The sequence below is a fragment of the Phragmites australis genome, chromosome 16 (assembly GCF_958298935.1).
Source record: "Phragmites australis chromosome 16, lpPhrAust1.1, whole genome shotgun sequence".
NCBI lineage: Eukaryota > Viridiplantae > Streptophyta > Magnoliopsida > Poales > Poaceae > Phragmites > Phragmites australis.
In genome coordinates, this window is record NC_084936.1 from 23010897 (window position 1) to 23082481 (window position 71585).

The following is a 71585-nucleotide window of genomic DNA, read 5'->3' on the forward strand; positions in this document are numbered from 1 at the left end:
GAAGAATCCACAGGAAGCATAATAATTATGCACATGGAGTCCCCTTCACAATCACTACATTCAATCCGCATGTTGTTCTTACTGAAAAGTTACAACATGTTACCTGTGAAGCATGAGGTCCCAGAAGATGAAGTAGCGCATGCCCATTTCGCCGAACAGTTGTTGCACATTCCTGAATCGCTTGGAGCTCGCATAAGCCTGACCAGCGCGGTACCGACCAAGCCATCATCCTGGACCACGTCTCAAACGACCAGCTCATGCGCACCTCCGACGATGGCAATAACTGATGAATCATCATCGCACTGCGCTATGCAGCATAGCAAGGTTGGCACTGTGCGGTGACTCGGCAGGGGGAGACCTGTCGCATCGGAGGCAGGTGTTGCAAAAAAAAAAGATAGAACTGAGGAAAGATTTCAATCTAAATCTACTGGTCTACCAAAGGAGCGAGTGAGCGAGAGAGAGGGGCTTCGCTTTTGCCTGAGGACACCTGATCTGTGTAGGAGAAGGTGACCAGCGGTGATGGATTTTGCGATGATGAGATTATGCCCAGCTCCGGCCTCGCAGATCCAATCCAAGCAGGACAGCGAAGAGGTATCCGTGGTGGATCCGACGATGCTCCTAGGCTCCTCCTTCCTCCACGGATGTCGAGGAAGGGAGAGACGGTATAGAGCGGCATGCACGTGGGGGTGAGGGGGATTTGCAGAGACACCACCTCTAAGATTGGGGCCGACACCACAGAAGCGCATCTTCTCATCAGCGACAACCTCCTTCTCAAGCAGCGGGGAGGAGACGATGCTGACGCTGGCTTAGGTCGGTGTCAATTCTGACGGCGATGGTTTAAATCCAAGAGAAAAACAGAGGACAAGATCAAGAGAAAAACATAAATCCAAACCCAGAAAAGATTTGAAGAAAACAGGGACGCGTCAGTTAATCCATCTCCCCTCCCTTTCTATCCCCGTCCCCGTGAACCCGCACCCTTCCAGCCTCCCATCTCCGTTCTCCACTGGCGCCCTTCCGGAACCCTCAGCTCAGCCCCTCCTAATCCCAACCAAAGTTATTAATCTCTTTTTTAAGCCAAATCACTTCCCCTCCGCAAATCCTAGTTGCTTCCCTTCGATCCAGTTGGAGTTCTCGTGCCCAATTCGTCGTGGCTGTGAGTTGCCGCTGCCGCTGCTGCCACCAAGGTGAGTGATCTGATCTGGTGGGCGGGCTGCGGCGTGGAGGTGGGAGCGGTTTTGGTTTTGGGAGGAGCAGCTATGCTGATTGAAGCGTCGCCCAACTGAGCATGAGGGGGTGGGGTTGCTGGTGGTCCGCGTGGCGTGGATGATGGGATCGCCGGAAGGGCGGCTCGTGGAGTTGTTCGGTGCGGTGAAGTCTTGGATGCCGCGGCGGGGCCAGCACTCGCCGCCGCTCGCGTCGCAATCGGCAGCGGCGGCGCAGCCGCAGCAATCACATGACTCGTCGAGGGACTTCTGGATGCCGGACCAGAGTTGCCGCGTGTGCTACGACTGCGACGCGCAGTTCACCATCCTGAACCGACGCCACCACTGCCGCCACTGCGGCCGCGTGTTCTGCGCCCGGTGCACGGCCAACTCTGTGCCCCGGTCGCCGGGGGACGCTGCGAGGGAGGACGGTGAGAGGATCAGGGTCTGCAACTACTGCTTCAAGCGCTGGCTGGAGGAGGAGGCCGCCGCCCGGAGGGACGTGGCGCAGCCGTCGAGCCCGGTGCTGAGCCTGTCGCCGTCCGCCGCGAGCGTCAGGAGCGACAAGTCCAGCTCCACTGGGCGTAGCAGCGCGGGGACGAACGGGCAGATCTCGTCCTACGCCAACGTCAGCTACACGGACTTTGCATCTGTGCCTGTCCACGGCGAGGGCTGTCCTGAGAAGCAGCAGGCTGTGATGGAGCCCGCTGGGGGCATGGAACCTGTTGCTTATGTGGACAACCCGTCGGATCCATTCAACTTTTGCTTGAATAGGTATGCCTTCGTGCTTTGTTCACTAAGAAATTGGAATCTAACCCGTGACAATGCCATCAATGAATAAAGATCATATATGCATTGATTGACCGATCAGGAACTTGCATCCACTCTTCTATGGTGCTGTTGCATGTTGTCTTACTTTTGAATAAAGGTGTTGGACAAGATGTTCTTCCTTGATGAGTCTCAATTTTTTCTCTGTGGATGCTCGACATAGCAAACCCCACCACAAACAACGCATTTGGTATCATGGGGTGTCTCAACAAATATTATCTTAAGTTCTAAGTACATTTACTGTTATTTTGGGCAGCAAGTATGCCTGTCGCCCTGCGATCCTAGGGCTGCTCCACAAGACTATATTTGCTTACCGTTAGGAGATAAGTTTCCATTTAAATTTGATTGTTCTCGATCAATCGTTAGGTTTGTTTTGATTGGTTAAGTTTTGTTAGGAAGTTTTGACTAGTCGCAAATCTATGCCTCATGTTTATATTCAAATATCCAATTTCCATGATGTTACCAAATAAGCATAGGAAAATTCATAAGTTGTTGACAGATGGTTGACCAACAAAGGGTGACTGTAATTGGTTATTACTGTTAATAATCAGCCCTTGAACCAAGTAGAAGATGAAATGTTCCAATTGAGATGTCACCATTCCATCAACATCCTTTTCTCCATCTCACATATAGGCATGCTGCCATGAAACTTTTTTGGCAGCTCGTTATACTGGCATTCTGACTTGCTTATCCTAATCGGCCATGATATATACTAGGTATATGGGAAACATTGTTTTGTGCTTGATACCATCTTGTTCTGTTTATAACTTCTTTGTGCTGGCAATCAGTGGCGGAGGGTGAAACAAATACAGGGGGGGGGGGGCACTTGCTCAATGTTTATCAACAAACTATACCAGTACCACAATATCATTTTAGAGCACCATTTAGAGTGAATAGTCCAAAATATAAGTTACCAGCACATCCAAGAAGCGAGGCCGTGAGTTCTCGCACCACCGCTACCGCTCCACTCTTTGCCCTTCCTGCCGGGCGCCCGCTCGGTTGGTGTCGTCGTGTCAATGAGAACGAGAAGGCAAGGAAAGAGGAGTGTGTGCTGACTGCCTGACTGGTGGTGCCGTGGTGGTGGGTTGATGTACAGGCCTTGTAGCTACTTTTTCATGGGCTGATTTGCTATGGGCTGGGATGCCCGGGTCTTAGGAATTTTGTTCCGGGCAAGGGGGGGGGGGGGGGGAGCTCAGATTGGTCTCCACTAGGCTCCGCCCATGCTGGCAATATTGGAATAAATGTTTAGAAGGTTTAATATAATCTATCACATAGATTGTAGTTTACTTTGTCGGGGACACACATGTGTCCTAGAGGTAGAATAGATGTATGTCATTGTTTGTCCTTGTTTGTGATTGGACCAGTTCCTGGATTTTGTAACCAGTCTTGTAACCAGCTATTTATGTGAGCCAGTTGTCTAATGGAACCCATTTCGACTCTTTTTTTTTTTTTTGAAAGATACACAGGTCCGATGTATTCTCCTTTTTTACTTCATTTTTCAACGAAATGTGTTTTTTCTGTAGAGAAACGGTGATTTATCTAGATCCATGATGTTACTTTGTGATTGGAATTTCATCTCTTGTATTAGTTCACCTATTTCATATCTCTAACCAACATAATATCATGCACACAATCAACTATGAACAAATAAAAGGAACATTGTATTTTGATTACAAGTTTCATTCCTGTCGCTAACGGCTATTCCAACATTTACTTTGTGCTAGGAGTGATGATGAAGATGATGACTATGCAGTTTTCCACTCAGATTTGGAAGGGCAGCACTTGCAAAACTCTGATGAATATTATGGACCGATGTATTTTGATGGTCATCAAGTTGACTGTAGTGATGATGCAAAAGAATCTACATCCCCTAGGAAAGATATGACAACCTTAGTTGATTCCTTGGGAGCAGATAAGAATGAAGATCATAGCATTGATAATTATGAGTGCTGCAATGCTCGATCGTCTTCCTTGTATAGCATGGAAGTGCTAGAAAATGAAGTTGTGGACTTTGAAAACAATAGCTCACTTTGGGTACCTCCAGAACCTGAGGACGAAGAGGATGATCATTATGGTGTTCTATGTGATGATGAGGAAGGGGAGGATGCCACAGGAGAGTGGGGATATCTACGCTCAAACAGCTTTGGCAGTGGACACTGTCGAAGTAGAGATAAATCGGTTGAGGAACACAAGAATGCCATGAAAGAAATAGTTGATGGCCATTTTCGGGCATTAGTTTCTCAACTTCTTCAGGCTGAAAGGGTACCATTGGTTGATAAAGCTGGCAAAGAGAGTTGGCTTGATATAGTTACTTCTTTGTCTTGGGAAGCTGCATCACTTTTGAGACCAGATACCAGCAAAGGAGGTCGGATGGACCCTGGTGGCTATGTTAAGGTGAAATGCTTGGCTTGTGGTCGCCCAAGTGAAAGGTAAACAAATTGTATCTTTCATTTGTCATGCATCACATACACATAGTTTGATGATTTTCATCTATATGCTCTCGAGTGTTCATTACCTTATGGCTTCTGCAAATCGAACGCTTTGTAATTCAAATTCCCCTGATGCTACTTGCGGTTGGACTTCTTTTCCTTTTTAATCTACATCACCTAAAATTTGTATTTTATTTCTTTTCCATGCATTTCTTTGGTGCTCCACTTGAGAACTTATTTGATTTTGTTCGTAAACCCTTTTATTTTCAGCTTTGTTGTAAAAGGAGTTGTTTGTAAGAAGAATGTTGCTAATCGACGCATGTCATCAAAAAAAGAAAAGCCACGAATCCTAATTCTTGGTGGTGCACTCGAATACCAGCGTGTATCGAATTTGCTTTCAAGTTTTGATACTTTACTGCAGCAGGTATTCCCCGTGAATATCTTTTCACGCATATGATGTAATGCAAATCAAACTGACAGGGTTATAAGGATTGCCAGTTGCTGTTAGTGATGCATTCTCATAACTTTTCATTTTGACTTCAGGAAACAGATTATCTGAAAATGGCAGTTGCGAAGATCAAAGCACACCAACCAAGTGTCGTATTGGTAGAGAAATCTGTGTCTCGTTATGCTCAAGATTTATTTCTGGAGAAAAACATTTCACTTGTTCTGAATATCAAAAGGCCACTGCTGGAAAGGATATCTCGGTGTACTGGTGCTCATATAGTTCCCTCGATTGATTATTTGTCATCCCAAAAGCTTGGGCATTGCGACTTATTCCATGTAGAGAAGTACGTTGAAGAGTATGGGACTGCTGGGGAAGGTGGGAAGAAAATGCTTAAAACCCTTATGTTTTTTGAAGGCTGTCCAAAACCCTTGGGTTGTACAGTAAGTATTCACTTGTTATCTCAGTTATAGTGCTTCTGTTTTGTTTTCTCCTTTTGTTACATGTCGCAACATGGTCACTTTGTGCCTTTGTCTACTTAATTACTAAGGGGAAACCCCTCGAGGTCACTGCATGGGTACCTGAAAACAATAGACCCCCTCCCTTTAAATTTGAATATTCTGTTAAAATATAATATTGGGAAGAAGTTTGGAATCAAGTTAATGTGAAGTATTCAATTCAATGCGGAGATTGAAAGATTTAACATTGAAAATATTACCATAATTGATCGATGTATGGGCAATGAATTTGGCAGAACAATTACTGTGTTCATGAATAACAATATTCGTTTTAGAAATAATTGCATTTTGTTTTGCTGTGGATACATGTTCCTTGAAGGGTTTATTCACCACTTTGTTGTCAGCTCATGGAGATAAATGATCTGTGTTACATCTTTTAGGAAACAAACACATAATAAAAAATGAGGCTACTGGCACAAGCCACATATCTAACCAGTAACCACCTCCGATTCTGTAGATCTTGCTCAAAGGCGCTAATGGTGATGAGCTCAAAAAAGTGAAGCATGTTGTGCAATATGGAGTATTTGCAGCCTATCACCTGGCTCTTGAAACATCTTTCCTTGTGGATGAAGGTGCAACCCTTCCAGAACTCCCACTCAAGTCACCAATTATTGTTGCTTTGCCAGATAAACCTTCCAGTGCTGATAGATCCATCTCGACAATACCTACCTTACCAATGCCTAGTGCTCCATTACCAAATAATAACCTGCGAGTGCTTGATATGCAAAATGATGATTTAACATTTAATGGTATAAAGAGAATGGAACAAACAGTATTGGCATGCTCTCCAGAGAATAAAAGCCACCAAAGATTGGGAGTTGGTTCTGAAGAAATGGCATCTGTTCAAATCAATAGCCAGAATGGAAACATTGCCTGTTTTCTGGGCATGGTTCCTCAATCATCTATTGGTCCCTTGGTTCAGCAGTCGAACATTGCATTTTGCCATTATCCTGATTGTACTAGAGATGTGAATAGCAAAATGAACTTTGAAGAACGCCAGCCAGAAACCACTAGAAATATGCTGGTTAGTGACTTCGGTGTATTGCCTGCTCATCCTACAAATTTGATGTCTGTTGAGAAGGATAATTCACTTACCAATAATTCTGGGATTGCTGACAAGATGGCAGGTAAGCCAGTTGCTCCTCTCAACGTACAGGTTTCTCATGATGATGATAGCAGAAAGGATGATTCAATTGCCAAAAAGGATGAAATTCCAGCATCTCCTGCTGACAATCAGAGTATATTAGTTTCTCTGTCATCTCGTTGTGTTTGGAAAGAAACTCTATGTGAGCGGCCACACCTTCTCCGCATAAAATATTACGGTAACTTTGACAGACCTTTAGGCAGGTTTCTGCGTGACGAGCTATTTGATCAGGTTAGACTTAGGTCTTCATACATCTATATTTGTTTTATAACTTTATATTTTTCTTAACTTTCACATTTTGCTTCAGAACAACCTTTGCCGCTCTTGTGAGCTGCCACCAGAGGCCCATGTTTATTGCTACGTTCACCCCCAAGGCAGCTTAACAATATCAGTAAGGAAACTTCCAGTAAAGTTGCCTGGTGAACATGACGGTAGAATTTGGATGTGGCACAGATGCTTACGGTGTCCTCAGGTTAATGGGCTCCCTCCAGCAACTAAAAGAGTAGTGATGTCTGATGCTGCCTGGGGCTTGTCTTTTGGTAAATTTTTGGAACTTAGTTTTTCAAATCATGCAGCAGCAAGTAGGGTAGCCAGCTGTGGTCATTCTCTTCACAGGGATTGCCTTCGCTTTTACGGGTACATCCTTGTTTCTTTTCCATCTTATCAAATTTTTAAATGTTGTACCTTACATGTTTGTATCTCAGCTTTGGTGAAATGGTTGCTTGCTTCCGATATGCATCAATCAAGGTTCACTCTGTGTATCTGCCACCACCAAAACTTGATTTTACTTCCCAGCATCAGGAATGGGTAGAACAAGAAGCAAAAGAGGTGATATGCTTAATATTATGATCCAGTCTATGCTATTATTTCTGGCTGATGCTGATAGTCAATGATTCAGGTGGTTGACTCAGCTGAACTTCTGTTCACTGGAGTTCTGAACGCACTCCACCAAGTTTCAGGAAAAAGGCCAATTACAGGTTCTTTTGATGGCAATTTGGAGATCCTCGAGTTAAGAAGAAATATTGTGGAACTGGAAGAGATCCTGCAAGCAGAGAAAACTTACTTTATGGTATGGCTGTTTTGAATTTCTTTATTTAATTTTTTATCAAGTGGCCATTGTCCCACTCATGTATGTACAAAAACAAATACTTTTGTAAAGTTGTATTCTGATTATTGTAGCATTCACCTCCAGGAGTCATTAAACCTGCTGAAAAAGGATATGGGAAAGGGACAGGCGTTCCTTGATATTCTTGAAGTTAACGAACTAAGGAGGCAGCTATTGTTTCTGTGTTACTTGTGGGATAAACGACTGATCTTGGTAGCAACTTCAGGTGGCAAGTACTATGCCACACTAGAACGTTTACGGATTGGGTGGGGGAATTCTGATAAATCAGTTGATCCCAGTGCAACTACAAAGTTAGAGAAGAGCACTAAGGTCACAGAAATTCTGTCAAAAGCTAAGGAAGGATCCTTACAACAGAGCTCAAGGCCACTTCATAGTGAAGATGAGGGGCTAAACCAGGCCAATCAATCTAATGAAAATGGCTCAAAAAAGGTTGCAAAGTTGAATGGTGCTGAAGATGCAATGGCCAAAATCAATCATGCCAACAGCGAAGACATTAGGGATCACCTAGATAACCAAGAATCCAGACTTGGCGTTCGTAGGGTTGTTTCTGATGGACAATTCCCAGTGATGACAGATATTCCAGACACATTGGATGCGAAATGGAGAGGTGAGAATGGACCTGTTCCTGATGCAAACTTGGTGAAGCCACTACCTTCAGTTGATGGTGCAGCAGTTGATGTTAAAAATCAAGCCAAGGTTGTTCCATCCCATACTTCTGCTTTATCTGTCCGTTCTGGAGATACAGCAGAAGACTTACTAAGATGGCTTAAGATGCCATACATGACATCCTATAATTCCTTAAACACAAACTCCGGTACAGCACTGGGATTTGCTTCCTTGGCTGACTACACTCCTGCATGCATTGAGTTGTTTTGTGAGCTATCACAGCAAGGTGGAGCAAGACTTTTTCTGCCTACTGGTGCTAATGATATTGTCATCCCAGTATTTGATGATGAACCAACTAGTATTATTTCCTATGCACTTATTTCACCCATGCACCGCTTTCAATTGTCGGATGAGAGCAGCAAAAATAGGGACAGTACAGATTCTTCGCTTCCATTGCCTGTCTATGATTCAGGAAATTTTAATCCATTTCATTTATTTGAGGATTTTGGATCGATTGATGATTTTACTTCATCAATGTCTGGAGGTAGAGGATCCTTTGCTCCTGATCTGGTGCACTCAAGAGTTTCTTTTGAAGATGGTGGGCCACTTGGGAAAGTGAAATATACTGTGACTTGCTATTTTGCAAAAAGCTTTGAAGCACTGAGAAGGTCTTGCTGTCCATCTGAGCTTGACTTTTTGAGGTCTATCAGTCGATGCAAGAAATGGGGAGCGCAAGGTGGTAAAAGTAATGTATTTTTTGCAAAATCTTTGGATGATAGATTTATAATAAAGCAAGTCACAAAGACAGAGCTTGAATCATTCCTTAAGTTTGGCCCAGAATATTTTAAATATTTGTCAGAGTCCATAGGCACTGGAAGTCCTACATGCCTAGCAAAAATTTTGGGGATCTATCAGGTATGTTCTTTCGAACTTTCTTCAGTGTTATCACACTTTAATTGTGAGAAAGAACTTCATCTATCCATTGATTCGAAACAATATTATGGTCCTCTAATATTAGTTGGCATCTTGTACGAAAAATAGCTCTAGCGATCAAGCAGAAACTTGGTTCAAAAACATAGTTCTGTCTATAAGTATGACATATCTTTTCAAAGACAATCAAATTGTTTAGTTAGGGTGATAGAAACAATAAAAAACATCTTTTTGTCCATTCAAGTCATGTGATACGAAACTTCCAGAGGAAAAGTTTGACATTCTATGCTTGAATGTGATGTTGAAGTTGGGATTTAGGAATATTTGTGTATTCGTTTGGAGCCCTGCATTCTTTACTTGTAGTTCTAGGATTAAATCTAGACTTGAATTAGGACTCCTCTTTAATTAAAGACTAATTCTCTCATACTCATGGTCAAGGTGGGTTGAAAATATCAACCATGCCCATCTTGTTACTTATTGCATCACCCTTACAGGGACCTAACCCTTTGATGTGAAACAATCAATCAACTGTTCACCAAATTTGACATACTCTAAGTTTAGCATGCCACAATCCAACTCCTCCTTGATGGAGAGCCTACTGAGCATGCTTTGTACGGTCATTATGTATCGAATTACTAGCTATGTTGATTGCAGACTTGTCACAATGAAGCACGAAGGGATTATTCCTCAACACCCTTACTCAGACAAGAGACCCTTCATCCAGATCATCTCATTCAATCCCAGTGCCTTTGCTCTATATTCTGCCTCCACATAAGATCGAGCCACAACCTCTGACTTCTTACCCCATGGAAAATAGTTTACCTCTCACAAAGATGCAATATTCTGAGATAGACCTCCCGTTATCCACACAATTTGCCCAATTAGCATAGCATTTATCTTTCATGTCCAAGTGTTGATTCTTCCTAAACCAAAGGCCTTTCCCACGGCTACTCTTCAAGTACTAAAGGTCCTGCTTTGGGATCGTACATATATCAACTCAGCTAACTCACTGCATACAAAATATCAGGTCTTCTGTGGCACAAATAGATAAGACGCCCAGAAAACCCTTGATAAACCTCCCTGTCAACAACTGGATCACCTAACTCAGCACAGAACTTGTGAACTCTGTCAATAGGCGAAGCAATAGGGCAATACTGCTAATTAACATAGTCACCTAGGTTTTGAAAAACGTTTTTGGGGTTTGGCTCCCAAACAGTCCATTTTATGTTTTTGGAGTTCCAAATTTGAGTTTTATTAAGTTCTTGAAGTTTGGAATCTGACTGGCAGGTAATAAAACATATAATTAGCAAGAAGTAGCTATACTCCCTCTAATTAAAAAACGATACCGAGAATGTGTGCAGTCAAATTGTACTTATTTTGGCCAAAAATATTGTCTAGAATGAGTTTCTTGGATATACAAAAATAGTGTAAGTAAATTTGCCATGAAAAATATTTCCATGGAATTACTCCTTTGTAACCTATTTTCAATATTTGATAAACAAAATTCAGTGGTCAAAGTGGCATCTTATTGACTTCGAAATTAAAAATGCCACTTTTTTGCTACTAGAGGGAGTTTTTTATTTGTTGGAATATCCGGCTGAATATCTACACTTGCTATGCTTTTGCTTAGGTTACAATTAAGCATGTGAAGGGTGGTAAGGAGTCAAAAATGGATTTGCTGGTGATGGAAAATCTTTTGTTTGGACGGAATATCACCAGGCTTTATGATCTCAAGGGATCTTCAAGGTCAAGATATAATGCAGATTCCAGTGGCAGCAACAAGGTTCTTCTTGACCAGAACTTAATTGAGGCGATGCCAACATCGCCGATTTTTGTTGGGAACAAGGCAAAGCGCCTACTGGAAAGAGCTGTTTGGAACGATACTTCTTTTCTAGCAGTAAGTTTGCATCAATTCCTTGTGCTCATAAAAGCTTATAAAAAAATGTAATACCTGTTAGGGTTATTTCTAACTTCACTTTTTTTGTGTTCAATAATCTTCACCCTGATTTATACATCAAAATTCGGCCTCTTATTAATACAAGAGAGGGTGGTCATAACTCATAGCTTGCATTCTTATTTCAATTTCTCTCTTTCCCATTTAATCCTCTTTTGGCTGATCTTATTTCGGGCATGACTTGCCAGACCTATCTTCATTTCTTTTCTGCGAACTCTTGTATAGTTGTAGTAGACAGTGAGAGTCTGAGAGCAACTAACTTTTTGTTGTTTTTGAGAGGCTAATCTTTAATATAAATTAGAAGATCTCAGATTTTGCCATTTCCTTTCCCAGTATTAGGCGAACGATATAGAACTTTGTAGATAATGAAATATCATCCTTCATGACATCTTTCCACTTCGCTTTGACTTTTGTATTACATGGTCCCACGAATGAATAATACTTTTGCACCTTAAGCAAATCACATATGACAAGCCTTTGCATTGCTGACATTTGTGCTTTGAGAATAGCAAATGCCACAATGAGCTGATTGTATGTAATAGCTGAATGTTGTTAGAGATATATATTGAGTCTGTGCAATATCCCCGTGTTATAAAGGGTTTCATGCATATTGCTCACATGTACATGTATATATATACTAGCCTATGATCTTCATGGAATACAAGTTGATATTCCTAACATGGTATCAAAGGTAGGTTTTCTTTTAGGACACAGAAACTCGTCCCAATCTTAGCCCACCCACCCATTGGCTTCTCTCTCTTCCTTCTAGCTAGCTGCCTCCATCATCGTCGGCTCCGCCTTCGGCCCGATCTACCTCTTCCCTGGCCAGAATTGCCTCTGCCGCTGCCGGATCCACCCGTCTGGGTTGATCCGCCGCGTCGTCGCCTCCCGCCGGTTGCTCCCTCGTCGGTTCCGCTCACCTCCTCGCCGGATTCGTCTTCGGTGTGTTCCCCGGTCATCGCCGTGCACCGCTGTCGTTCTCCCACGTTCGATCCGCCGTCGCCGCACATATTGGTGTTGATGCTTCTTACAACGGACATTGGTACATGATTAGGTTATTGATCTTCAGTATGTTCTTTCAGAACTTTAGTTGATTGATTTCTTCACGAAGTCATAGACGATAACTCAGCATAGGTTCTATCTCTTCAAACTCAGTGTGGTTGACCCACCATGAGTTTGAGGGGGGGAGGGGTTGTTAAAGATATATATTGAATATGTGTAATATCCCCGTGTTATAAGAGGTTCCCTGCATATTGCTCACGTGTACATGTATATATATTGGCCTACGGTCTCCATGGAGTTGCTATTCCTAACAAATGTTAGCTTGTTAAGCCATCTTGGTCATTCTTGACTTGGATGTTTGGTTCCAGCACCTGAAGCTAATGCTTATAAGTTTTGGAGCAGTCGCACAATGTCACATTCATACTTCTTACTATTGTAATTAGATTATCCTTTGAGTTTTCTGATATCTTATAGGCCTTTTACTGTTTCTCTTTTTCTTCAACTCTTAGGACCTGTGGAAACACCATGAGGTTTACTGTAGACCAACAGACAATATTGTATAGGTAGATGCGTGTGCATAAGATGTGGAAAATTAAAATACAATGTAGGTCTAAATCCCAAACTGATCCTAGTGCCTTATACAAGAAGACATTAACGAGCTCCCTTGTTCTTTCAGGGAATTGATGTGATGGATTATTCCTTGCTTGTGGGAGTTGATGAGGAGAAACATGAACTGGTCTTGGGAATTATTGATTTTATGAGGCAGTATACATGGGACAAACACCTCGAAACATGGGTCAAATCTTCTGGCATTCTTGGTGGGCCGAAGAATGCCTCTCCAACTGTAGTTTCACCAATGCAATATAAGAAGCGGTTTAGGAAAGCCATGTCTGCTTATTTTATTGTGATTCCTGAGCAATGGATGCCTGCAATAATAAATCCGAGCAAATCATCATCAAATATATGTGAAGAAAATTCTCGAAATGCTTGGCAAGAGTAATAAGATGTTCAGCGCATTATATTGGATTGATGGTGCCGTTTCATCCTGCTCCTGTTATGCTAAACTGGTGAGTCTGGCTTGGCTACTCCAGGTGGCATCAAAGTGATCTTCCAACTGGGACCGTATTCTCCTGTGCTAATTGGCACAGATCCGATTGCATCATTGAGTCCCGTCTCAAGCATCAGATGTGTACATTCTTGAAACTGTAATTATGCCATAGTCTTAGTTTTTTTCTTCTTTCGTCTATAATAAATCAGTTCATAGTGTCAGCTCTTCTCTGTCGTCAGCGCTTAATTTTGGTTGGATGTAAAGAACAAGGAGAGCGGTGAATTCTTTTGTTTTTGTAAGTGGTCGTTGTATATTAAGTTTCTCTATCCGTTATTTATTTGGGGAGCTACTGCCGTCTGATAACAAAATAGTAGTTTCATGCAGATGTGGAATTCTTAAGTTCTTCAGACGGAAGTCACAGTTATATCCTTAATAACAACCAGGTTGATATTTGTTCCGGTGCATAGTGTCTATGCTTATTTCTTAGAGATGAGAGAATGTATTAAATTAGTGCGTAGAAAAAAAATCATAATGTATAGTGTCTGTATGACTTTTTATGACCAATTGTTAAAAGAAAGAACATACTTGGAGAACACTAGCTTCTCATTAATGCATATTAGTTGGTTTCGAGCCTAACGTGTCTCTTTCTGAAGATATTAGCACATTCTCTTTCTTAACTATCATATCACATCATCTTTTGTCCTACTAGGATGTCTAATTAATACTTAAGACACAGGCACTATCATCAGGTGGTAGAACAAAGAGTGGCGTTAGATCCACATACTTAGATGTGACGTTAATGTAGGGATCTCTTAGGGGTTTGTTTGGTAGAGCTTCGATTCTGTGGTGAGAGTAATTATATGATGAAAGTAGGGTGGAAGTGATTCTATGGTGATAGTGATTCTATTTGTAAAATTATTTGGTATGTTAGCGGTAAAAGTGATTCCTGAGAGAATATTATGTTGAAATCGAGGAGAATCAGCTAGGAATCAGATCGAAGCTAGATTTTTCAGATGTCACCTTGCAATACAAATCGTGAAGTGATTCCCGTGTGGAATCCGCTCCCAGACAGAGTGTTTGGCAATGCGGGAGCTGATTCTCGCGCGGAATCACTCCACGAAGTGTTACCAAACGAGGCCTAAATTAAGTTCTTTTAAAACTTGTCCATACGTCTATATCAGATGTTTATACTAAAAGTATCCTCCTAATGTTTTTTAGACTATCCTAAATGTTTAATATATTTTCTTTAATGGAACAAAGAATCCCACTAACCATGTGTTGCTAAATCATTGACAACCAAATCCTGAATACATAATAGTAGGTCATCCACAAGAAGATTAATTGGCCTCCACAGAACACTTACACCCAACACAGCCAGTGCATACGCTACTTTAATTCTTGAGCTCGGCATATTAAACTACCCACTGAAGAAAGATGGAAGGCATCAGATGAAACTGCTTGTTTTACCATAAGGGCATCCGTCTCCACCGCAATGTTGCCAATGCCATGATCAATGACCTCAGCTTGAAAGGAGCATCACAGTTTATCTTCAGAATACCTGCCGTGGGCTTGGATCAGGTATTTTTCAGCTTCACTGCACCCTAAATATTTAGTATCTTGATCATTCAGTCTTAGTATCCCGGCCATTCATTCTTAAGGTTAAGGTCAACAATTTAAAGTTGTTGTTTACCTCTAGATGTTCTTTATAAATGTGAATATTTCGCACATACGAGTGTTATCTAATAAAATTATCAACGATTAGTAAATTCAATTATACAAATATTTATTAATGATTACTACGTGAAAAATAGATAAATAAGATACTACATAAATGACGAGTTGTCAAGACCCGTCACTTAAGAGTCATAAGTGATATATCATGTTACGACCCGTCACTTATATAGCAACGGGTCAGGGTTAGACTATGTCATCAGTGATGGGTCATAAATTTACCCACCGCTGATGATATAAGTGACGGACTAGTCATCAGTGATGGATCATATTACGACCAGTCACTTATGACTTGTCATTAGTGATAGTTCTCCCTGTGCAAGTTATAAGTGACAGGTGATATTATAAACCATCAATAATAACTCAGCTCTGTCATTAGAGATAGCCAGACTATCTTTTCTTACTTAATTTTTCCAACTAAAAACTAAATGTATTGTGTAGATCTGAAAAGATATTATGCAGAAAGTTTACAACCTTTCTATAGCTGAACAATTACGCATAAAAGTACAAATATAGACACTAAACTCAAATCAAAGAAGTATGAGACTACGAACATTTACAGAAAATTGCATCAACGTTTCAACTTATGCTTAGCCTATTTCATGAATTTTGATTCACATGTTGAAAAAAATTGGTGTAGGGTATGATGGCATAGTAGCCACAAATATTTTTTTTTATTTTTCTCACTATCACCAACATTAGAATATGGGCTATTGTATATTTCTGCTCAAGTTTGATGTAAGGGATAGTAGCTATGCACATAAACGCGTGTTTCAAAAATAGTATAGAAACTTCAAGGGTCGAGAACTCAATCTTTCAAGCCGAATTTAGCCTAAAAAAATTTGTCAAACCCGACAAAGTTTGAGAGAAATGGATGTACTTTTTCTGTAGATGTCCGTAGAGTAAAAAAATATCAAAATCAGAGTCCGTATGTAAAAGTTATGACCGTTTAACCGAATGCACTCTGGATCATCAATTAGCAAAAACAGTCATGGGTGATGGGTCCAGATTATGACCCATCACTGTTGTATAGAAGGATAAATTATTCGGCTTCATCAGAACGCATGCGTGGGTGTGGCGGTAAGAGGGCTGCGCACGCGAGGGGAGGTCACGAGTTTGATTCTTATGGAACGCAGAGTATAAAAACAGTGTGAAAAATAGCAAGTGACCTACAATGAGTGGTGATAACCCCTGTGTTGGGATGATTTGGGTGAAAAAAATTATTTTTTTGACTTTTTTCATATCCAAGAAACGTGAGAAACATTCATTAGTTATTAGTGATACGTCAAGATTATGACCCGTTACTTATAAAGGTTATCAGTGATGGATCGGGTTACTTATGACTTATCGCCGTCACTTATGATTAGTCATCAGTGTCGTGTATGAGGTGATGGGTGCGTGACCCATCACGTATGACGGTTATCGCTCATTACTAAAACCTTTTTTTCACGTAGTGGATACCTGTTCACCAATTGTGCATATCGAAGAAGGGCACATGCTATTTTATACATGTTTAGTCTTTCATTAGGATAATATCCATACCTATGTTACCTTGATTAATCTTAAAAAAAATATAATTACAATAAGGATGTATCTAGATCTAATCCTATAAATCTTGGTGAGTTCTCTTATATCTAGATCCTAAAATTCTTTGTTGGATGAATTTGATCGTGACTTGAATCTGCTGTGAATCTCAATGTGTTGTTTGTGCCTCTATCCAACATTGTATTGCTTATCTATTTGGCTCTATCTCACCTGTCTGACCTCTTGACTTATCCTCTTCTCTCCTCTCCTTATCTAGTCAGATCGAGAAGGTATACCATACTTAGAGTCTCAAGTGTAACCTTCTTGGATTGTGTTATCCGAACGATTCTTTCTTGATCCAAGGATAGTTTCTGTATGAAACACGATGAAGTGATTATAATATATGCATATATCTTATTTATCTCATAGCGGTTATTAAACCTAGTACATGGTAATATATACGTATATGATGATACTCCATCCTTAGAATGTACCATATTTTTTATAAATTCTTAATTATTAATTATCAAAAAATTGTAAAAAAATGTAACTTAAAGGTGTGTCTTTGCGATATCTTCTAAGAAGGAAGGGTGTTGTGAAATTCACTCAACATAAATGTGTAGGTTTATAGACCTACCAAACACAATTAAATAGTTCACATAGAAGTCCCCACACTTCTGCATTCAACGGGGGCTTTATCGTTTATAATACACTAATTGAGCAAACCTGACAGCGACAATTTCAGTTCATTTGTCCATCTCCTGTCATGAATTTCTGCTTCTTAGTTGAGTCTTAGGTGTGTTTGGCAGTCAGAAATATTTTTTATTCTTACTCGAAACAGGAAATCTCTTCTGATTCTTGAAAAAAATAAAAGAAACTTTCTGTTTTTTACTAGCAGGAGAATTATTATGAGAAAACAAGTTAAAATATGTCTTGATTTATTTGTGATAAGTGATTGACAAGTTTTTATATTGGTTTGATGATTCTTGAGATTGCATGAACATATTTATGTATTGCAATGATAATCATAACTAACAAAAGTTGCAGAGAAAATAGATTTAATATTTTTGTCTCAACATCTAGGAAAATTATACATGCCGGATGATCTGGCGCTAGGACATTTGAACGCGTCGGATTGTCCAGCATTTAGAATTTTTTTATATTTGAGCATTTCAAGCTAGAGGCAAAAATTGAAGTGAACACCGGAAGGTCCAGCGATGGAGTGATGTGAACGTCAGAGTTTTTCTTGCAGAGATGTTGCAAACTGGCTCTGGTAGACTTGTACTCGTCAGATGGTCTGACACTCAAAGGGATGAACGTCGGATGCTTCGCCAGAGTATTTCTTGCAAAGAGATTCCAAGATAACTGGTTCGGAAAAGAAGTACACACCGGATGGTCCGGCGATGAGATGACAAACACGCCATAGCATTTCTTGTAGAGAGGTTGCAAGATGGCCGCATTGAACACGTCGGATGATCCGGCGCTGAGGAGGTGACAATGCGGGAACATGTGGCGTTCACGTTTTCTATGTCATGTCTCTTTCAACAGAGATTTTGATATCTTCTAACTAGAGATGGGATTGGAGATATGTGTTTGCTTATCTTGTGTTGTACATGTGATAAATGCACTTTGGTAGCCGACAGTGGAATGATCGGGGTCAAATATGATGCTTAGTGTCGAACGATCGAGAAGGCAAGACAAAGTCAAGGGTGGTCCTAATTTTTGCACATGTTGAGCGAGCAAAGCATGAGAAGATGGAGACGTTGTGTTGATAAAGTTAAGCAAATGGGACGTCGATGCAAGTGACAAGATAACATGAGGGATCAGAGCAGAAGAGACTTGTCGGTGGTCAAGATCGCAAGATAGAGTACACACGCCGACATCAGATCGCTTGCTTAAGGTGTAAGCAAGTGACAGTGAGTTATGCTTTGAGAAACGTGCAAGATGGTTTCATAGTTTAGCCTCAAAACTGTGGAGGGATGAAACCGTCTTGCATGCTTCTCAAAGCATAACTCACTGTCACTTGCTTACACCTTAAGCAAGCGATCTGATGTCGGCGTATGTACTATATCTTGCGATCTTGACCACCGATAAGTCTACGAGAGATATGTTTTCTTTGTGTTTTTTATCATAACTTACTTCTCACCTATTTTTACTTCCGTTCTTGGTTTTAATATACGTTGGGTGATCAAAATAAAAAAAGACTATATATTTCGAAAGAAATCGGTGAGACGACTATTCACACTCTTCTAATCGTCGTTTTTAGTCCTATACACTTAAAATGGTGTTTATCACTATAATCACATCCTCTTTCACATACAATCTTGAAGAATCCAAATATATTGGACTAGTCGAATAGTTACATAAATTGATTTTGATTTACTATAGAGACATTTCTAGACAGAAATCGAATCTAAAACGTTTTTAGAAGAATATAAAATCGTGTCAAACGAGGCCTTAATATGCCAATCACCGAGTAAACCACGAATCAAACGATTGCACAGATCTTGCGACACACGGCTGGGCATTTACTCTCAAAACAATCGAGAGATAAGCTACCAAGAATAAACCAACTCCTCGCTGAAGCTTTCCATATCCCAAGCGACTCCTAATTTCCAGATCCCACGCAACAATCTTAGAACGCCCGGCCGCTGAGCTTACCAAGAAAAAGCTACTCTCCACTCCGCGAGCTTTCCATATCCCACGCCATCGCTGATTTCCGGATTCCAATTTTGCAACGCACATGAAGCAGACGAGTCGGACGCCGGCGCCGCGCACCTGGCGCATTACGAGGGGGAGAGGACGCGGCGCGACGTAACCTAATCCAGCAACGTGCCGCGCGGGGTACGCGCAAGAAACCCAGGAAGTGGGTGCATGGAGGCGGCGGAGGGCGACGAGGGCAAGGCGGACTGCAAGAAGACGCCGTGGACCGCGGAGGAGGACGAGGCGCTGCGGCGGGAGGTGCGCAAGCACGGGCGGCAGAACTGGGCGGCCATCTCGGCCGCGCTGCCCGAGCGCGGGGCCAAGTCGTGCCGGCTGCGGTGGTGCCAGCACCTGTCCCCGGAGCTGGACAGCCGCCCGTTCACGCCCGAGGAGGACGCGCGCATCGTCGAGCTGCAGCGCATGCACGGCAACAAGTGGGCCACCATCGCGCGTCACCTCCCCGGCCGATCCGACAACGCCGTCAAGAACCGGTGGAACTCCGCTCTCCGCAAGATGCAGGGCGGCCCCGCCGCGGAGGACGCGGACGCTGACGACCAGGCGGCGGCCCCGGCGTGCCTCGAGCTGTTCCCCTTGAGGGCTGGGGGGCTGATGGAGGCCACTGCGGCTGGTCATTTCGGCGTTCGTGAGGAGGAGGTGGACGAGGAGGGCGATGTGGCGTCGATCGTCCTGACGCTGGGGTTGCCAGGGCTGAGCGAGTCGGAGCTGACGCTGAGCCTGCGGCCCGTGCGGCCGTCGTGATCGTGGAGAAGCGGCTACGCGGGCGTGGAATCTGAAAACGGTTCGTCCATGTCCAAGGCCATCGCACCAGCCGGCCGTCTCCGAGTGAAAAATTTCTGTAGAGTTTCAATGGGTATAGTCTTCTTCTTCTGAAAAGTTAGTGCCTTTTCAGATGAATAAGTTCATTTTTAGGATCCAAATTTTACCCAGAAAATCTAAACCGGCCACTTCTTGACGGTGGCAACAAATAAATTGGCTCTTGGTTTTGCCCCTCAAAATTGTGAAACCATATTACTTGAACCTAAGGCTGAGGCCAAGGCCCCGTAATTCTTTTTGTTCGCGTCTTTTCTCTGTTTTCTTCCTTTGATGAATGCAATTAGATATTACCCAACTCATTGCTTTACTGCTACAAGATGTCTGCATTTTTCCTGAAATAATTAAGAAGTGTGCAATTACCCGAAAATAAAATATCCACACAGGATACGACCAAAGACGCATACTACTCATATACACCACACTCGTACCATACACCTACCCACATGTACGTCCTATAAACATGCAAGTGAAGATATCAGAGAACTCTAGACCTCTTCCCTCAATTAATTAAGGTAGACCTGCCATTTCCAAAAGGAGTTATAGACATCTGGAAACATGCAAAACCACTTAACACACACGTGTATTTAGGATAAGGGCCTCAATCTAATCCAAGGGTAAACCTACATAAGGATAAGGCCCGTTAGATATGGTTCCGAATTCTTTCAGAAATATTTCAATTCTAGTTTCTCCCTAAAAACGATGATAGTTGTAAGAAGAAGTAATTAAAAAATAGGATGAACCATATTTTACCTATTTCTCTCTTACAGTGTAAAAAAGAGAAACACTTTTCCCATTTTAGATTCCAATTACTTGCAAAAAATACCGTTTGACAATTATTCTACTAATTCTAGCCATAATCTGAAATGTTTTATGCTACCAAACAGACTCTAAATCTCAGCTAGTAGGATGAGCACCTGTGCGCCCAGCAGAGCTAGAGTGCAGACGTGCTTGAATGCTCACCTGGCGTCTTGCCAAACAAGCTAGGGCTCGTCCTCATACAAACTTTAGTGCAACTGCAAGGACGAATCGAGTTATTGGGCTACATGTTTCCACATATTGGGCCAGTTATGCCAGTTGGACCTAGTCCAATCTTGAGCATGCGTTAGCTCATGTTACCGAATCCAGTCCATGGAACCTCAACTGCAAGGGATATTTTTTTTATATATTTTTATTTTTCAATATTTATAATAATACATGATTATTTCAAAATATTACATATATAAACTATCATCATCGATCGGATAGACGACGAGACCTCGTGGCCTTCGACACGACAGTCATAAATTAAATACGATGGTTGACGTGATATCCACATTAACATATCGCCCAACTAACGAATGACATCTTTGATGTCGTCAATTAAAAAGATGATAGGACTTTGTTAGACTCACTGAAAAAGATGTCGCCTATTCAACGAATGGACACATGTACTGGACTTTTTTTAATGTGAACAACATGCATACTAGCTTTTTCATAACAACAAAAACAACACCGCTAGCTTTTTTATATGAACAACATGTATGCTAGTTTTCTCACAACACAAACATGTGAAAAGGTGTTGCTTTTTTGGTGGGCCTAGCAGAGTACTATCATTCTTTCAACAGACGATATCAATGGTGTCGTTTGTTAGTTAGACGACATGTTGATGTGGACGCTACGTCGGCCAGGGTAGTTAGGGCCTGTTTGGTTGAGGTGTTTTGGCTTTTGGCTTCTGATATTTTGCTATTGGTTTTTGTAATATTTTTTTTTAGCTTCTCAGCCCACTAAAATTTAGAAAAGCTCATCTCAACTAGTTTATCAACTTTTAGTTCATTTTCTCAGAATCTAATTTTTCAGTTTTCCAAAAGCAAACTCATAGCTGGGCTATTTGTTTCGACTTCTGGCTTCTGAGAATCAGAAGTACAAGCCGAACTAAACATACCCTTAATTTTTGACCCGTTGCACCGTGAGTCTCACAAGATGTCGTCTGTTGGATAGACGACATCTTGCTGTTTCCCTTCCAATAGATGATGACAACATAAATGTGTAATATATTGAAATAGCTGTGTATTTTTGCAAAGATTGAAAATAAAAATATATAAATAAAAAATTCACTGTGAGGATCACTGAAAAGCCCGTTAGATTTTATTGGCTGCAGATAGTATCGACCAATCTCCTAGAGAGTTTTTTTTTTATATTTTATAAATCACAAAATTGTAAAATTAGACATCTTTTTTGAAAAATCACACATGTAGACCCTATCACCCGTTGAAACGAGCGACAAGTTTAAAAAAACTAAAAATACAACATTTCAATATTCTTAAAATTTAAAACACTACCAAAATAGTCATAAAAAATTCTAAAAAAATTATAGTGTGGATGATGCTATAATGTAGCTCTCCAAAAATTTTCAACTCAAACAATTACTTGTATAATAAGAAATAAAAAAAGCAACATATCATTGTACATATTATATTTTTGTCTAAAATTTTTTAGAGAGCCAGGTCATAGTATTATCTACACCACCAATTTTTTTCAAATTTTTTCATAACAAATTTGATCATATTTTGAATTTTAAGAGCAATAGAACGTAGTATTTTTACTTTAAAACCTGTCCAGATGTGCGATTTTTCAAAACTGTCGCCCTTACAGTATGTGACAAGAGTCTATATGTGCTGATTTTTCAAAGCAGAGACTATTTTTGCAAGTTTTCGATTTATGAAATGTAAAAACAAAAATATTCTCTCCTACATCGGCCATGGGGCCTGTAATAGTTGGTCCAAACAATCTGCCACAGCGTAGGCCACGTAAGGTCCCACAATTTTTTTTTTCAAAGCCTATTTACCCTGAGCTGGTTGAGCCCGAGCCCGAGCCCGCGCTACACTACACAGCTACTACAAGCCCGACTCCGCTTGACGCGAGCCGCGCGGAGCGCACGCCCATGGCGACGCCGCCGCCGTCCACCCTGCCCAAGTCGGGGGCGGTCTCCAAGGGCTACAACTTCGCCTCCACCTGGGAGCAGGTCGGTCGCCCGCCTCCGTGTCGTACCTTCGTCCTCGTCCCGAGCTTAGATCTGGGCGTGGCGGGGGGCCCTGAGATCTCGACGGGTGCGATCGGCGGTTCGATGGATCTGACGTTTCTTTTTGCATTCGCGCCCTTGCAGAACGCGCCGCTCACGGAGCAGCAGAAGGCCGCGATCGCCGCGCTCTCCCATGCCGTGGCCGAGCGGCCGTTGCCGGCCAATCTTGTGAGTTTTTTTTTTAGGAAATCTGGGGAGATTTGTTTGCATAATTATATGCGTTTTTCCTTGTATCGGATAATGTTAGGATTTCGTAGCGCAATAATTGTACTTAGTGGTACGTGCAGAAATTCTGTGCCTGGGCTGCACTGGATCCCCGTGAAGTCGGGTTTGAGTTGGCAGTGCAGGGTTTAGGTGATTTCGTATTTGGAACAGAACGTAAAAATATTCATTGACTTGAGTAAAATCTGGAGGTTGGGGGGGTTGGGATCTTGGTATCAATGGTACATTATTAGCTCATATGCTATATTAAAATAGGTATGAATATTCTTATATTTTTTATAATGTGTTGTGTCAATTAGGTTCTCAAAGTGTGGGTTTGACCTTGGAGGGTAATTTCACTGAATGGCTGCTTGTGCTTCTATAGTACACGGCAATCCTTTTCCATTTTGACCTTTTTTATTCTCCCCTTTGTTTTGGTTTGGGTTAGTCGTGGATGGATGACATTGTCATTGAGTTTGACTAAATGTGTTTTTTGGGTGTTGTATAAGGAGAAGAGTTTGGGGAAGGATGGAGGTGCGAATGTGCCAGAGAAAGAGTCCGCTTTGGAGGAGGCTGGTGCAATGGATGCAGTCTTGGTGAATACACATCAGGTTAGTTTTCATTCTTCTGTTCCTTGACTTTTGCTTAATGGCTGCTGTAGTAATACTTGTAACTATTCATTGATGATGAAAATTTGAAATTACACTTGTGTCTTTCCTGCAGTTCTACAAGTGGTTTGCAGAATTGGAGTCAGTTATGAAATCTGAGGTTTATTAATGCCACTGTTTCTTTTGGTGCTGAAAGATTGTGATGACATTGTGAGTTTGTTCACCTCTGGTTCATTGTCAGACAGAGGAAAAGTATCGCCTCTACGAGAATACATTAGAGGAGCGTGTCAACACATGTGACGGTATCCTTAAGCAAGTAGGCTTGTGAAACTTTTTTTGGTTTATGTTGAAAAAAGATGTAACAAACATATACATCTTTCCGCCTTTAGTTTAACCTTTTGAAGTACATCTGTGCAGGTTGATGACACATTGAACTTATTTGAGGAACTACAGTCCTTGCACTCGAGTGTTGCCACAAAGACAAAAACTTTGCATGATGCCTGCGACCAACTTGTATGGCCCTTTTTCTCTAGTTATTTGTGTTGGAATCGTTCTTGTAGTTGTGTTAATGCAATTTGGCTCTTTGATGATGAAATATCCACCAGAAAGAACAGTTGATTCTCCATGACTTGTGCACATAAGCCATCTTGAAGAGTTTCATGAGTATCAGTGAAACGTAACACGATAACATGGATTGTTGGTGCATTTGGAATGCATTATATATGTTGACTTATTAGGCAATAAAAAAGGAAAAACTCTGTCCTGTTTGTTAGCTTGTATTTCAGTTCATGATCCATTTTTTGATACACTTTGTAGCTTCATTGCTGATGCAATCATGCAACTCATATCGCAAAGGAGATTCCTCATATACACTATATTTTTTTTGTGCGTAGCCTTGTTGAGTATTATGTCTAAAATCCACAAAATCAATTAAGGCATGCCATGGCACAAAAGGTAAACTTCATATTGTTTTAACAACATGGGAAAGTATAGGTTCTGGCAATAGTGTTCTGGCAATAATCTTGAAAACATACTGAAAATAGGTTGACATTTCTATTGGTATTTAGTAAGTGCATTCTGATCTACGAAACCCAATACTTCATTTGATGTACTGGATACTGGTGTCACTTTACTTTTAAACAAACAACAATATTAATGTTTCATTGATAATTGAATGGAATATTTAGTGACAAAAATTTGTTTTCCCATCTTCCTACTCTATCACCTGATTTTCTTTACTATTTGGTTGATTGAGCATTATTTCTAATGATGACGTACAGTTGGTTGAGAAACAAAGGCTGATTGAGTTTGCAGAGGCGCTTCGAAGTAGGCTCAACTACTTTGACGAATTGGAAAATGTAAGGTTTGGGGACCCTAGTTGGCATCTTACAAAGATTTTTTTGTTCTACTTTATCAAAACATCAGATCAAGTCAATACTTGTTCAATGGCCTGTGCAGCTCACACCAGAGTACACTGTACCAAATTTACCAAACTATGTAACACACTAAATATGGAAATTTATCTGATTTCAGTAGGTGAAAGTTTACCATATCAGTAAACTATCTTAACTTTTTACAGCTTGTTAAATATTGCAGCCTGTGGTTGATTCATTTGAAACACATTAACTGGTATTAGGTTGTCTTGAGTAGCGAACTATTTAATTCCTATGGAGGTTCTGAACTGTGTGTCTTACACCCTGTGTTGCAATATTGTGGTTAATGAAATATTGTTATCCATGTTTGTGGGCAGGGGCGGGCCCAAGTGAGGGCATGGGTGCAGATGTACACCCAAATTTTGTTGTAAAAAATTAAGTATATATCATATTTGTTTGAGGAATAATCACCGAGTGTATTAATTATTGATGAGAACATTACATGTATTTATATGCTACAATCAAACATAGCGACAGGTGTAGTTTGTTAGTGATCCATTGCATGCAGTGACTGTGACGCGCCTTGCGGTAGAAGTGAACGCCAGGAGACTCGGTGAAGTGGTGAACGTGATCACATAGTTGGTTGAGGACATGCATGATGAGTTGGTGAAGCACATGCAATGGTTGAGGACGTGTCAGATGACTTGATGAGGCATGTAGTGGTTGAGGATGTGTCGAAAGACTTGGGCAACACCAGCTGGTACTAAGTTAGTTGCGCTAACAATATTTTCCTTAGTCTCCTAGGCCTTTGCCTTTTTCTCACTACAGTTGCTGCTCTTGGCGACCTAAGTGGACAAACTCAACGCGGCAACACGCAACAACCCAAGCCCAACACGGCAAGTCGTCAACCTCCAGCAGTGGATGGCCAACGCCCAATCCCCAATGGCCCAAATGTGAAACGACATCCCGGTGGCCCAATGCCCAAACGCACGTACGAGATGGAGGGCGATGGCACAGAGCCTGGCGGCGGCCCGAGCGCAACGGGGAGGGATCACACGAGCGTGGTAGGGCACTACTGTGACGGCGCAAGCCAGCAGGGAGGGGATGTGCCGGCGTGGTAGTGCGCTTCCATGGCGGCACGAGTATGGCAGTACAAATTTTTGAGCTATGTACACCATTGTTAAAATGCTACGCTCGCTACTGTTGGTGGGTATGTTTCCCTTAGGTCCTACTGTTTGGTGCTGCTAAGAATATTTTGTACCTGCAAGATCTAGAGCATGTTTGGTTGACAAATACACTTTTCCATTGTATAGTGGGGTGTGCTATAATTCATGTGGCTCACCATAAGAAAAGTGTGATGCTAGCGTCGGATCGGACATTTCGAATCCGAGTCGGTCCGACACTTGTGTTGGATTCCGAGTTGTATTTCACATGTCCAAATTTTCTTTGCCGAATCGGACACCCGCATCCGAGTCAGATTTCGACACCCGTATCCGTATCCAGGTAACACTAGCGGGTACTATAGCTGCCATGTGCAAACCAGAAAAAGACAGGTGCCTAAACTGCATTATGTGAAGTTTCAAACATATATCCAGCCAATGTAGTGTAGCATAGTGGATGATAAGTTCGTGCTGCTATTTCTGCTACTGAAATAGCTCAGCGCCAGTATCAAGCTAGCAGCTGAGTCGAATACTTCCATTGAAAAATGGGAGGTTTGAGTTATTCGATTTCAACGTGATCTTCTGGATCAAAACTTGACCATTAAATTTTTGTTCAAAAATGTTGGGGATTCCCCATAAAATTATAAATATGATTGTACTATTTTTACATGGCCACACCAGTATACTAGAGAATCAATTGTTGGTCAAAGGATTCCAAAGTTTGACCATGTAACTGCTTGTTGACTTCATATTTTTGAAACTGAGGGAGGGATTAGTATGTTTTGATGAAGCATGTGAACAGTAATGCTTAATTGCTCTTCCAACTTCGTGTCTCAGCATAGGAGGATACTAAAATAATTTCAACTCTCTGTGAGCAAACTTAATAGTAAGCACTTCGCATTGGGCATGTCAGGGTACAAATGAAAGAATATTTACAGGCTTGTAGGACAGTAACGAAAGAAGTCATTGAGCTGCAGAGTTTCCAATATATCTACTCCTTAGTTGATGACATGTGAATCCTTTTGAATAACTTTGTCATTTGTGCGTGCATAAACTAGTTCATGTGAGCTAACTACCTAATTTTGTTTCACAGGTTTCAAGCAGCTTTTATTCTCAAAATATGAACATTGGAAACGGACAGTTTCTCCCACTGTTAAAGCGCCTTGATGAATGTATCTCGTAAGTAATAGCTGCATAGTAATGCTTTGTCTTTGATTTTATGCTAAGGTTTCCGGAGCTAATGCAACTTCCCCTGTTGCGGATTGTAGATATGTTGAAAACAATCCACAATATGCTGAATCTGCTGTTTACTTGGTCAAGTTTTGCCAACTTCAAGTAAATTACTACTAGTGATCCAATGGCTACATTCATAGGCATAAAGAATCAGAGCACATAACCTGATAATTATCTGGTCCTTTTTTATGCAGTCTCGTGCATTAAGTATGATTCGGTCACATGTGCTGTCAATACTTAAAGGCGCTTCATCCCAGGTGATTCTCAGTTGCATTTCGTTGGTAGTAAAAGTGAAGTAAACAGACAGCTATAGATGATACCTGTACTTGGTTGAACCTTGCAGGTTCAAGCTGCAATTCGAGGCAGCAATTCTGGCAAAAACGTTGTCACAGAGGGTGTGGAGGCATCTCTTATCTATGTTCGCTTCAAGGCGGCAGCTAGTGAGGTATAATTTTTCATAATATGATATACAGATTGTGCGAGGGGATTTTAATCCAATCATGTACATTGATGATATTATATTATGTAGTCTCTAATATCATCTGACATGACAGTTCTGATATAATTTTTCTATATTTGTCATCCAGCTAAAACCGATATTAGGTGAAATTGAAAGTAGATCTTCTAGGAAGGAGTACGCGCAGATTCTTTCCGAGTGTCACAGTTTGTTTTGTGAACAGAGGCTGTACTTGGTAAGTTACAAGGGTATTTCCTTCCCACTCTGTTTTCATGTTAACCCGGTTGTCTCTTAGGTCTTAACACTTCAATATGACTGCTAGGTACGAGGTACGGTACAGCAACGAATCTCGGAGTTTGCAAGAAAAGAGGCCTTACCTTCGTTAACAAGGTCTGGTTGTGCCTATCTGATGGAGGTAACTGCATACTTGCTAATTTCCTGTTTAGATTTCATTTCTGTACTGAAATGTTGTTTTTGAAAGTTGCAACTTGCGATCATGGTAGTACTAGAAAACATGATAGCGTACTAAAAGGCAAAATAAATTCAGTGGCTACCTGTATCGGCAAGTTTGGACCGTATTGCCTAACTAGAGATGTTGATTCATCCTGCTTTATGAATATTTACTGGCTTAATACTAAATTCTCACCTTTCATGCTTAGTGAGTGCACTTATATTTTGTCAGCTGCGGAGTTCCATGCACTTGTATTTTATTTATTTTATTTTATTCTATTGTTTAATAATTCCTGCTGTTTGATTACTAAACATATTTACCAGTTTTAGTGCTGCTTGTCAGGCATGCCAGTTTGAGCACCAGCTTTTTGCTCACTTCTTCCCATCATCTGCTGCAGATGTTTCAAGTATGGCTCCTTTAATGGACCCACTGTAAGTTATTTTATTCTCCCTCACGATGTGTTGTTGCAATATTTGTATATGCAGCCATGCTGGCAAACTTATTTTTTTAGCTGAGGTGATTAGTCTGTGAAATTCACCAAGCTTGATTTGAGAGACATGAGAGTTACTTTGGACAGATCAATAACCCAGCAATAGATCCTAAAACCTAGATTACGAGTTGTATACAGTTTCAGATGTTAATTTGCATGGATATGCATTAACTGTCATACCATAACTCCATTAGGGACTCATGTCCGAACCATCTGATCATGTGGGACAAGATGTTCATCTATTTGATACTAGGAAATTAACATTGCCAGGATCCTGTGGGAAGCTAGCAGTGCTAGCACCCCAATATGCAGGCGAATATGATTAACGTTGTTATTGGGTCATTGACCAATCGGCGATTACTCATCCAATCTCCCATGTCCGGCCAACTGGAGCCTCCTACATGACTAGCAGGCTCAGTTGTATGACTGGTTAACCAGGCATAGACTTGCTAGGGCTGGGCAGGTATTGCTGCCTGGCAGCTAAAGCCCACCATCAGAGAGGAGGGGGATAGAAGAGACAAGAGTTACTGCTGCCCAGGCTCGAGCAGGCAGATGACCAGATCCAGAGACAAGAGAGTGATTTGAGTGATGGGGCGTGGAACCCAATCTCTGCACCGCCGCCACCTGTCAGGCTGTCACTGCCAAGCCATCTATTTCTATTCCCACAACACCAGCTCCTCCTCTCCCCTACGAGCCAGTCCTTTCTACACCTCTTCATTGTGTGGTGTGTAGGTCTGTGATTAGTTGGACTAGAAATAGACCCATGGATCTCTGTCTGATCTGAATACTCATTATACATATATTGTTATTAGTAAGACGATTAATGAAATAATTTTTTATTCAGGTGCACATACTTATATGATACCCTGAGGCCTAGACTGATATATGAAGGAAATATTGATTCTCTCTGTGAACTTGTTGACATTCTGAAAGTTGAAGTGCTAGGAGAACAATTGAGTAGACGTGGTGAATCAGTAGTTGGTCTCCGTCCAATATTCCAAAGGATACTCGCTGATGTTCATGAGCGGTTAGCATTTTGTGCTCGGACTCATATCCGTGAAGAGGTAATATTCTAGATGTCCTTCCGTTGATGGATGACTCTATGTTCATTCCGTCAGCATTCTTTTTTGGTTGCTGCGCACATATTTGCATTATATTTTTCAATATATAGTACGAGCATTGTTCCTCAATATTCAGATCAATTGCCTTGTAGAATTGTGTTGAGTTTGTAATTGAACATGCAATATTCTGATGTGACATCATGTGAGAACCTGAAACTTTTTTGCGATTACAAGGATGACGCACGCATACACACACCACCCCACACGCACACCACTCACACACCCACAAGTGGGCCTTGTATCACATTCCTACAAATAAACCGCTAAAAGCACTCACGTGTGTAATCGTGGGCACCAGGATTTGAACCCTTGTGGGTAGAGTCATACCTTCATGCCTCCACCACCACACTAAGAGGTGGTTTCCGAGAACCCGAAGCTTGGTAATCAAAATGGTCACTTTAGTCACTAAACAACACTAATCATTTCCTCTCATTCTAGTTATCTGCATAAACATGGGTAGCTTGGTGCATGTATCACCAACATGTGACCAAAGGTTTATGCACCAGAAAGAATGCATATTGGTAGCACTGTCCAAAGAAAGAAAATGGAGAAATCTTTGGAATCTGTTTATATGGACTATAAGTATAGTTCCCTTGAGTTTCAGTTGAATTTGGAGAAGCTTAAGCCATATATAAAATGACACCGTTAAGAACGTAAGATGCCCTCCAGCATATGTGCTTACATGACTAATAGGTAAAGTTGAGCCCCTTAAACATGACCGGGAAGGGTATGGATACTGTGTTGAAGGCTGTGGCTGGCTGATGGGATTAAATTGGTGACCTTCCAAGAATTGATTGGAATAAATGTGGACAGGCCTGAGTTGATAAGATAGCATTCACTTTTCCTTTTTGCCAGGGGTTGGGGGGATGGATACGTTACAAACGGCCTTTAGCTGTTATAAGTCTAAACTTTTTCCTCCCTCTACATAGCTTCTACTTCCTACACTAGTATGTAGCAGTCAAATTTGCTGCATTTACAATTTTGCCCTTTCTGTTGTCCTTATCAAATAGTTCTTTATATTTGCTTTAGGGCTTTGAGCAGCTACAATATTTTTAATTTAATGTGATTTGTTGTTTAATATTTATTGTACCACTTTTTTTCAGATTGCAAATTTTCGCCCTTCTGATGAAGATCTGGATTATCCTGGAAAGCTTGAGCGATCTGTGGATACAACTTCAAGTGCTACTGTTAGTTTGCTTCCTACTTCAGTTGAAACTGACTCTTTCCAAGTTTACTCAATCTTTGTGACATATTCAATACATGTAGTTTTTGGCTAATAGACATGCTTCCTCTCACTTCTCCAATGTGCCACTATTGCCTATTTCACCTTAATACCTGGCAGTTACATCTGTTTTTAAGACAACACATGGTTCTGATTACTGAATATGTTCTGGTCTGTTTGCTATGGTGATAGGATAACTAGATCTATTTGTTTCAACCCGTAGGTTGGTGACAACTCAGACATATATGTGACATGGTACAGACCATTGGAGAAAACAGTTTCGTGCCTATCAAAGCTATATCGCTGCTTAGAACCTTCTGTCTTTACTGGATTAGCCCAGGTATTGAACCTCGCAAAGCTAAGATTGTTTGTCTTGCTAAATCTTCCATTTACTGGTCGGTTCCTTTTCAATTCAACTTGACAAGAGATATATTACTCTGATTGCCACCAGGAAATTGTAGAAGTTTGCTCAACATCTCTGCAGGTTTCTATACGATTCTCCGCTCCGATCCCGTCTTCTTTTCTTATTTCCCAACACACTATTTGCAGTTTTTATGCTATGATGTATCGTCTTACTGTTTGTTATTTTGAGAAACACTATTGATGTTGTGAACAGAGTGCAAGCAAGATCATCTCAAAGAAAGCAACCCCAATGGATGGTCAGCTTTTTCTAATTAAGCACCTCCTCATTTTAAGGGAACAGGTGGTCATCTATCTATTATCCTGTCCAGAAAATTTCATCTCACTCATTAATTCATCTCGCAACTCATATGGTACTTTGCATGTCTTCAGATTGCTCCATTCGCCATTGAGTTCTCTGTCACGCATAAGGAGCTGGATTTCTCCCATTTGCTGGTATTCACAACTTTGTTCCTTACATATGGAGTATTAATTGTTTATGTCTTGCATGTTGTTTCATCATTTCATGCATGGTGACTTGTTGACTTGACCCTCGTGGTTGTAAGAGTACATTAACATTCTAGATATATGTACCTTTTGAAACTATTGTTTATACTCTTAATTTTGATTCTCTGAAATGATGTTCCTTAGGTCTGCTCCGTTATTCTTTATTTTTAAAAGAATTGGTATTGACCATACAATCATTGTATTTCATTTGAAATAGATTGTTTGTGATTGCTAATTACAGCAAATTAATATTTTTACAGGATCACCTAAGAAGGATTCTCAGGGGCCAGGTCTCATTGTTTGATTGGTCAAGGTCAACATCACTAGCTAGGACCTTTTCTCCCCGCATTTTGGAGAATCAAATTGATGCCAGAAAAGTAACTAACCTGACCTAATGTCTTCTGTTGTTTGACCTCAAAATTGAAGATGCTTAGCTTCTCTTAGAAATTTAGTATTCCATATTATGAAATTTAAAAAGTGCGGGTATGATCCTTGAAATGGAATGAAGTTGTGGCACTTGCTAACCAAGATAGGATTGATTGTTTTCTAGTTGCTCCCATCTTCTCAGTTTCCTTTGATTTTGGCTTATTTTGCTATTGCTCTTTTATTTCAGGAATTGGAGAAAAGCCTCAAAGCTACCTGTGAAGAGTTTATAATGTCCATCACCAAATTAGTAGTGGACCCAATGCTTTCTTTTGTTACTAAGGTAGCGTAATCTGCAGACTTTATTACATTAAGACTTTGGGGCTTTCCTTTTATGTTCCTGACTTTCTGTAGTACCTGTAGACAGTAGTTTGTCATGAACTATTTTTTTGTTGTTACTATCCCATCATCCCATGAAGTCCTGGGAAATCCTTAGTTGTATGCCATTGAGAGCGAACTTTGGGCCTTTGCACTTTGTTCTTCTGTATAACTATAGTGTGTCCTGAGCTCCTTTTAGGTGTGTGACTATCCCATTTACTACTGGAAAGTCCCTAGTGGCTGGTACCATTTATAACAGGGGTAGTATAGTGGCAGCAATTGTAATTTCTACTGAGATGTAACTCCCTTGTATCACTTTTATCTGTTGATGTCTACTTAGATGTAACTCCCTTGTATCACTTTTGTCTGTTGTAGTCTAATGTGGTCATGGCATGACTGTGGCAGGTAACTGCTGTCAAAGTTGCATTGTCCTCCGGTAGCCAGGGTCAGAAGTTGGATTCTGTTCTAGCAAAACCCCTGAAGACTCAAGCATTTGCTTCTCCTGATAAAGTTGGAGAGCTAGTACAAAAGGTACATTACAAATTTGCAGTATATGATGCAAGAAACACTGTCTTTTTCCCCCAATGTCATATTCCTTTTCCCCAAATAGGTTGCCACCGCTATTCAACAAGATTTGCCCAAAGTAATGACCAAGATGAGGTTGTATTTGCAAAATCCATCTACACGAATGATCTTATTCAAACCTATCAAGTAAGGATCTCCATCTCCACGTGTCCATTGAATCTTTTATGTATGTGTTTTTTTATTTCCTTCTAGCTTTTAGACGAATATTCAGGAATTATGGCGTAGTGCAAGAGTAAGGTTTAATTCAGCCAAGATCAGCATATTTTTTTTTCCCTATGCACATAATTCAGCACAAAAAGGTCTAACTTGGATAGATCCTAACAATCGAACCATATGTTTTATACATAATAGTCCTGGGCTACCAATTCCTGATGTATGATCTGGATTATTTGTATGTGACATCAAAATTGAAGGAGTTATGCCCTCGTACAATCAGCGCAAAGAATTAATTCTAGTATTTATAGTTGAGCATGTTTTCTACTTCACTAAGAAACCTACCATTTCAGACATTACTCATTGCATTCTCATTACCATTGAATCTCTGCACTGTTTACTTGTATGTATGATATGTCATTCATATAGAATATTTTGATCTGAGTTGTTTGTATTAGTTCGATGCATATAAGGCTTGGAAACCTAATGAATGCCTTGTCCGGTGGACGGCTGGATGCAACAGTTTAGAATGTGCTATGGTGCATGCGCAGCTATCCCTTTTTTTTATACTTTTGGTGTTATGCTTGTATAACTTTTAATAAATTGGGAGTTTAACAAGGTGAAACTGCACTTCTGAAAAAGAAACATTAGACTAGAGCACTATGGAATGAACTAACTGGACAACTAACCTTTATTATTTCTTAAATTATCTAGCTGTGCTATACTAAAATACCCAGAGAACCCTATCTGTAAACTGGAGAAAGGGTCAAGCACTTAGTTCAATGCATTTCTTCTTATGCCTCTCTTTCGTCCCAGGACAAATATAGTCGAGGCTCATATACAGCTGCAGTCCCTTCTGAAGTCAGAATACACCACTGATGAAATGCAATCCATCGGTATGTTGGCTATACCTGATTTGCAGTCTCAACTTGATAGCCTTTTGTAGCCTGTATACAAGGCTGCCTAGTCTTTTTTGAGATAGTAATGCAGTCCGTTCAAGTAACCACAGTAAAGTTTTCACCCATCCGAACCTCTACCGGATTGATGTTGTAAATTGTCCATGTTTTATATTGAAATGGAGCTACACTGCCATGACAACTAATAGTGGACACATTTTACGAAGTGCTTCTTGAAGTTGGAATGCATATCCCTAGGCAATTTTTGTATGTTGTACACCCACTGTTGGTTAAACACTTCAACACCCGAAAATTGGGGGTCAGTGAAATTTGTCCATCCGTGGCAAAACTCAAACTGATGATCGCTGCACGCCACCAAGGCATCTGTTGTCGACTTACACGCTCAGGTTGCCTGTCCTGGAAGATGGTATCTTTCTCATCTTGAAGACCTTGTGGACGCTCAGCTGAGACATCTTAAATCTCTTTGTCATCTCACAGCATCACCTAGAATTTAAAACGACATCTCTGTTTTTACGTAGGTTTTTGTTAAGAATTTTAGAGGAATCATACAATATATGCAAGTAGTTATGTAAAAATCCATAGAAACCCCCTACTGTTCTCGATCTCTACTCTTTCAGATAGGCCCTAGGATACAACTGGCTCCGTTTGCCAGAAGTGCTTAACCACTCGGTATGCGTGTTCATGTCATGTGATGCTTCTTTCTCTTCGGTACGACACCTGAGATTGCTCTGTAATCTGTGCTGTGAACTGCACATGACGGGCATCTGAACTCTTGTACTAGTAGCACCTGTCTCCCAGCCACTGCCGGCCATAGCCGCCGGCATATGTGTGCAGCGAACCGCGCAACGAGCAGCCTCGTGCTCTGCTCGGCGATCGGCATCGGTCGCAACCGACGGCGAACTTGCAAGCGGAAGCAGGCACTCGCATGTGTCTCGTAACCGGGAAGCAGAGCAGGGGGGACTCGGAGAGAACAATCCTAGCACAGGCTCGGGCCCGTTCCTACGCGACGCGGCCTGGGCCCTCCTCTCGTCACTTTGCAGACTCTTTTTAGCGCAGGGCTCGCTGGGTTGCTGTCAACCGAGCTGGCCGGGGTGATCGGACACCCTGCACGGCTCGATCTATCTGTTTCGGGAGCAACGCATCCCATTCCCATCCGTAGCACCACGTTCCAACTCGGAAGACGCTACATGTACACTGATCTCCGGGTTTTTGTTTTTTACTCCCTCTATTCAGAAATATTATACGTATTTTTTACTCAGTTTTTAAGTTAAGTTTCAATTAATTTTTATTCAGTAATTATAATTTAATTAAATATTAGTCAAAGTTCATAAAATTTGATTTTTCTAAAAAAAATATGCCTACTATTTTTGAAGAGAGGAGTACTTCTTATGACCGGATTGTAGTTGGTTTCAGCCCTTAGATCGAACGAGGGGAGCTTGCTTCGGCTGATAACGAGCTGAGCTTGGCTTGACGCTCAGCTCATTAAGCTATACTCTTTATAAATAAATGTCGTTTTAAGCTATGTGTAGTGAATTATTTTAAATTTTTGTTATAAATTATTTTTATGTATTGAATTTAGATATTTGAAAATGATACTGATAGATTTATCTTGAAAACTATTTTTACAATAATATACTTTTGCTTTGGTAATAAATACATTATAGCAAAAAGTAGTAATCAAATTTGTATTTTAGAGACTGTGTCTATATTCAAAACGTCACTTATTAGTGACTAGAGAGAGTAGCTCATACCGGAGAGGCTGGCATTGGGATGATTGCGAGACTACCATCGGTACAGTGGTCTTCACTCTATGGAGAGTTTTATTTCGGTGCGCTAATCCGACTGTAGCAGAAATTAAGGCTTATGTTGAAGGAATTCGAGTGGCGAAACAGTGGGTCCATGATCCAATAATTCTAGAATCAGATTGTAGTTGGGTGGTTGATGCCCTCAAGAAACATGAAGAGGATCGATCGGAGATTGGGTTCTACGTCCAGACTTTTTTTATTTTAGCCTTTTTAAAATTAATATTTTAATAATAGTCTGTCGAAACTTAAATTTTTAGGAATTAGCCTCTTTTGTCACGCCAAAGTATCTGACGTGATTTCCCAACTTAGTCACGTCATATTCATTGGTGTGACCAAAGTAGCCACACTGACGGAAACCCCGACACCTTTACACGTGGGCTCGACGTGGCAGCCTGAGTCACGCCAAATTGGTTGGCGTGACTCAGTAAACAGTATTTTTCGCAGATGAACAGTGTTTTCAGCGGTTCCAATGGTCCCTTTTCCGCTTTCTCTATTTAAGCAGTGGGGTTGCCAAACTCTAAAATTCATGAAACTTTTTCTATGTCCTATAATTCATGAAATTTTTTCTATATCTAGGTTTTAAAATAAAAAACTCCAAAAATAGTTACTTTTAGAAATTCTAGTAATTTTTAAGGCCTCAAATAAATTCTAAAAATCTGAGAAAATTCACTAATAGTCCTCTCATGTGACGTAATAATTTCTAAAATTATTTTCAATCCTAGGTTACTTGGTGAAAAAGTGAGTTCCTTTACAATGCTTCATTTATATGCATATTTATCATTTCATACTATTTAGCCTTGTAAACGCCCTCTAAATAATTAGTAATTATGTTCAATTTTCCTCAAAATTTTGCCAGCGCTTAATGCAACATGTACAGATCCTATTTGCAAACATGCACACCAATAGAGCCGTAGAATTTGAATTATTCAATTTCGAATATTGGTATATGTTACAATTTGTTCTATAACAATAATACTTAGTGACTTGTGGAGTCAAAAAGAATTGCTATTTGCGGTCTAAACCATACCAAATTATTGTATGGATAGTTCAGAATATATTTTAGCCGAACCACACACATGATTTTTAGGAAGACTAATAAACTTTAAATAAGTAGACTAAAGAGAAAGAATAAATGAAAAAGAGTAAAGATTGGTATATAAATTACAATAAGTTATTTTATGTAGTTATACCTGCCATCCGAAATGTAGAGGTGTCGTATTGTCTTCTTAATACCTTTGACATAAGTTGTTGTAGCAGGTTCAATAGAGACCCCTTATCCTATTGTGTCTGTATAATGTTATATTATATGTTATTTTATTAAAGTTATATGATGGTATTACAATAGATAAAATGTATATTAGGAATGGTAGATGTAATATATAAATGAATATATAGTTACCTAACATGTCTCTAGTGTAATTAATTCTGGTCCTTAATGTATCAAAGGATGCTAGAGTATATGCATACTTGGGAAACGTTGGAGAAGTACCAGGGAATTCAATTACCTCAGTGTGATCCGTGAATTTTATCATGTATATGTGGTCAACTGCTCGATAATTATTCTTAGCTGGGAACACTTCCTTCTCTAAGGTGTGGCTTGAATTGATCTACATGGCATTGTGGTACTTGAGCTTCCATTGCATTTCCCTATACATTTGCATAGAAAATTATTGTAAATGATGTATACTCTTTTATTTTTTCTAAAGTACCTAATGTTTGTGGATACCTCTTGATCCAATAGTATAAAATCAAGTCTATGGACCTTTTCTATTTTGTCATCCAGAATATATTCGGATAATCTTGTCACGACAGATGTGTTGTCATTTTATGCTAAAAGCTCTGTCGTGTAATCACCATCGGATGGCTCATTCCAATCCACAGTTAAACTACTCATGGATAATGGTTACCACTGTTTCATTCAATGTAACCTAAATTGTGTATAGATTCTTGATGAACATATTTCATGGCTTAAACCTAAGAACATTAATGTTATCAATTGCCTACTTTCAACAAAATTAGAAATTATTTTCTAATTTAAATGTATGTTTCAAAATGCTTAATTCACCCTGTAGTCTCGAAGGCCGTGGGTAGCCATAGCACTTAGCCATGTTTGAACATGCGCAATTTAAAGTTTATTAGTCTTCCTAAAAATCATGTGTGTGGTTCGGCTAAAACATATTCTGAACTATCCATACAATAAATTTGGTATGGTTTAGACCGCAAATGACAATTCTTTTTGGCTCCACAAGTCACTAAGTATTATTTTTATAGAACAAATTGTAACATATACCAACATTCGAAATTGAATAATTCAAATTCTACGACTCTATTGGATGTGCATGTTTGCAAATAGGACCTGTACATGTTGCATTAAGCGCTGGCAAAATGAACTAGTTCCTGAAAATTTAGGTTTTGACGGACTATTATTAAAATATTAGTTTTAAAAAGACTAAAATAAAAAAAAGTCCTACGTCCAAGAAGTGAAGGAGTTGATGGGTTACTGCAAGGAATCGAGATCAAATAGGTCAAGCGAGAGCAAAATACAATGGTGCATGATTTAACGTAATTAGCTAGGAGAATGGTTCATATTGCCGTCTGGTTGAGGTAAGTGACTACTTGTATTAACTATATAAGGATCGGTGACGTTTTAAGAGGAGTTAAATTACGATACTTAAAACTATTTGGTTAAAAAAATTTACAAGATAAATATATATCAAGTTATATCTAAATGTGCTGTTTTATCTAGTATATCTACTCTACCGTTCAAAAGTTTTGTAACATAATCTAGGAAGGCAAATTACAAGTATGTAAATGTAAAAATATAAATAAGGTAGAGAGAGCAAACTCGATACAAGAAATTTTTACCCTGTGATATTGATGGTATTAATGTCACCCATAGTTCATATTGAAGCTCCACAAAAGATATACTTTCAGTCACCAAGCCAATCACGGCTCTTAGCCATGAAGCCTTCAAAAGCATGACCTCACACCGGATGGGCCACCAAGCTACTAGGGCGAGATCTCACCACTAGCTTCTCTTCCGATCACTTATCACCGTCTTCACTTCGGAGCTTGAGCCACCAAGCCAAGGGTCTTTGCGTTCCCGTACAAGAGTCTTGCCGTCGCTCCACACCAAGTTGGAGGATCAACAAGCTTGAACAACTATGGCTCAAGGTGCTAGCGAGTCACCAAGACTCCAAGGTGCCGACGTATCAGTTGGTACAAGGTAGAATCACTCATTGATTCACTCTCTAGGCAACAATCACCTAGCAACACTTCTCTCTAGGCCTAATAGCACTAATTAGTCCCTAATATATGTGCTAATTGCCTTGGATGATTACTTTTAACACTTTGATGGCTTGGATGTCTTCTCAAGTGTATGTGAGCTTCTCTAAACTTTAGCACCCTTCAAATGACCGAGTGGAGGAGTATTTATAGCCTTAATCCCGCGAACTAGCCATTGCCATAACAGCTCAACTTTATTGTATACGCCAGATGATCCGGTGTTGACAACATTTATTCACCGAACCATCCGGCGTGTACATCATCCAAAAACTAATCGTAGGAATCTCACTCAAACCTTCTACGAACACCGGATGTTCCGGCATGTTCACTAGCTCTATCGCTGGACCATCTGGCGTGCATATCTTTTTCTGCCATCTGAGTCATTTCTTCTCTATATAAAATACTCTGGCGTGTAGAACTTTAGAGCGCTGGACCATTCGACATGTAGATATTCGATCTTCTGCAGTTACAACCTCCTCTACAAGAAATACTCCGGCGTAACCCTCCAGCGTGTACAATTGTGAACACCGGACCTTCCAGCATGTAGCATTTTCGACTCCTTCATCTGAAAATGCACCAACATGCACTTATTTTATGCGTCGGACCTTCCGACGTGTTCTTCAGCTTTTCACCCATTTTGATGGAAACACTGTGGCGTGTTCAACTAGTCGAGCACCAGAGCATTTGACGTGTATAATTTCTCTGAAACTTCTCTAATTCATTCAATTTTTGTCCCGACTTTAATAGTTTCTTCATATATTGCATTCATAAGACCTACTAATACATATACTTTATAAGCATCTTAGTCACATTGACTATGTTATCATTAATTACCAAAATCACGTTACATGTCTAAGAGAGTCATATTCGCTGCAACCTAATTAATCGATCTTAATTGTACAGTATCTCCTACTTAATTAATAAAGCTCTTGCTTTTCCTCGGAAAAAAAAACGTGGATCTTGGTTGTTAACGCCACATCCCTCAACACACGTCGACAGATTATGAGCAAGGTTTCACGATTTATGGTCCACTTGTCAGTGACTCATCGGCAGGATTTCTTTTGCGCTCCGAGGGTACGCATGGCAGCTCGGTTATGATAGTTGAATCTTGTTCCTCCACCTCCACTCACCGTGCCGGCGACCGGCGGTAGGGACGCCGAATTTGGATGGATGGACTGATTATTATCCGATTGGACGTGCCGTTGTGACCTTTGCGGTCTTCATTGGTACTTGGCTCGCGTGAAAGATATTTTCGGTTGGGGTGGAGAGGGACAAGCTGGGTATCCCACTGGACCCCTGCGTCAATGCAATGCACTGCAGCACGAGATCGGAGGTGAGATGAAAAAGCTTGATGGGTGCTGCTGCAAAACTTGTTTGGGAGAAGTTGCAAAATTGTCCTTAAGAAGAATGTAGAATTTGCGTGTGTGTCATATTTCAACTCAAGGCGTGCAGATATTTTCAGATATTTTGTTTATCTGGTCCTGATGGATTTATGAACTAGCACAAGCAAACATACTGATTATTCTTTTAAAGTTTGATAAAGGGACACGAAAATGACCTAGCCTCCCTGTTTTCAAAGCAAATTTGGGTGCATGATTACATCTAGCTATCGTTTGGCAATATATAAACGAGCAAGTTGGGATTTCTAGCCTGTGTTTGATAAACTAGCTAGTTTGTTTTGGCTGACTTGTTTTGACAAGTTATGAAACATATACACACGTCACGTTGAATTTTTGTAGTTCATAGCTAAAATTTTTAGTACATGCCTCATTTTATCGTAAAGAACATACACTACTACAGAAAAAGTCATCAACGTGATACGTATTTATCGCTGTCGGTTTTTAAAAAGATGTGCATAAAAAGAATAACCGGTAGTGCTAATGTTTATCACTCCCAGTTCATAAGTTATACCGAAAGAGCAATAATTGAGGACAATGAACCAACAATACTAATTATTATCACTATCAGTTCGTATTTCCAACCAACAGTGATAATTTTTCTATAAATTGAATCGATCTCCCTCAGTCGCGCCCATATCTCATTTTTCGCTCTCCCAGAAGCCTCTCTCGAGGGGTAGTGGCGGTCGAAGTAGAGCGGTGGTCACCGGCCGTCTCTACTACGTCCACCTTTACCCCTCGTGCTCGGTTTCAACACGCGTGTCATCATCTCCCGAATCAACGCGCGCCTTCCTCGTCTCCTCATTCCTCTCCCCGCGGTCTCCTCTCACTGTCTCCTCATCTCTTCTCATGGTCTTCCAAGTAGGTAGCCACCTCACATACGTTCTTAGAGCCCACCGTCTCCTGAGACAACGCGCAACGACATGCCTTCTCCATCTCCTCATCTCGTCTCTCCACGTCTCCACTACATGAATGTTGTGTAAAGATGATTGTGACAATAGATAGATCTAAAGGAATGGCAAAAAGAATAATCACTTAAAACTAAGTTTGAGTGTGAAAGATTGTGCTTTTACCATTCGTTTAGACTTACTATTGTCACCTCGGATAGTAAATTCAGTCGGAACGTCCGAAGAGTGCGCAAGATGTATAATGGATAAGGTGAGTTGCTATATCAGGAGCTCTTTGACATGAAAACGTCTGAAGAGCTCTTGGTACAACAGCTTTGCAACATATATTTCTATTTTTAGATTTAGGTATAAAATACTCTACCTCGAATATTTCAGCATGGGGTGTCTGTCTTAAGTTTAATATCAAACTTAAGACAGATCCCTATGCTTAAGAGTTTGTGATAGAGTATTTTTTTTTCATATTTGAAAAGATTATCACTGACGGTTTATACCTTGAACCGCTAGTGATAGAGGTGATTACTGTCGGTTCATGTTATAAACCTATAGTGATAGTATTGTCATCACTGCCGGTTTAAGGTTTAAATTGGCAATAATACTTATTATCATTGTCGGTTCATATGACAATAATGATAATCATAAATTATCACTGGTGCTAATTCACTGTTGAACTAATAGTGATGTCAATTTTAAACTAGCAACAGATTACAAGGACATGTACCATATTATCTGATTATTGTTGATCGCGTAAACTGGTACGAAAAGCTCTGATACTCCATTCTGAACTTCCAATTATTCAGGTTTACCTATAAGTTACGCTGCAATCTTTAAATTAAAAAATTGGTGCACAAAGTTTGTGTTTACATATACGTCACCACTGCAACCTGAACTTTGTGAATGGTGGACAAAAGTTCATGGTTACCTATAATTCATGGTCTCGATCTATTTCTAACCGTCAGCTGCAAAGCTGAAGGCACCTGCAACATCCACTTGAGGCCTGAGGGGCACGAGGATCTTGAGTTGCCTTTTGAGTGCAAATTTACACAAAATAATATGATCATGTGTGTGCTATATAAAAAAAGACAAATAGCTTGTCTTAACACAAGTTATTTGTCTAAATTATAGCAAACATATGATCATAAACATTTTTTTGTGTATAAGCATATATTATCCTGTTTTATTTGTCTATATTTTTTCAAGATTCTTTAGAACTGCACAAGTCCAAATTCTAAAAGTGGTGTAGCTACACCCGGGTCTAGAAAATATATACATGAAAAGCAAATCAGCAGCATTATATATTTTACGGATCTGAATGCGAGCTTAATTACTTTCCTGGTAGGAGGTAGTGAGGTACAGCGATTATTGTGTGCATTGCATTGCATGCCATCTATTCGATCTCATGAATGCATGTGCACAGGTACAAGCATCTTTCTGATCTACAGTGACCATTGTACTTGCAGAAAGCAATAGGGCAAGATGTATTTTCTCATCATTGTACCTGCCTTGCTGCATAAAGACATGGCACGCATAGTCCATTATCTGAATGCTAACAGCGATGACCATTATGTTCAGGAGAATATTTTTTAATACAGAGTCGAACCCAACCCATACACTTTCATATTTTGACTACTAACGCACATGTATATATACTATTCTTTTATAAGATTTAATCTCAACAATATATGAGCATCTGTGCCGAGTTTAGGGCTTAAATACAGTGGACTAGTTTCACCAAAAAATCCTAACCAATTGAACTATACTATATACATCTATGAATGATATGTTGTACAAACTTGATTTCTAGTAGTAACTATTATTTTTCTTTCTTTCTTTTGGGTAGCTATCTATTATGCGCTGACCAACATATTCATGTGGTGCTGTGAACGTGTTCGACGGCTGCGATGCCGGTAAAATATTATTATATGTCCACATTGGTTTTTCGCACTAATGATAGTTATGAGTTCGTTGCAGCTCTCTAGATCGAAACCCTAAACTAGTTTCGACTCTCATCTACTTGTCATGTCATTCATGCATAAGATTGAACATCTGTCGTTGCATTTAGAATAAGTTTTTACATGTCATTGTCTCTTATCATACATGATTAGAAGTTCTCTACATCCTTGCATTAGAATACATGTCTTTACCTACATCTCATACATACATAGTACATACATACACCCATCTCATGTTCAACATCAGTAGAGAGGATCATTGTATTGCTATGAAATTGTCTGACTTTCTAGTGAGAAACATTTTGTTGTAGGAGGCCAGAACCCAAGAACCCTTCTGAATACCCTATAACTGCTAAATTGCGCCATCCTTTATACGGGCCTAATTTGTAGCCATAGCATTTCAGAAGTCCACCGAAATCCATTTCCTTCGTGCCAAAAATCCCAAACCAAGTCCTTTGACTTTTCAAGCTTTGAGCCACTTGATAGAAAGACCCTCAAGCTTCACTATAAAAAAGCCTTATCAATGCCAGTTGAAAAATAGCTTCACTACCGGTTTTTCAATCGGCACTTTTTACTTAACACTTGAAGGGATCAGTGACGTCCTAAGAAAGGAGGTGAATTAGGGCACTTGGAACTATTTTGGCTCCAAAACAATACAAGATAAACCTATATCAATTTCTATCTAAAAGTACTCTAAATTTATCTAGTGTGTCTACTCTACCGATCAAAGCACTTGCAACCTATCTAAGAAAGTAAATTGCAAGAATGTAAATAAGAAAACGTAAATAAGGAAGAGAGAGCAAACTCAGCATAATAGATTTTTTCTCTAGTATCGATGGCATGAATGCCACCCCTAATTCACGTTGGAGCTTCACAAAGGATATGCTCCTGATTGGCACCCGGTCATGCCTCTTGAGCCACCAAATCACAAAGACAAGGTCTCCACCAGGATGAGCCATCAAGACACCAAGGCAAGGTCTCATCACTAGCCTCTCTTTCGGTTCCTTGTCACCGCGATCACTTCGGAGCTTGAGCCACAGGCAAGGGTCTCTGTGTCCCCGCACAATCATGTTGCCGCCTCTCCACACCAAGTAGAAGGGTCAACAAGCTTGCCGGTAAGTCATCAAGACTCCAAGGTACCAGCGTACTACTAGGTATAAGGTTGGATCACTCCTTGATCTACTCTCTATGTAGCAATCACCTAGCAACACTCTCTCTAAGCCTATAAGTACTAAACACTCTCTAAGCCTATAAGTACTAAACACTCTCTAATCTTATGCTTAATCGCCTTGGATAATCACATTAAGCACTTTGGTGGCTTGTATGTCTTCTCAGGTGTACATAAACTTCTCTGAACTCCAGCAGCATGTCACACATTCAAATGACTGAGTGGAGGGGTATTTATATCCTCAAACCTGCGCACTAGCCGTTGATCTACTCTCTATGTAGCAATCACCTAGCAACACTCTCTCTAAGCCTATAAGTACTAAACACTCTCTAATCTTATGCTTAATCATCTTGGATAATCACATTAAGCACTTTGGTGGCTTGTATGTCTTCTCAGGTGTACATAAACTTCTCTGAACTCCAGCAGCATGTCACACATTCAAATGACTGAGTGGAGGGGTATTTATATCCTCAAACCTGCGCACTAGCCGTTAACCCAACGACTCGAAAAAGTTATTAACACCGGATGACCCAGTAAGAACACTAGTACTAACATCAGATCATCCGGTGAGTATACTCTCACAAACTAGCCATTGGAACCCCACTCAAGCCTCTGTGAACACCGAACACACCAATGTATACTTCATCTCTATCACTGGACTATCTGGTGAGTTATTCTGAGCCATCTGAGACTTTTTTTTTCTTCTCTGTGTAAATTACTCTAGTGTTAGCATCCAGTACTTCATCACCGGACTATCCGGTGAGTTGACTTCAGCCAACCGAGCCAATGCAACCCTCTATGAAAATAATGCTCTAGTGTGCACAGCCTTCATCATCAGACCATCCGATGCATTGAATTTCGTTCTGCCTCTTTGCGCTGTTCATTATCCGGTGTGTGCAACACTTTGATCACCGTACCAACCGATGCTTTGATCTTCAACTTCAATGCTTGCAACGTTCTCTGGACAAAATGCTCAGGTGTGTATCTTCTCTGATCACCGGACCTTATGGTGAGGTCTTCAAGCCTCTCCCCCCTTTGCCAAAAATGCTTCGGTGAGTTCAACACCCAGAGCATCGGACCATCCGGTGAGTTTATTTCTCCTAGGGCTTCTCCAATTCAATCAAACTTTGTTCCGGCTACGGTGGCTTCTTTATGTATTGCATCTATGAGACCTACTAACATATATTCTTGATAAATATGTTAGTCACATTGACTATATTGTCATTAATCATCAGAATCACAATCATGACCTAATAGGGCCATTTTTGCTACAATCTCCCTATTTTTGGTGATTGATGACAACACAACCATACCAAGTGGCAAATAATAAATGATATTAAATGTAAAGATCATAAACAAGCCCAAAGTCTTACCACATTGCTTGGATTTATGTTCTTACCACTTAGTCTCCTTTTGTTGTGGCTCTCTCTTTCTTCATTGCCACTATCTCATTTGAACGACCTATGTAAGAGCTTCTCTTTTATCAATCTAGCCGCCTAACATCTTTTCTGCTCTCACTTTGTTAACTTCGGTATTCCTAGACATCTTGCTAGTTGCTACAATCTCTTCCACATTGTTCATCTTGCAAACTTGAATCTTGGTTTGGTTATCAAAATTCTCCCTCTTTATCAACAATCTCCGAAAAAAGACTATAAACACATATTGAACTCAAGGAAAAATATTAGAGTATATCAGAGAGAGCTTCACAAATCATGATCCAATAAAAGGATACCAATTGTATGGATATCACTACAAATGAATGGTATCGATTGTAGGTTATGAAAACACATGGATCATAATTTCTGAAACTCCCATAATATAGTCTAAACTCACTCTATATGTCCTGACTGCGGTGGTTTCTTCATGTATTGCATCCATGAGACCTACTAACATATATTCTTGACAAACATGTTAGTCTCATTGACTATGTTGTCATTAATCACCAAAATCACAATCATGGCGTAATAGGGCTATTTTTGCTACAACACTGATACTCGGCTAGTATCAGTACCGGTTATGGACCCGGCACAGTTGTTATTTCCAGGGAATAAAAAAAAGAAATTGGATGGTGAGAGCAGCATCCGAGCTGGCTCGGATGCTGCTCCCGGCTCAGCTCCACCGCCACCACTGCTATGCCCGTGCCCGCCGGCATTGCAACGTCAAGTAAATGTCAATCCAATCTCCGATTATGTCAATCCAATCCAATCCAAATAACAACCACTACAAATCACAGCACCTCAATCATACAAACAAATCACTACACCTCCAACAACAGACGCTGCAAATCATAACACCTCAATCATACAAACAAATCCCTACACCTCAAACAAATCACTACGATCCACACCCAATCCGGCCGCCACTTCTCCGCTTTCGCACCACAGCAGCTCCACCCTTTCGCTTCTCTGCTTCAGCGATCTAGTTGCCGCCGGTGCCATCCTCCTCGAAGTAGGTCTTGAGCTTGGCGTCCTCCTCTAGTGGAGCTGCTGTGGTAGAAGAACTCACCTCATAGAAGCCATTGACAAGGTACCTGAAGAAGCCTGCTTGCAGAGCCACCTCGCAGCTGCCTCGCCGTCGCCCCGCTACAGAGCGCCTCACTGTCGCTCTGCTGCAGATTCGCACACCCAGGTAGAGAATCCTGAGGCTCTGTGCGGTGTCATCTACACCCTGCCGGTTGAACACGTGATCGCTCATATCGCTGGCCCAGTGTATCACGATAACTGATAGTGCACTGTCCTACAGAGGACAGAGGAGAGATGAGAGAGAGAGAGAGGATAATGAGAGGAAGGGAGAGTGAGAGAGACGGTGGAAAAGATAAGGTTGAGCTTTTTTTTAATGCCAAATAAGGTTGAGCTATGTGAGACTATGAGCGCAAGTGTTTGAGCTCGTGACTAAGTGACGAACGCAAGCCAAAACGCCATTTAATAGAAATTTCGGGTTAGTTAGTGCCACTTGGTGGCACGAACCGGTACGGAAAAAGTACTACCAGTGCCGGTTCATGGCTAGAACCAGCATTGATGGTCTTTTTCAGTGTCGGTTCCTAGTGTCTCACTCATTTTTTATACGCGGGAGATTAAGAACCGGCATTGATACATATTCAGTTGCAGTTTTTACATAACTGACACTGAAAGGGTGCTACTTATAGCCTATTATGTAGTAGTGCTTATACTTTTCCCAAACCAATCCAACAACAGCCCAAACCCACATGGCCACAAAGCCAAAAGGTGCCAAACCGACATTGCTAAATAGCAAAAGGACACCAACCGACTTTGCCATCAAACCAAACCAACCCAAACCAACTTCACCACAAAAGCCATTGTGCCAAAATGACACATATCAAGGGCACCAAACAAAAGCCTAATTTTTGGGAGGATTCAAATGCAAGAGTTCCTTATTCTTGGAATTTAAAGAAACCTTTCAAAAAATCCCAAAGAATTTCTCAACCTCCAAACAATAGAAAAATACAAGATTTCCAGTATGTAAATTTACCAAAATCACCTTTCTTGGTCATGTGGCTCTACCATGACATCTCATTAGCATAGGTGTCAAACCACCAATCCATCAATCCATGCAAATAGCTTATGTGTCAAGCCTTTTGCCACATAACCCCTATATGTGTCACCATCCCTAATTTTCTAAAGCATGCAATTGCAAATATAAATGCATATATTTATTGAGAGCCAAGTAGGTGTTGCATTATAAATTGAAAGGAAGGGCACCTAGGACAGCCACCATTGTCATTTGGTGGTAGTCAAGGTGAGCTCTTCCCTCTTCCTCTCTTCTCATCGATCCCAACCTTGCAAGTACCATAGCTAACAAAAGATGCCATACCATGGTAGGAGCAAGAGCAAGATGATGATGAATTGAGAAAGGGAAAATCATCATCCTTGACCATAAGCATCATAAAGCATGTGTGTAATCCAACCATTCTTTCATCTTCTTCATTTCTTATAAAGGAGAGTTCAAGAAAGTGTGTAAATAGCATGAATAGGAGTTGATGGATGCGCTTATCAATCTATCATTCATAGATGTTTGATCAAGTATGATAACAAGTATGTATAGGCTTGCTTTTTCAAACTAGCATGTGTAGTCTTTGATCCAAGCTTTACTACAAATATGTATAGGGGTTTCAAATGTACAAACTAGCATGAATAGGTATGTGCGAGCAAATATTGTTTCCAGCATGAATATGCTTGTTGCTCAAGTAGTATTAGTAGGTTCTTATATCTATTCAACACGGTTCAAATAACTAGGATATGATTTGCATGTATGCATGTATGTTGAATAGCCAAAAGCAACTCATAGATCCAGGACTAGTACATATTCCCTTCGTTCTTTTTTATTTGTCCTTTCAGAATATGTGCTGTCAAACTTTTGAAAGTTTGACCACTAATATGATTAAAACTATCAATATTGGCTATATGAAACTATGCTATTGAATTTATCTTTACAAATTCTTTAATAAAAGTACAACTTTATTAGTATATGTTCATATTAAGTTATAAAAAGTAATAGTCAAAGTTACATCTCAAAGACCGTGAAAAGTCAATAAGGACACATAAAAAAGAACAGAGGTAATGTTGAGTCCAACATGTAAGACATGGTTTCCTTTTTCTCAGATTCATGTGATCTTCATCACAAAGTAAATATGCATCAGTTTGTGCTCTCAGTTAACTAAGGACATAAGCATGCTAGTGTGATCAAGTTCATCTCTAAGCATCATGGCCATATAGGAATGGCAAAGCATGTCTTGCTCAGATTCAAGTAATTATCATTGCAATCTTTAATGCATCAGGATCTGATTCTAAGATCTCTAGTTCTTATTTGCTAAGAAAAACATAATGATAGTGTGTTTAAACAAAGCATTCAACACTCAGTTTTGCTCTCATTTGTGATTAAAGAAAGAAGCATGTTAGTGTGCATCACATTTAAATTGATTAACATAAGAACATGGTTCATAGCCTAATTAAACATAGAAATAACATGAGAAAAATATGATTCAGAACATAAACTTATACACAACATGAATCCCTAAGGCCCTTTTTGGTTCTCCAAATAGAATCCCTAAATTGGAATTGGGCCTAAGTGAATGCTAGTGTTTGGTTGCACTGAGAATCAGAAATGGAATTTGGGCTCAATTCTTGCTAAATTTTGGTATAATTAAACCACAAGCTACTCAATACCGAGCCCAAGAGGTCTGAATTGAATAGAAATGGATCATCCTCTCTAAAAAGAAAACAAGATCGCTCTTTGACGACAAACTCAACCCTGACCGATGCCAACGAGCTTGACCTCACCGCTCGCCGCTGGTCGGAAAAATTGACCTCACCGCTCGTCGAGGAACTTGATCTTCCCATCCTTTGATGACCCATTCCAATGTTCAACAGCTTCTCTCCGGTGATTCCTTCCTCATCTTCTTCAACTCTAATGACCTCACCGGCACCGTAGATCTCACCGTAGCACCGCTCCCCAAGATCTCCATCAACCCCCTAGAGCCACTCCTCATGGCGGCCATCGAGGTCGAGCTCCATGGCCAGAGGAGTGTGCACGATTGGTGCAGGCAGTAGTCGGTGGCGAGGGGTTGGGCAGCTAGATCCCAAGGTTGCTCGAAGCTTGTAGGAGGTCAAGCTCCATCACTGCCACATTGATCATTGCTGGTCGATTGCTGCTGCTTGTTCTCCAATTTCTCAAGGTTAGCAACCAAACATAATTTGGAACTGATTTGATCCAATTTCCATCTCCAAAGATTTACTTGCCAACCAAACAATATTGTTGAATTGGTGCCCTATTTCTATTTCCGCATGGATTTGGATTTGAGGCTCAATTCAATTCAGCCCTTCCAATTTTGAGAACCAAACTAACCCTAATAGGTCTTCGAGGACTGAACTCCAATAACATGCCCGTGTTTCACCAAAATCTTAGCAAAAGTATTATTATCGTACATCTTCTCGTTGTCATCAGGATCATGCACCATCCTGACTAACTCAATCATGTGCCAGATCCAAACAATATTGCTTCCAAATATCTTGCCCTTGTTAAGTAAAATATAATGATTTAAATCATTCTTGTAGTTCATGAAAATGTATCTATTATGATGACACTAATAGAAAATTTTCCATCAGGAATAAAAGACATAAGAACGAGATTCACAACATAAATTAGGTCCATAGTGCTGCCCTTCACAACAGCGAAGAACACATGTTTCATAGGACCGAAATCAATGCCAAATATCCTAACAGTGGAAGTAGGCATAGGAACAACCCCATCCTCCTAATTCTTGATGGCAATAAATAAATACATTCTATTGTAGATCTAAGACACACAACAACAACACTTAGTACAAAGAATCAAACCCTAACACAACCACAATGCAATTCGAACTCACCTCAGTGCAGCCCCAAACCTTGATTTGTCACCCAGATCTTGAACCCCCCTCACAAAATCAAACCCTAACAAACCTTGAATTCACCATTATGGAATGGGATTGGATGGCAACAAGGAGAGCGGGGGAGATGAACTTCGTTGCTTTAATAAGGGAGACGAGCGGTTTGTAAAAAGGGGGTAGTGGGAAGCAGAGAGCGAGGGATCGAATCTAAAACAATACCTAGGTCTTTAACTGCAGATGGGTGTTTCCTAAAATCTATTTGTGTATATCATACAGACACAAAAGATCTTACAAGAAACTATCTGTGATAATATCATATATGGTTTTTCCTAAAATCCATATGTGTTTATATGGTAGAAATATACGGATTTGTAAAAACCGTATATGAGTTCTGGCACACCTAGATGGTCGGTCATATTATAGACACGTCTCTTTAGCAACCTTCTCTAGGTATTTTGTCAATGACGGGTCCTAGAAAACTATCTGTGTCACTTTGTTTGCTTTCACTGTTTCTGTTGTAGTTCATATCGCCACTTAGTAAATATTACGGATATGGCTATCAATTCACAGGTTGATAGTCAATGAACTTACTCCCTCTATCTCTGAGAGAGGTATGATCGTTGATCCACCCTGAACTTGGTTCAGCCAGTCTAGTCCTAGATCAACCTACCAATAGTGTGAGAACGGTCATGTTGGCATGTCAGACACATATGGGAATGTGAGACATAGAGAATCAATTATCATTTTGTTGGTACCGTAATGCACCTCTGTATAGAGTTAGAATGTGATTGTCACTCCCTGCTTGTGGGTTAAGAAGCTATGATCATGACAAGAAAAGGGAACAACCATATGGTTCTACCCTGTGGTGCCTTGACTGGTAGAGTTTGGAGTTAAAACTTGACTCTTTCCTAATCATGCTATTTTGAAAATCCACATTCATGTTATCCCTTGGATAATATAATCTTGAGAATTTAGTGGAAACACTGAGAGCCTGGATATGTTGTGTATGTTTGATAGTATAGAACTTCCTGAGTATCTTTGTACTCTTACCTTTAAACCTTCTTGATATATAGATGGGTTAGAGATAGACTTAAAACTCAGGTTTTTTTAGGACAACGAAGGAGCCTTTGATGCACAAGGAATTGAAGGAAAAGATGGGGGAGGACTCCAGTACAATGTTCTCATACTTGGATAAAAGAATCAAGAGCATATTTAAAGACTAAGGATGGGTTGGGAGGATAACTTGACCCGCCTTCAAGGCATAGAACTTGGATCTTATTGGAATCTTTGTTCACTACTTAATGGTACATCCTGAAGTTACCTTAAGTATTGGTTCTTATCACGTATGGATCCACCACATTGTCTTCTGCTATGCTACTCTAATGTGTTTATGCTTTGGTAAGTTTGCTTACCAATGTATGGACCATAGGCTAGTGTTCTACCTTTAAAGTGGAATGTTGGGTCGCCATATATGTTGCACGTATTTTTGCATTTCTTTGTTGTCATTTATCTGTGGTACTTGGAGCATCAGTGCAGACAGTGTATATATACTGCTTGTGGTTTATTAATTTACTTTTCTTTGAGACAAAAGTGATTACTTTACCTCTTCGACAAGAACTTAATTCCCCCTCCGTGACTAAATGTATAGGTCTAATATTTTTCAAGTTGCTTGAAGCAACTTATTTTGCAATCATTATTGTGGCTCTTGGATCAATGTTGAATCACCTCGACATCTCAACCCATAAGTAGTTGGATATGGATCCAAGGTCATAAGATAGTGATTAAAAAGTAAATTTTTTTGAGACTTTAAAAAATTAAAAAAAAATGTAAATGTATATAGTTTCCATATGATATTAAGTCTTTGAGAAACATCTTAATTACTTCTACCTTCAACCATAGTCATTTTAGACATACATTGAAACTTTCAAAACTTTGACCATTCATATTTTTTTCAAAATATTCATATACGAGGCATGAAATCCATAAATGTAGTTTTGGCTGCGAAAAGACCTCATAATGTAATAATTTTATTGGGTTTATAAATACATCACAATAGAAATTAATGGTCTAATTTACATGTTATGAACCGTGCCAATGTTCGACTAGTATTTGTGCCCTGAAGGATAGTAATTCTGAAAGGATCAAATGACCCAAGAGGAGGGGGGTGAATTGGGCAATTAAAAAAACAAGCAAGTTAGAACATAAAGTAAATGTGGAAAGTAAAGCTTGCAAGTAAGTAAAATACTAAAATGTAAATACGAAAAAGTAAGAAGATGGACAAGAGAGCACTAATTTTTTTCCAAGATATCGAGGAGTTGGCACTCTCCCCTAGTCCTCGTTGAAGTATCCACAAAGGATATCGCTCCCTCTTGAGTCACGAAGTCTCAAGTGCTCACTCATGATTGTCACTTCTCCATCTCCAGATTGACGAGCATCAAACCAAGCACATAGCTCTTTCCAGGGCTCCCACGAGAACTTCAGAAGCTCACCAAGACACCTCTAATCACCAAAGACCGGCTAGGTATTGCCAATCACCAAGAGTAACAAGACAATAGCTTCACTTGACCAAGATCAAACCTAAACTACAGCTATATGCACAATTGCTACTCTCTAAGTACTAAAGATGTCATTAACCTTCAATTAAGAACTTTTGAATTCACTCAAATGTACTCTCTTGCTTCTTGATGACACAAAAGTGTATGAGCTCTTCTGTGGTCACAAGAGAGCAGAATGAAACTAAGTGGAGGGATATTTATAGGCTAGAGATATAAATTTAGCTGTTGCCTAACCACCCACTTTTTCTGTTAATACTGGATAATCCGGTGAGCATCTTCTTACTCACACCGGGCAATCCAATGAGTCCAAATTTTAATCTCTCACTGTGCCAGTTGTCACTAGCCGTTACTACTAAGAGATAGTCCGGTGTTGTCATCCGGTGAGCACACAAGTAACATTGGACCAATCTGTCAGTACAACCTAGCCAAATTGCCTATTGTATCCTTCTCTGGAAAATATGCTCTGTTGATGACTTCATTGCCATCACTAGACCATTCGGTGCATTAAGCTTCTTCTGCTATCAAAAAACTTCTTTGCAAGAAATGCTCCGGCGTAAATATTTGTCCATCACCAGACCATCCAATGGGTAGAACGAATTCAAACCATCCAAAGCAACCCTCTCTGCAAGAAAAGATCTGGTGTGAGAGTCTGGTGTACACACAATGATCACCGGACCATTTGGTGAACTGAGCTTCATACTTCATCACTTGTAATCACCTCTAGAATAAATAGTTTGATGCTTTCATCATTGCATCACCGGATAATCTGATGAATTGAACTTCATTTTTCCTGGACAATTCCACTTCTGCTGAAATTAGTCCGGTGCTCTTACCGAACTAACACCGGACCATCCGGTGAAACATTTCTAATATTTCTAGATATGTGTCACCAAGAAAAGCATCAGGTGACTCCATCACCTTAATCATCGGAACATCCAGTGAACTCAACATCTTTCTATAAACAAAGCATAATCCGATGAGAACAAACTTCACAACACTGGAACATTCGGTGAAGCTAAAAAGGCAAAACTCGTCCAAATCTACCTTATCTTGAGCTCTAACTTCTCGACATCTCAACTATGGGCTTCTATGAGCTACCTGATGCTAAAACTTCACAAGTGTGCATCAAACCAAGTCTAAAAATTTGGTCAAGCTACTACTCTTAGCTCTCTTTATAGTATGGTCAAAAGACTAAGAAAAAAAGACTTATACTACTCTAAGTGTTCTTCATCTCCTTTATAACACTTAGAACTAGAAGATCCTTATCTGTCTCTACTCTTTCTGTAATTGACTTTCTCTTGATGCACATATCCTTTAATTGTCCACATAATCACATTAGGGACAAAGAATACCCAATTATCATTATGAACTAAACTTTTGATTCTCTTTAAAATAAATTGTTAATCACAATGATACGGTTATCATTAATCACTGAAACACTTATCACTTACTTAGGGATCTAGATGCTACAAATTCTTACCATAATTTTTTTTGAAAGCTATGAAAATTCAATATAAAGACAACAGTTTTTTGTTGATAAATAAATTAGTAGTGCTTTCATGGTTCAAACTAGATATATTTTCTCATTTAGTGGTCAAATTTTGAAAACTTGGTACTTCTCCAAAAATGCTTGTTTATAAAAAAAGGAGTATTAATCTAGAGTATATATCATTATGAGCAGAATAGATATGCAGGACTACTACAATATCGATTGCTTATTCATGGTATCAAATTGTTGATTCGTGCAAATGATCAAACCAGCCAAATCGAAATTCTCTCCAAAAAAAAAAAAAAAAAAAGTTTAGTAGGGCCTGTTGGGAATGCATCCCGAGTCCCGACAGAGCTTTCGTGTCTCCGGTTGCCACTGTATTGCTTTGCATGGTCAGCAACAGCAAGGATTCCTTGTGAGGTTTCTCACAGAAAATGACATTTTTAAATTTCTCACATGCAGTTGGGAACAGCTTACTCGAAGACAAAAACATCATCTTTTGCAGAAATATTAGGAAGTCTTGCTTCTAGCTAGGACCACTCACTATCTCATTTCTGTAAGTATGTAAGTGATCATTATCAATATTTCAGCTCATTTATGATCCATTCTTTTCTCTTATTATTGGCACTTTTGCTTTGCTGGCACTTCTTTCATAAAGCAGCTGGTATTCCATCACCTTTACTTTTTCAAAAAGGTTTCAATTTTGACTTATTAGTACAGAAGTAAAGAGAGAGTTCAGATGGAATTACAGGCATAGGTCTTTCGGCCCGTTTGGAGATAGGAATTTTGATGCGCACAAAAATAAGCAAATTATGATAAACATCGTGAGGTTTACAAACCAATCGGTTTGTTAAAAATAATAATAATAAGAGAAGTGCTCCGGTGCTCCTTTCGTTAAAAAATTTGCCAAACTCAAAGCTTTTAGCCAAGGGCAAATCTGTAATTAAGAAAGTAACCAAATTTTGAGTTATTAAAGTGCTAGGTGGACCTGTTCGTTAGGAAGATCCCATGGATTTGTTGCAGTGCCAAAAAAAAAAGACACAATATAGGACTAACTAGATAATTTTTTATTAAAAAAATAGACATCTAAATTCGATTTGTACACACACCACCACACCTCATCCTCCAGCAACTGAGCCTATGATTTGTTGCAGTGCGGTTCCTCTTTGTAGCGTATGTACTCGGCCGCCGCTTCATGGGCATTTGCATCGATGTATCCTCTCATGTCCATGTAGGATATGGAACTAGGCACACGAGAGAATGAAACGGATCAAAAACTCTAAACTGAGATAAGATTGAACGTGGTTGCATGGCTTCATCGAAGTGTACTCTAATCAACGGAGCCGTGGCTGGTTGATCGCTGATTGAACCCGTCGCCGAGTCATTGTAATTTAGAAACGCATCTTGCATACTCATCACACGAACTGGCATTTCTTTTTTTCTTGAGAGGATGATGAACAGTCAGTACTTTTTGTTGCTTTTCTTTAGAGGAGACAGGAATGCATTTTGTTGGGCTAACCAAGAATTGCTTGTCTAAATAGCTAAGAGAAACTAGGTGACTTTTATATTAAAAAGAAATAGTCACCTAAATTTGTGTCGAAGATGCTTCGAACTTAGATGGTCTAGACGCATACTTACACCCTCGTCTAATTGGGCCTACTCAAATAGACCCGCGGCCTAGCACTTTTATTGGTTATACCGACTCAAAATCTGGTTAACTACCTTATATACAGATTTGCCCCCAAATTAGAGCTCTAAGATTGGCAAAAAAAATTAAGGAAAGGAGCACCAGAGCACTTCTCTAATAAAAAAAAACAATAGCAGCAGCCTACTAATTTGAGTTTCAATTTGATCATGTCAAGATGGTGGACCTCATTTTCTTGGACGCATCCCTTGCTTCAAACATCCGATTTCGATACAATGAACCACTTTTCTGTGATATATAAGATAGAGAATACAGATCCACATGCTGCACCCATGCATGACACAACCAGCCAGCTCCGGCTGAGGTAAAATCGGGATTTCAAAACCAGGATTTAAATGACAAAAGGATAAAGAATAACACAATTGACGGTGAAAGTTTCTACCCCAGAGGTAACGACCTTGCAAACATTAGTTTCTGTATCTATTTTGTTTTCACGTCGCAATTCGAATTTGAATTCAATAAGGTTATCTAGAATTTTTTGAAAGTTTATTCTCTTTAAGATTTTATCTAGCGTTTTGAGATCCACGTTAGAGACAAATGATGCTGCAGAAGGAGGTGTCTACAGTACGTCTACAGCACCGCCACTTAAATTTGTTTTCCCTCTTTTTTGCACCGTTATAATTTTCCCTTCACGCTGCTACACTGGTCCCAGACCCGGAGATTCTTCTTCTATTTGGTCATGTGTAAGCAGTGATCAAAAGGCCTTCTGTGGACATCAAGCGGTTTTAAATATCCATCACTCTTCTCCTCTCCCCTTCACCACTCCCTCCTTCATATCTCTTCTTTCTCCCTCCTACACACTTATAGTTATAGGCACCTCGCAGTGGTCACCACCTCAAAGTGAGGTGATCCCTTCCCCTCCCTCCACCCTCCTCTCCACTCCTCAACGTCATGCTCCCAAGAAGGCAGAGCAACTTCCACCTCAGAGAGGAGGGTGGCGCCGTCCACCACCGCGGAGGCCTCGTCGTCGCGGCCATGACAAGCGGCGTCCGGAGCGTGCGCGAGCGCGAGCGCGAGCGCCTCGTCGTGGGGCTCCAGATCCTGGTGCACCACCAGCATCACCTCCACGGCCGGCACACACACGCGCAAGCGGCGAACATAGTCTTCAAGCAGATGGTGAGGCCCCGCGCCACCGTCACCGCCGCCTCCTCGCGCCACGCCGTCTCGTGCAGCTTCCTCAAGGCCTGCTCCCTCTGCAGACGGGAGCTCAGCCCTAACAAGGACGTCTACATGTATAGGTAGGCATCAATTGATCGACAACCTGATACACGCAAGCGTTGCGTGCGTACGTGGTGCACACGTACGACGTACGCATACGTCGTTGAGTTTATCGGAAGTAATCGGTGCGTGCATATGTATGTGTGCGTGCAGAGGAGACCAGGGGTTCTGTAGCGAGGAGTGCCGGTGGCAGCAGATCCTGGTGGACGAGGCGCGCGAGCGCGAGGCGGCGGTGGTCAGCAAGGAGCGCCAGCGGCGAGGGCAGGCTCGCCACCACAGCCCCCACCACACGCCCATCCGGGGCAGACCGCCGGGGAAGACGCTTGCCGTAGCCTAGAGCCAGGCCAAGAACCGATGGCCGAAGGCCAAAGCATGGAGCAGTACTGATCAATTAGTAATCCTCTCTTCTCAATCATAAGGATGAGTACTAGAGACCAGCCAATAATCAATCGAGCTGCGTCTATATATGCATGCCGTGGTTATCACGCGTGATGCATGAGATGGGAGAACGAAGGGGCTGGAAAAAAAAAAGGAACTATCACAAAAGTTGATTGGGTGTTTTTTTGTTGCATGTTGCAGTCTTGAAAATTCAGGGTGTAACTTGCTCTTGTTACCACACATCCAATTGATTTCAGAACATGGAAGGAAGTGATCAAGGGGTCACGAAGAGGTATATTGTGCTTATGTGTCTGTCAGATTTGTTAGGCTTCAGTTGTGTCCAACGTGTGACCGGCCGGAGTACGTAGATTCTGGACACGAGTAGTTAAGAGGATGCCGATGGAATTCGATACCTAGCTAAGCGACCTAAAGGAATTTGGGGACTGGAAAGAAGAATGCCATGGCATCTACAACTTGTGCTCAGGAGTCTCAAGAACAACATGTGCCTAGGAAGAATCTGTAGGCTCAAATGCGTATAGAATCTCTCATGCATGTACGTGTCTCACGATTAAAAACATCCGGAATAAGAATTGGGACGTAGTAGCCGGTGATTTTGACTGGCAGGCAGGGCATTTTCGTTTGGTGCGGGCCTTCGTAGCCTGATTTTAGTTAGGAGACAGAAATGTAGGCCCAGCCCAGTTGTTGGGTGGCCCATTAAAGAGTTGGCTTAAACCTGGTTTTCTTGGACAGCCGAGGCCTAGCTGTACAGGGAGATCTCCTTTACTGGTGGATCCACAATCTCCCTAGCGAACTAGATCATGTGCTTGCCCACAGAGTTAACATGTGAACTTGTGAATATGATCCAACCAAACAACCAAAACAGTAGACTTCTGATTGCCTTAAAATAGTAGGATCATCAGCATCATGGTTGATGTAGTCTGCCTATAGATAAAAAAATAGTAGTTACTTTTGAGCTAATTTGTGGTACTGAAAGAATAAGATTCACTTCTTCACGGGCCCATGGTGCTGATCGGCTAGAGTAGGCATGTACGCACAAGCCTGGGCTAGCAATGTTGTCACGCCACGTCGCGGGCACCTCGAGTGTGATGACTGCAACATTAGCATAGGATACGCCTAGCAAGTATGACACCGTAAAGTGTCATTTCCATCTCCCTACAGAGGAGGTGAAAAGTGTGAATCTTATACCTCCATTAATCAACGAATGCAATGAGTAGGGACCGGTCAAAAGACAAGTGCCTTGCCGAATCCCTGGCCTCATCGGCCGTCACCTCCACAAGCCTACACAATGGAAGAAGGCCTTCTGCACTTAACATGCATTAGCAAACGTAATTCATATAAAGTGACACAAAAGCAAAACAAATGGAGAAGCTTAATTGGTTACCGTACCTGGGAATCCAATGCTCACCCAACCACAGCAAGTCGAAAGGCACTTAAGGACGCAGCACGGGCAGCTTAAGGTTCCAAAACCGCACTCAAGTAGGATCGGTGCCTCAAGGCCAACTGTGGGTCAAGAAGCTCAGGATGCTACGCGTGGCCTCCAACCCCGGCAGCTATATATGGGTTAGAAAAGCGAGAGGGGGAAGGACACAAAAGCGAGAAACTTAGCCTAGAAAAAAGCAGCGTGTGAATTAAAAAAAAATGACAGGACTAGTTTTGGCACAAAATAAGGCCCATTTTAGACCAAGTGAATCTTTCTTGGAAAAATTGCAGGAATTTAATTATTTCGTTAATTTGATGTAAAAGTCATGCTCATTGTACTCAAAATGGTGCTAAGTTCTGCTCTCTTCTGGCCTGTTTGGAACACACAAAATGTTATAGGGCCTAGTGGTTCGCAGTTTTTCTTTTCAAAATGGGTAGTTATTTACTAAGGTTGACTGTGACGTTCATGCGGTGTACGTACAGCAATGCCAGCAATAGCCTATTTTATATCTATATTTTGTGGTTCTTAGCGCTATCGGTAGTTGTAAGCTCGTCGCAGCTCTTTAAACAGGAACCAAAACCATTATGACTCACGTCTACTTCTCATATCATACATTGCATTCATACATGTAGAAAGGCCTTTACATCATCATTAGAAGTTCCTTCTATCACATACAATAGAATACATGTTTGTACATCTTATCTTTACATACATGCATACATACATCAGTTATGTACACATATACACCAGCTACATCCATGCATACACATAGCAGCACATACATTGGTTGCATACATCATGAGAGAAGTAAGGTTTCATGATTTTCAAGAAATGTCTGCTTCTGCGAGGGAGAGTATTTTGATGTAGGAGGGCAGGTGTTAATCAAAAACCCTTCCAAATAGACAAGCCTGCCAATTGAATTTCCTATAGCTATATAGCTGCGCCTACCTTACAGGGGCACAACTTACAGCTATGGTTTTCCAAATTAGCCACAAAACCATTCCCTTCTCAAGAATAAATCCGAGCAAGCCAAGCAAAATTCCAAAGCCCTTGGCCACTTTGCAAAGAGACCTTTGGGTGGGGACCCTGACTGATGAACCAAGTGAAAGGTTTTGGGTGGGAGAGAAGAGAGTTACGTTAATTCTTTTTTCTAACATGGCTCCTACTATGATGCGATAAACATTGAACTACTTTGTGCAAAGTTAGACACCGCTAAGAGGGCCCTAATTTAGCACGATAACAGGGAACCAAACACTAAAAGTGACTTGATCAGACTCCTTTCATCCTTTCCATATCGCGAGAACAGAGTTGGCGTGAGGGGAGGGAAAGGGAGGAGGTGGAGTGTACAAGGAAAGTGAGTGAGAAAGGAAGGAAAAGCAAATGGAAAAAACACCTCTTTTCTCTAAAACTTCTTTTAAATGATTCCTTGATCCAAACAAGCCCTCAGTTTCCAAAGCAAAAGGATATCCGGAATTAATTGGGATTAAGTAGCCGTATTTCTCGCTTCCTTCGCGTCGAAGCTTGCGCCTCGGGATAAACCAAAGCCCCGTTCAAATCCCAGCTGAACCCAATAGACGACGAGAGGCTCCCACGTGAGGTCTAAGAAGGCGCAGAGACTCCTTTTCAGCTCGTCGTTTCCCCTCCAAGAAACACAGAGAGGCTCCCATCTGTTGAACGCACCAGCTAGACTTGCCACCTCGCCCCTCCGGAGCCCACGCCAATGGAGGGGGCCGAACCGGGGCAGCAGCAGCACGCCTGCAGCATCTGCATGGAGCCCATGGAGCCCTCCCAGGCCCACCGCGGCGGCGCCGACTGCGCGCACGCCTTCTGCCGCGCGTGCCTGGCAGGCCACGTCCGCGCCAAGGTCGAGTCCGCCGGCGGCAGTGGCGGCGCCGTCGTTCGGTGCCCCGACGCGTCCTGCGCCGGGGCGCTCGACCCGGAGCTCTGCCGCGTCGCGCTCCCGTCCGACGTGTTCGAGCTGTGGTGCGCCGCGCTCTGCGAGTCCTTGTTCCTCGGCGCGCGGCGCACCTACTGCCCGTTCCCGGACTGCTCCGAGATGATGGTGGCGGACGAAGGTGAGCCCGAGGGGTGCGTTACGCAGTCGGAGTGCCAGGTGTGCAGGCGGCTCTTCTGCGCGCGGTGCGGCGTGGCGCCGTGGCACGCCGGCGTGACCTGCGACGAGTACGACAAGCTCGGGGAGGGGGACAGGGGCCGGGAGGACATGATGCTGCTCGAGATGGCAAATGAGAAGAAGTGGAAGCGGTGCCCCAAGTGCCAGTTCTTCGTGGAGAAAGTTGAAGGCTGCATGCACATGACATGCAGGTACCTAGTATCGGAAGCTCGGAAGTCGGAACAAGAGAATTTTTTTTCTGAATCCTAGATATTTTGATTCTTTTATATGAAATCCTACAAAAGTGATGTCAAATACACATTTGGCTTTTTTTCATATTGATTTTGATGGTTATGAAATTTTGCAGGTGTGGCTTCGAGTTTTGCTACGGGTGTGGCACGAACTGGCCGGGGACGGATCATTCTGGTTGCACAGCGTGATATCCTATCTCTGGGATAGCACAAAGCGAGAAATGGTCTTGTTGTAGAAAACTAGCAATCATCTGGTTTGTATCAGACTGATCATATATTAAGCAACATGTCATACATTGCCTCGCTGCCATGTTTCGGCTAATGTAAATTTGATTGCGGCTTGATGTCTAATTTTAATTCATCGTCGATGGTGAAAAATGCTTAATTACTATGCGACCTGCAGTTGATTTTGGAATTTCCTTATGGATTCATTAATTTTTATCGGGCTTTTTCGTCGTCGTTGAAGTGGTAGGACGGTAACAAAGGGAGCAGTTTGCCGAATGCACTATTGCAGTGTGCACAAAGAATTTGATAATTTCTCTAAGAAATAAAGATTTTTAATTACCTTTTTATTTTTCCAACAAGCGCCATTGTCTCGCAACAGATAGGTGCACATCATCTCTACCGTATGTTACGCTTTGAGATCCGCATGGCCACGTGTAGGTAAACCACTCTCTGCAGGTATTTGTTGTTTTTCTTTATTTTCTAGGCATTATAAGTTTATATGTGGATCCTAATAAGCCATGCTTAAAAAAAAAAAGCTTCTCAAACTAATCCGGCTACGATAGGCAAAATATAGGATCACTACAGTACTACACTACTGGACACTCAGGAGAGTACGGACTCACTTTCACCATTGCATTTGCCTCATCGTCCACCATTGCTTTCGCCTGACTGGCGTCTGCTTGCTGCGCATCAAAGTTACATAGAAAGAATCAAAGAACCCTAGACTTTGAACTCAATAAATACAACTTCAAAGTTAAAAAATATGAGGTTGACGTCAAATTAACATGGTCAAACTTGGGATACTTTTATTTTGTTTGAAAACCACCGTGGGAGAGAAGAGGGTTAAGTTAATTAATTTTTTTAACATGGCTCCTACTATGATGTGCTAAACATTGAACTACTTTGTGCTAAGTTAGACACCGCTAAGTGGGCCCTAATTTAGCACGATAAGAGAATCAAACGGTAAAAGTGCCTTGACCAGACTCCTTCATCCTTTCCATTTCGCGAGAACAGAGTTGGCCTGAGGGGAGGGAAAGGAATGGAGGAGTTGGAGTGTACAAGGAAAGTGAGTGAGAGAGGAAGGAAAACTAAAGGGATAAAACATTAATCATTTGTGAAAATCATGATCAATAACAAAAATTGATCGAACGGTCGAGCAGTGCTTCCATCAAGATTGGCAAGTCAGAGTTACCCATATGGCAATGAATTGTGGCAAGATTATGTAAGATACCGACTATTAATCAAATCTTCCTTAGCATGAAGTATGACACCTCTTGTAACATGGAAATTTTTCACATATTCCGAACTGTATTATGTGAAGTCAAACAGACGATAATATTTGCTCCCCTTCGACTTTCACAAAGAAAAAGGAGCCTCCGGGAACCGACAGCTAAAAAGTTCGTTCCTTCCCATGGAACTATGGAAGCTTCACACGCCTTGCACAGAAAATGGGACGTCCTTTCAAATCCCAACCGAATCCAAAGAAACCAACTAATTGACCCGCATCTGACACCTGCAAAAGAAGGGGTCCCTTTTCTCTCATCTTTTTTTCCCTGCAAAAGAAGACTGAACCAGGGGAGTAGGAACAGGGGAGGCGGAGCCTCGAGGCGGCACTAGCCAGGGCGATGCCAGAGTTGCGGTGGTGCCGACAGAAGAGGAGGCGATGTGTCTGCTCCTGATCTCGGATTCCCCCTTCACCATCAGTCCTCAAATCAAATCTAACTGTCACAGAATTCAACAAAACAATACTCTTTCTATCTCAAAATTGATGACATTTTAAATTATTCATAAGTATTAAGATGAAGGATAGAATGACTATCTTACATTCTTTTAAGACCATTAATTATACAATTAGCATATGAGTAATAATGATATAGTATGACTGTAAGTTACAAATAAAAGTAACTGGAGGCAACAAGAAAATTTTCAGAGTGAAATTTTAGAGCCAAAATTGAAAGAAAAATAACTGGTGCTAGAGCAAGGTAATTTTGGAGGCAAGAGAGAAACTTTCAAAGTGAAAGAAAAATTCATTTTTGGAGCCAAAAGTTAGTTTTATGGTGTATGAGTTGTGACTACATAAACAAACATATTCGCACTATAAACAAGCATATCCACACATGGCTTGTAGAGAGATTTTCACTTGATTTAAACTTTGCGTCTGATCAACATGAAAACAACAACTCAGTTGCAGGCCATATCCTGTTGCCTGACTTTGAACCTGGAGCCAGTCAAGGTTGTCCAGGAGCCCATGCCTAACTTGGACCTGGAGCTAGTTGAAGAAGTTGTTGCTCCTAGTACAGTACAGGTTCGTGTGACCAATAGTCAATTGAAGGAGTATTAGATGTTTAAATTCGATACTATTTGTACAGTTGCATATTCTTAGTTTATTTTGCACTTTCAAGATAGATTATGAGCTTGAAGATAACAATCCAATGTTTTTTGAGGATGATGATGATACTTGGCATGAAGCTAACCAAGGTTCCCCTTCAGGTACGTAAAGCAAGAGCTAGATGTTGTGTTCATCATTTTTTTTACATTAGCCATTTTGACATATGTAACCTTGTCGGGTTTTTTTTCTGTCATTGTTTAGAACAACAAAACACCAAGCAATTCGTGTCCAATGACCATAAAAGAGCAATATTCCTTGCTTTGCTTGAAAGAAGTTCCAATGGAAAATTACGGCAAAACACAACTAATGAAGTTGATTCTTTATTTTCGGTGCCTCTGAGAACAGTACAAAGGATTTGGCAGATCGCAAAGAATGCGGATGGCATAGATGTACATGTGTCCCATAGAAAAACAAAAAATTATGGTCGCACGAGAGTTCAAGTTGATCTATCTCAAGTTGCTAACATTCCTTTAAGTAAAAGAATAAATTTACGGTCATTGTTTGAGGAGTTGCTAGTCCATAGAAGTACATTGTTCAGGTTCTCAAGCAAGGATGCCTTCTTCGCCACTCTAATGCGTTGAGGCCACATCTAAGGGAAGAGAACAAGTGAGATCGGTTGCAATTTTGCATATCTATGGTAGACCAGAGCACTTTACCCCAATTATTATCGATATGTACAATATTCTGCGTATAGATGAAAAATTATTCTACGTGGCTAAAAAGACAAAGACTTTTATTTGCTTCCTGAAGAAGAAGACCCATTGCATGCATGCCAAAATAAAAAAATTGTTGAGAAAGTGATGCTTCTACTCTGGAACATGCATCTTTTGACATCATCTTTGTCCTTCAAAATGACAGGCTTCTCTTCCTTCACATTAGAGTTGTTGGAAAGATTGGGAGTGGTGGAGCGATCTTTCTCCATGGTGAGATCGCACTAGCATCGGAGTGGACATGGCTGGGAGTACAAGGGCCAGTATAAAATAACTAGTGATGGGAGAGTCACGTTGATTAATTAGATTTAGATGAAGTGTTTGGGAAATTAGATTTGTATTGGCAAGGAGGGATTTAACAGAGGGGTAAGATTGAAAAATCTGTGCTGAAGTTATCTCGAAATCATAAAACATCATGTATTCTGAATATTGTTGAAGAGGCTGAAACGTCATCTATTTTGAGACGGATAAAGTATCAAATACATATTTCAAACAAAATAATTATCTAAAAAGAACAAACAATGGTCTTTTAGACTAAAATCCATGACTGACCAGCCAGGTAGAAGTGCCTGTAGCAAAAAAAAAAGTGAAACATCCTAATGCCATTGGCAACTTAAGTACGGACACGATCTTAGTCTTTTTCTCTTTAACTTCATCTAGATCAAAATTAACCTCCATCTCCTAATCTGAAAGCAACAAGATTGAGTATAAAAAGTACTCAACAAGTCATAACACTAATTCAATAGGTTGAGTAGATGCATAAAGGTAGTAAACAATGATAAACCTTTAAGCTATAGTTTGGACGTAAAACTAATTTTACATGCAAGATGATGTGTATCACTTAGTTTCGAACCATTTATATAATATATAATAAATAATTATATATCCTCGTCACTGGGTGGGTAACTTGATCCGCCTTGAGGGCGTTGAACTTAGATGTTCTTTTTTACTTTGGTGTCCAACTTATGCCCACTTTTGAAACACAGGATAGGAAAAACATAGCAATAGAAAAAACATAGGAATTGAGGTGTCAAACTTCTTCAATCCTACAAGAATCGAAAATGCAGGAATACAGAAGGGAAGCCCTTTAGTAACACTATAGGAAAACAAAGGAATCTACACACCATTTATTTATTGCCTCTCATTTTGAATTTGAACAACTAGCTAGCTGTTGCACAGCTAGTCATTGCACTGCCTTATATTTGCAAGGAGAGACTCCAACACAAGCACCTCATCTCTTACTCTCACTTGCTTGCACTCGTTTTTTCGTATGAGCTCTTGTGTAGCGACCTTGTTATTTGCAAGGAGAGACTCCAACACAAGCACCTCATCTCCGACTCTCATCCGCTTGCACTTGTTTGCGCCATCACCAATCATACTAAGAGATGTAACATGCCACTTTATTTAGCAAGTCACAATTGAATTCTTTTTATGTGAGGATTAGAAATTTATTTCCTTGTTTCCTCTCTCATATCAAATCGTAGATATTGATAGAACAAACCATCATCACATTTGAGTATCCATCATTGGTTTTTTGTTATCATTGTCATGGATCCAAACTATCAAAGATGATCACAAAATGAAGATGAGTTCATGTTTTTTGTTCTTCCTACCATAGAAGGAGGTTCATCACAGTCATTATCTAGTAAGAAACCGATACACACATCAAAACTTTCAGGGGTTGATCGTGTTAATGAAATCTTAACGGGACATGAGAGCCTAAGCAAGAGAAAATTTTGCGTAGAAGTTAGTGTTTTTCAGGATTTGATTGATAAGTTGTGTGAGAAACAACTACTTGCTAATTCAAGATCTGTCTCAGTAAAAGAGCAAGTCGCTATATTCTTGTATGCACTAGCAAAAAAATGCAAGTAACAAGACCCTGTAGTATGAGTTTCAACACAGTGGAGAAACAATAAGTCGGTACTTTGCTGTTGTGCTTAATGCAATTACACAACTTGCACGCATATACATACACCCATCCTCCCTACACCCACATCAGATCTTAAGAAGACCAAAGTTTTACCTCTTCTTTGAGGTATGCACACATACATATTCCAATTATATTCTTTTAATTTTAGAAAGTCAAACTCATCACTTTGCAAGCAATATTATATCAAGATTATATCTTTGTTTCCTGTAGGATTGCATCGGCTCTATTGATGGGACCCACATACCAATAATACTTCCATTAGACCAATAAGAACCATATTGAAATAGAAAGCAAACAATATCTCATAATGTTATGCTAGCTTGTGACTTTGATCTTAAATTTGTACATCTATATGCTGGTTGGGAGTGATTAGCTTTAGATACAAGAGTTCTACAAGATGCACTTAATCATGGTTTTGAAGTACCTCCTGGAAAAAATTTTCTTGTTGATGCTGGTTATTCTAATACAACATAGTTTCTTGCACCATATCGTAGGACAAGATATCACTTACAAGAACAAGGAAGAGCACATCAAAAGACATGGGATTGCAAGGAGCTATTCAATCTTCAGCATGCACAACTCAGAAACCTTATTGAGAGGGCAATTAGAATATTAAAAATGAAATTTCCTATATTGAAGACTGGCTCACACTATCCATTTAATAAACAAGTTGATATATATGTTGCTTGTTGTGTTCTACACAACTTCATACGGCTACATAATAGAAATATGTTGTGGCCAAGTAATTCTAATGTGGAGATTGATCCAGAGAATATTGTTGATGTGCCAAATGGAGACCACAACTACAATGGTGATATACAAATATTTAACAACTCTAGAGAAGCTAGAAATCAAAAGCGAGATGGCATAGCACAACGGATGTGGAATTAATATGTAGCATGAAGGACTTAATATGTATATATATAATGTATTGTACTCATATGACATTCAAGGTCAATTACTACTCTTATACTTCTAATTTGTGACTATTTGATCAAGTAAATACTTCCATGTTGTTTTTACCCCTTATAATAAGTTGAAGCTACCAAAAGCAACATAGATTACCACCTAACAAAAGCATCGGCCAAAAAAAAAAGCGCCAGCCAAACAAAAGCGCCAACCAAACAAAAGTGACAACTAAACAAAAGCACCAGCCAAACAAAAGCAGCCCAATGCATCATTAAAAAAATCCCTAATTTGATGCCCAATCTCCCTTGTAATCCAAGATGATTACAATGCATCACTAGAAAGTGACAAGACTTCATGTTCTCCTTACTTTTGAAGATATTAGCCGTCATCAATATATCTCCCATTTATAGACCAAGTTACCCTTCAATCACTGTGATGCACTTACTGATGCTATAAGGATCCTTCAATTTCTTCTCCTCAATAGCAGGAAATTGATCTATTTCTTTGTTCTTCAGTTTTAAGTATCTCTCCTGAAATCCATCATCAGGGCTAGCATATTTGTTTTTTTATTTCTTCCACATCGAGGTTCAGGAACCTCTAAAGGTGGGACTTGCATGCGATGCACAAGAGTAGATGAATGCTGGGGGAAAAAAATCCAAATTGCCCTCCTCAACTTCTTCATCAAAAGGAAACTACAAACTTGATTCACCTAGAGCATTCAAAGTAGGAGATGGTGACTGGTGTGTGTCATCTACATGTGTTGGTTGTGTTGATGAAACTGATGCATTCTTTGGCTTGCTTGCATAATGATCCATACCATGGCGAGTTCTCACTTCAGCATAACGACCTGCCCAATTATGTTTAAGAAAAATTTTGATTAATGGATTTTACCAACAAAGACAAGGGTACTGATAAAAGACTATGTAACGCTCACCATCATAGAGTGGAGCTAAATCATCAAAATGTGGAAACGACTTATCTTACCAATTGAGGGCATCCTTGTTGTTCTTGCGAGCAACAAAAGTGGCCCAAAAACTAGCTGGTGCATCCACCATCATTCTCTCATTGTCCCATCCAAAACCACTTTCAGCCAACAAATCTTTAACACTATGATAATCTTTCTTCAAATCTTGCTCCTTCTGTTTTACTTGGTTAAGAGCGAATAATGTACCAAATTTTGTATTCAGGAGATAGCCAATATTTTTGTCCATACCTTCTTGCTTCAAGCATTCTATGTTCGAAAACCCGGGACATCATGATCTTTTAGAAGCCTAATAAGGAACAACTTTATGTCATGACTCCAGCTAGCTCTCTTTGTGGTTCCTAAATATACTGCAATTACTAAATATTATAGAATTTCAGTTTCATATGCAATATGCAACTAAAGGATTGATTGTGATGCATAGGTTTAACTACAATTGGAAGATCTAAATTAGAAGCATTACCTATTTCTTGACTAGGCTCTATAGTCCCATGGTGCTCATCAGTAGAATCATGCCCTTTTGATTGAGGGTGATGGTCTCATGGATTAGACAAACTACATTGATCAACTATATTCATCTGAGCGGAACCTCTACACGGCATCACTTCCCTAACAAGACAATGCACTCTACATCAGAGAGGAACTAGGTACATCTAACTCTTGCTAAAAATATAGTGAAAATAAACTAGGAAAATTGTTGTACAAAACTATAGTCATATCTAGATAGTTGTCAAGAAAACTATTCTGAGATGGATAAAGGTGAGTCGACAAAGTGAAATCAAGGGTTACAAAAGTGGATTAACATTGGTTAAATTTTGATAAAATCATCTTCTACATATTGCCAAACCAAATTAGTCCCTATGAGCTTGTATTGTTTCAGTCACCAACTCTATCTGTCCCATGCCGTGGGCGACATCGACGTGCGGCACAGCGGGCAGGTGGACGCCTCGCTGTTGCCGACCCACGCGATTTCAGGTGGCACACCCCCCCCCCCAAACAAGCACCACTCGGCGAGGGGGGGAGGGGCAGGGAAAGCTATAGGCATCGATGCATGCAGCATGGAATGCGTGCGAGCAGTTGCACAACTTTGCGACCATCTGACACCCTCTCGCTTCTAGCCCCACCAAGCAAATCACGCAAACGGCTACACTCTCATCGTCCTTTGCGTCTACCGACGGGGCGACCCACCGTCTCCTGTACCATGGTGCCGTAAGCGACTATGTCCCGATCGCTGGTGACCTGGGCGCCCACAACGTCGCCTCTAGGATGCGCTCCCAAATTAAAAAAAAAAAAAGGGTATCGATGTATTCTAATATGGGACTTGGAAGATGGGGAACAAAGAAACAACCTAGCATATGGGGATTGGGGAAGGTCATAGATGTACCTGCATGTAGCACTTGCCATCGATGGGGAGGGAGGCCATGCGTGGCTAGAGAGGGAGTTCTCCCTGCTCTCGTGTCTTTTTTTTTTTACGGAGGACTCGATACTCTTGATGAGTATCGATCCTTTGTCTTCTCCAGAAAGAGCTCGAAGCGACACCGTTTAGCGCCAAACAAGAAAAATGGCACGAACAGGAGCCAGCGACATGTGAGAGCGCTTTGTTTTCGCACTAGGAAAGTTTCCTAAGGTCTGACCTCTTGCTTATTTTCCTGTGAAATTGAGCATATGAATGCAATACTAAGGAATATTTCTTTTT

At 40.6% G+C, this 71585-nt stretch overlaps 5 protein-coding genes across 7 annotated transcripts; all 5 read left to right on the plus strand.

The window, feature by feature from the left end:
* Nucleotides 1–754: 754 nt before the first annotated feature.
* Nucleotides 755–13689, plus strand: LOC133896158 (1-phosphatidylinositol-3-phosphate 5-kinase FAB1B-like). The gene is made up of 11 exons (XM_062336681.1): nucleotides 755–1976; nucleotides 3755–4459; nucleotides 4730–4883; nucleotides 5003–5347; nucleotides 5880–6797; nucleotides 6874–7202; nucleotides 7271–7394; nucleotides 7465–7635; nucleotides 7759–9213; nucleotides 10859–11125; nucleotides 12861–13689. The coding sequence occupies exons 1-11, from the start codon at nucleotides 1324–1326 to the stop codon at nucleotides 13182–13184; spliced, it is 5445 nt and encodes a 1814-aa protein (XP_062192665.1). The 5' UTR covers nucleotides 755–1323; the 3' UTR covers nucleotides 13185–13689.
* A 5416-nt stretch (nucleotides 13690–19105) lies between these two features.
* LOC133896379 (transcription factor MYB77-like) lies at nucleotides 19106–20123 on the plus strand. The gene has a single exon (XM_062336973.1). It carries the CDS (start codon nucleotides 19362–19364, stop codon nucleotides 19947–19949), a length of 588 nt encoding a protein of 195 aa, XP_062192957.1. The 5' UTR covers nucleotides 19106–19361; the 3' UTR covers nucleotides 19950–20123.
* Nucleotides 20124–22878: 2755 nt separating this feature from the next.
* LOC133895518 (conserved oligomeric Golgi complex subunit 3-like) lies at nucleotides 22879–34949 on the plus strand. Of its 3 annotated transcripts, none has more exons than XM_062335911.1 (25): nucleotides 22879–23025; nucleotides 23167–23250; nucleotides 23793–23894; nucleotides 24007–24051; nucleotides 24133–24207; nucleotides 24309–24404; nucleotides 25172–25249; nucleotides 27518–27603; nucleotides 27693–27759; nucleotides 27852–27914; nucleotides 28001–28102; nucleotides 28245–28349; nucleotides 28437–28529; nucleotides 28908–28996; nucleotides 29900–30119; nucleotides 31280–31363; nucleotides 31622–31738; nucleotides 31850–31882; nucleotides 32015–32101; nucleotides 32191–32253; nucleotides 32565–32681; nucleotides 32918–33010; nucleotides 33451–33576; nucleotides 33656–33756; nucleotides 34600–34949. In XM_062335911.1, the coding sequence occupies exons 1-25, from the start codon at nucleotides 22945–22947 to the stop codon at nucleotides 34727–34729; spliced, it is 2337 nt and encodes a 778-aa protein (XP_062191895.1). In that variant the 5' UTR covers nucleotides 22879–22944; the 3' UTR covers nucleotides 34730–34949. The 3 variants fall into 3 exon arrangements, with proteins under 3 accessions (XP_062191895.1, XP_062191897.1, XP_062191898.1); XM_062335913.1 differs by having other exon boundaries at nucleotides 23799–23894; XM_062335914.1 differs by lacking the exon at nucleotides 25172–25249.
* A 23173-nt stretch (nucleotides 34950–58122) lies between these two features.
* Nucleotides 58123–59248, plus strand: LOC133896352 (uncharacterized). Its single transcript, XM_062336940.1, has 2 exons — nucleotides 58123–58584; nucleotides 58718–59248. The coding sequence occupies exons 1-2, from the start codon at nucleotides 58238–58240 to the stop codon at nucleotides 58899–58901; spliced, it is 531 nt and encodes a 176-aa protein (XP_062192924.1). The 5' UTR covers nucleotides 58123–58237; the 3' UTR covers nucleotides 58902–59248.
* A 2585-nt stretch (nucleotides 59249–61833) lies between these two features.
* On the plus strand, nucleotides 61834–63166 carry LOC133896351 (E3 ubiquitin-protein ligase RSL1-like). Its single transcript, XM_062336939.1, has 2 exons — nucleotides 61834–62705; nucleotides 62861–63166. Exons 1-2 carry the CDS (start codon nucleotides 62104–62106, stop codon nucleotides 62931–62933), a joined length of 675 nt encoding a protein of 224 aa, XP_062192923.1. The 5' UTR covers nucleotides 61834–62103; the 3' UTR covers nucleotides 62934–63166.
* Nucleotides 63167–71585: the final 8419 nt, after the last annotated feature.

Bases quoted from the DNA above. Each gene is read 5' to 3' on its own strand.
- LOC133896351 (XM_062336939.1), top strand. From the start codon at position 62,104: ATGGAGGGGGCCGAACCGGGGCAGCAGCAGCACGCCTGCAGCATCTGC. The intron at 62,706-62,860 runs GTACCTAGTATC...GAAATTTTGCAG, and splicing joins TGCATGCACATGACATGCAG to GTGTGGCTTCGAGTTTTGCT.
- LOC133896352 (XM_062336940.1), top strand. From the start codon at position 58,238: ATGCTCCCAAGAAGGCAGAGCAACTTCCACCTCAGAGAGGAGGGTGGC. The intron at 58,585-58,717 runs GTAGGCATCAAT...GTGTGCGTGCAG, and splicing joins AAGGACGTCTACATGTATAG to AGGAGACCAGGGGTTCTGTA.
- LOC133895518 (XM_062335911.1), top strand. From the start codon at position 22,945: ATGGCGACGCCGCCGCCGTCCACCCTGCCCAAGTCGGGGGCGGTCTCC. The intron at 28,103-28,244 runs GTATAATTTTTC...TTTGTCATCCAG, and splicing joins TCAAGGCGGCAGCTAGTGAG to CTAAAACCGATATTAGGTGA. The intron at 28,997-29,899 runs GTAAGTTATTTT...TTTTTTATTCAG, and splicing joins GCTCCTTTAATGGACCCACT to GTGCACATACTTATATGATA.
- LOC133896379 (XM_062336973.1), top strand. From the start codon at position 19,362: ATGGAGGCGGCGGAGGGCGACGAGGGCAAGGCGGACTGCAAGAAGACG.
- LOC133896158 (XM_062336681.1), top strand. From the start codon at position 1,324: ATGATGGGATCGCCGGAAGGGCGGCTCGTGGAGTTGTTCGGTGCGGTG. The intron at 7,203-7,270 runs GTACATCCTTGT...TTTGTATCTCAG, and splicing joins GATTGCCTTCGCTTTTACGG to CTTTGGTGAAATGGTTGCTT. The intron at 11,126-12,860 runs GTAAGTTTGCAT...TTGTTCTTTCAG, and splicing joins ACGATACTTCTTTTCTAGCA to GGAATTGATGTGATGGATTA.